This window comes from Oncorhynchus gorbuscha, linkage group LG14 (genome assembly GCF_021184085.1).
Source record: "Oncorhynchus gorbuscha isolate QuinsamMale2020 ecotype Even-year linkage group LG14, OgorEven_v1.0, whole genome shotgun sequence".
In the NCBI taxonomy this organism is placed as follows: Eukaryota; Metazoa; Chordata; class Actinopteri; order Salmoniformes; family Salmonidae; genus Oncorhynchus; species Oncorhynchus gorbuscha.
Window position 1 is genome coordinate 49,285,208 of NC_060186.1, and position 72,089 is coordinate 49,357,296.

Below are 72,089 nucleotides of genomic sequence, written 5' to 3' on the forward strand. Positions count from 1 at the left end.
TTCGGATGGAATTACACTGCAAAGGCAGCCATACTGCACAATCTCTCTTGCTTTTGGGCAGGACCAGGACAAATTACATCCCACCTGAACAGCCTGAAATTCCAGGTGTTTTTTTTAACAGCTCATACACAAAAAGTGCATTGTCATCATTTTCACAATTCCAGAGAGTTATTTCAACCTCATAGTGTAGGAAAATACTTTTTTTCAGAACTATTTGAGAACATTACCAATGTCAAAACAGTTGGAGAATGTTCCTAGAACATACAGTACCAGTCAAAAGTATGGACACACCTACTCATTAAAGAGTTTTTCTGTATTTGTACTATTTTCTACATTGTAGAATAATAGTGAAGACATCAAAACTATGAAATAACACATATGGAATCAAAGTGTTAAACAAATCAAAATATATTGTAGATTCTTCAAAGTAGCCACCCTTTGCTCTGATGACAGCTTTGCACACTCTTGGCATTCTCACAACCAGCTTCATGAGGAATGCTTTTCCAACACTCTTGAAGAAGTTCCCACATATGCTGAGCACTTGTTGGCTGCTTTTCCTTTACTCTGCGGTCCAACTCATCCCTAACCATCTCAATTGGGTTGAGGTTGGGTGATTGTGGAAGCCAGGTCATCTGATGCAGCACTCCATTACTCTCCTTCTTGGACAAATAGCCCTTACACAGCTTGGTGAAGTGTTGGGTCATTGTCCTGTTGAGAAACAAATAAAAGTCCCACTAAGCGCAAACCAGATGGGATGGCGTATTGCTGCAGAATGCTGTGGTAGCCATGCTGGTTAAGTGTGCCTTGAATTCTAGATAAATCACAGATGGTGTCACCAGCAAAGCAGCCCCATACCATCACACCTCCTCCTCCATGCTTCACAGTTTCAACCACACATGTGGAGTTCATCTACTCTGCGTCTCACAAAGAAATGGCGGTTGTAACCGAAAATCTCCAATTTGGACTCATCAGACTAAAGGATAGATTTCCACCGGTCTAATGTCCATTGCTTGTGTTTCTTGGCCCAAGCAAGTCTCTTCTTATTATTGGTGTCCTTTAGTAGTGGTTTCTTTGCAGGCCTGATCCTCATGAGAGCCAGTTTTATCATAGTGCTTGATGGCTTTTTTGACTGAACTTGAAGAAACTTTCAAAGTTCTTCAACTTTCCGTATTGACTGACCTTCAAGTCAAAGTAATGATTGATTGTTGTTTCTCTTTGCTTATTTGAGTTGGTCTTGCCATAATATGGGCTTGGTCTCTTACCAAACAGGGCTATCTTTTGTATACAATCCATACCTTGTCACAACACAACTGATTGGCTCAAATGCATTAAGAAGGAAAGAAATTCCACAAATAAACTTTTAACAAGGCACACCTGTTAATTGAAATGCATTCCATGTGACTATCTAACGAAGATGGTTGAGAGAATGCCAAGAGTGTGCAAAGCTGTCATCAAGGAAAAGGGTGGCTTTTAGAAGAATCTCAAATATAAAATACATTTGGATTTGTCTAACACTTTTTTGGTTACTACATGATATTCCATAGTTTTGATGTCTTCACAATTATACAATGTAGAAAATAGTAAAAATGAAGAAAAACCCTTGAATGAGTAGGTGTGTTCAAACTTTGTACTGGTACTGTACAGTATATATATATATATATATATATTGAACTTTTAGGAAACGTTCTATGAAAGTAATGAAATACCAAGAAAGTAACTTGATCCTTAAATATGCTGAGAATGTTCCAAAGCCAAGCACCTATTCTGCACCCTTCCCAAAACGTTGTGGGGAAGGTTGTATGCAAAATAACCACAACCACACTCTCACCAAGCTCTAGGAAACTTGTGTTTCTCAGAACATTATGTGCTAGTTGGGATATGCCTGCTTTCTAATAGCACTATTAAGAATGTACTAGAATGTACTTTTGTTTTCTCGAAATGGGTTGCATTTCCAAAAATGACAACTTGACGGTAAACGTATGAAACGGATAGTTTTCAGGAGGTTGTGTATGATAAGTTATGCACAGAGCAATAGAGCAAGGTTATGTTGATTAGACTAACGATTCCCTAGTGAGGGAACACAATAATGACCTCTGACCTTTATTGCATTAAGAATACAATTCATTATGCCTCAGTCTTGATGTTCAAAGCAGATGGCAGGTTAACCATTATAATTGAAATATGTAGGTCATAGAAATGGGAAAGGGGGATACCTAGTCAGTTGTACAACTGAATGCCTTCAGCTGAAATGTGTCTTCTGCATTTATCCCAACCCCTCTGAATCAGAGATGTGGCTCAGTCTTACTCAATATGCGAGGTGATTCAGTGGTCAGCATAATGTACAGCCCCTTCTGATATTGCACACTCTAATAATGCTAATCTCCCTGGCATCTGTTGCATTAGAGATTAACTTAATCAACAGAAGTAAACTCCAAGGGTTGCTGTTGCAGGTTGTTTCACAGTTAGCTACTGTACATCATAATCAATACAGTACACTCTCAGAAGAAAAGGTGCTATCTAGAACCTAAAAGGGTTCTTTGGCTGTCCCCATAGGGAAACCCTTTGAATAACTATTTTTGGTTCCAGGTAGAACCTTTTGGTTCCAGGTAGAACCCTTTCGGTTTCCATGTAGGACCCTTTCCATAGATGGTTCTATATGGAACCCAAAAGGGTTCTACGAGACGCAGAAAAGGGTTCTCCTATGTGGACAGCCCGAAGGACCCTTTTCAAACCCTTTTTTTCTAAAAGTGTATGTACAACTTGTGTATGAGGCTCATAGTACAAATTCAAATAACAATGTCCAGTTTTCGGGCCCAACCACCTTTCTACATCCTGATTGTGGTGAACAGCGTGTCCTTGGCAGAGAGGAACACCACTGACTGTACACCCACACCCTGTGTATTTGGGTTTCCCTGCTTTACGGGGATGTCTTTCTGTCTGCTCTGCTCACGGCCCCAGCCCTCCATCATTTTGGGTTAGTCTGTGTGTGGCATGATGACGCAAAAAGGAGACTTGTGCTCCAAACGGCCTGCTACCGTTGGGAGACAAGTGTTTCTGAAAGAGTGAGTGTGTTTGTGTGTGCGCGTGTGCACGTGTTTCCTGAGTGAGTGTCTGTGTGTGGCTGCGAGGGCGTGTGAATGTGGGGCTGCGGGGTTATGTATGTGTGTATGTGTGTGCATGTGGGTTTTGACGTAGGCCCCTGTGGTCTGCGGATATGAGGCTGCAAGGACCATCCAGGAGATGTGCTTATAAATGAAGACCGTACCAGATAAAAATAGCGAGAGAAAAACAAAGAGAAGGGGCTGTTACATCAATAAGGAACATAAATCCATTTGACATCATCCTCTCCAAATGTATTATTCATTCCCGGGGGGCCTGCTCTATGTTATTCTATTATGGACTACGTTCTATAGCAGCCTATGAGCACCAAGCAACAGGTACTGTAAACAAAGCACGGAGGTCTCAAAGCATGGAGGTAGTAGTGACTCGCCTTCCCATGCCAGCCGCGATCCTCAATAGAAACAGCAGTCATGATGAGCACCCTTGCATGGAGCTATCCTGCAGACCTCACTGAAGAGTGTCATGGATACCAAACAAGCCTGGCTAGTTATAAATATAGTTCAGAGCTGTACGGACCTTTTGTAAGACCAGCTCTCTGGAGCAGCTGTGGCCAGAATAATGGTAGCCTTCCATCTATATTGGACAGTATCAGAGGTTCAAACGGTGCCCTTGGGGTCACATTCTGTAGATTACGACGCTTCTTTAAGCGCCTGTGATGTCATGGAGTGTGTAACTGTTTTCTAGGTGTGGTGAAGGAGAGTCGGACCAAACTGCAGCGTGTAGATTGCGATCCATGTTTAATAAAAACAAAGTAAACACGAATCAATACCAAAAAAACAATAAACGTAATGAAAGCCTAAACTGGTGCAAACTAACACTAGACAGTTACAAGGACACTCAAAGAATATGGCTGCCTAAATATGGTTCCCAATCAGAGACAACGATAAACACCTGCCTCTGATTGAGAACCACTCCAGACAGCCATAGACTTTGATAGATCACCCTACTAGCTACAATCCCAATATATACACACCAAAACCCCAAGACAAAACACACCACAATACAAAAACCCCATGCCACACCCTGGCCTCACCCAATACATAAAGATAAACACAAAATACTTCGACCAGGGCGTGACAGAGTGGGTATTCTGATGAGGTCATTTGGGTCAGACGGAAGTGACCGTGCATATGTTGCATTCTATAGTTGTGATTTATGTGGTGTGTCATACACTAAAATGAATGACAAGACAGAAAGACTCAGTTGTAACAGCCCCCCCCCCACACCCCTGTAACCCATGTACAGGTTGCTGTGTGGGTTGATAATAAAGAATAAAATAATTTAACATACCGGTAAGCACTTTTATAATGGAGTTTATAATGGGCTCACAGCCACACGAACGTAAAGCTGGCAGTGCACAGGAAATATAACATGACCCGTGAATCATGACCGTCTCTTTCCCCTTTCTGCCATATTGCAATACTTCTGAAACCACACACTTACAAAGAACCATTTCACAGGAAAGTGAATCTCCTCTGATTTGACCCTGACTGACAGTGGTCAGCTGGTCAAGTGTGGGAACCAGTAACTGCATTTCTGTCAGGTATTTTCTGACCATGATAATATTATCCTCTCTTTAGAGTTGACTCATGAGCCGTGTGCTGACCCAGATGGGCCTGATAGCTTGGCCCAGTTCAGACTCCATCTGACCTGGGTGGGAAGGGCCCTAATCAGGCCTAAATCTGCTAACACGTTAATTTCTGCTTGTGTTGGGCCTAACAGGGAAGCGCGTTCCGGGAATACTCCACCCAGACCAGTTGTCGGCTCCAGGTAGTGGGTTTGGTTGAGACGAGGCATCTTAAGGTTATTTCCAAGTCTTGTGTTGCTCGCTCCGACTGGTCGTCGGATTGGGGATGGAATCTGGAGGACAGGCTGGCCGATGACCCAATAAGGATGCAGAATGCCTTCCAGAACAGAGACGAGAACTGAGGACCCTGGTCGGAGACAATGTCCACTGGGAGTCTGTGGATCCTGAAGACATGCTGCACCATGAGCTGGGCCATCTCTTTGGTAGAGGGTAGTTTGAGGAAAATGGAATGGGCAGCTTTAGAATACCGATCCACTACCGTCAGAATGATGGTGTTGCCATCAGACGGATGGAGCCCAGTGACAAAGTACAGGGAGATATGGGACAATGAGGGACAGGTAGTGGCTGAAGGAGGCCGGAAGAGGCTTGCCATGGAGTCTTATTCTGAGCACCAAAGGTGCATGCGGTGATGAAGGCAGAGGCATCAGGAACCATTGTGGGCCACCAGAAACATTGTCGGAGGAAGGTCAGGGTTCGACGGGAACCCAGATGACAGGTAAGCCTGGAAGAATGAGCCCATTCCAGGACCTGGGACCGGACTGAATTAGGGACGATGTTGTGCCTTGCGAACCAGGATTTCAATACCCCAGCCCACAGAAGCCGCAAGGCATGAGGTAGGGAGGATGTTCTCGGAGTCAGAGGATGTGGCAGTGGGACTGTACAGGCGAGAGAGGGCGTCAGGTTTAACATTCTTGGACCCTGGGTGATAAGAAATGGTGAAGTTAAATCTGATGAATAACAGACCCACCCGGCCTGCCTGGGGTTAAGGAGCTTGGCTGTGCTGAGATATTGCAAATTCTTGTGGTCAGTCCAAACCAAAAACGGATGTTCTGCTCCCTCCAGCCAATGTCTCCACTCCTCCAGTGCCATCTTGACCACCAGGAGTTCTAGGTTACCCACATCGTAGTTTCTTTCTGCAGAGTTGCGACAATGGGGCATGAAGGCACAGGGATGGAGCTTTTGGTCCTGGGCGGATTGGTGGGACAGGATAGCCCCCACTCCAACGTCAGAAGCATCGACCTCAACCACAAACTGACTGGACGGGTCAGGATGGACGAGGATGGGGGCTGTTGTGAACTGATGCTTCAGGTCCCCAAAGGCTCTGTCAAACACTGGGGACCATGTTCTATGTCCAATGTGGTAGCGAGGAGCTGGAGACCGGCGGCAGTCCGCTTGTCGACAATACCTAAAGTTGGTCTTGAAAAGCGCCTTGAATGGTACCTTGGGAGAGGTGAGTGCAGAGAGGGGGGCCGCCAGGGTGCTGTAGCCTCGAATGAAACGCCGGTAGAAAACCCCCCCCCAAAAAACTAAAAATGTTGTAGCTGCAACCTGGACGTAGATTGGGGCCAATCCACTACTGCTTTCACCTTTTCCAGGTCAATCTGGACATTTCCTTCAACGATGACATATCCCAGAAAGCAGAGGCTAGAATGGTGGAACTCGCATTTCTCCACTTTCACAAATAACTGGTTCTCCAGGAGGCGCTGAAGGACTTGTCGAACATGGAGGGTGTGCTCTTGGGCAGAACGGTAAAAAAAACAGGATGTCGTCAAGGTAGACGAACACGAAATGATTTAACATGTCCCTGAGCACATCGTTTACCAGGGCCTGGAAGACAGCAGGGGCATTGGTGAGTCCAAACGGCATGACCAGGTACTCATAATGTCCACTGCAAGGCAGTCTTCCACTCATCCCCTTTGCGTTTTCGAACCAGTTGGTAGGCATTTCGAAGGTCCAGCTTGGAGAAGATGGTAGCCTCCGGACAGGTTCGAAAGCCGAGTAGAGGTAGTGGGTAATGATTCTTGATCATTATGTCTTTAAGGCTCCGGTAGTCAATGCACATATGCAGGGTCTTGTCCTTCTTTTCCACAAAGAGAAACCCTACGCCTCCAGGGGATGCAGAAGGACAGATGCCTCCCGCAGCCAGAGAGTACTCAATATACTCCTCCATGGCCTTGGGCTCCGGGCCGGATAGGGAATATAGCCGACCACGAGGCAGCATGGTGCCTGGGAGAAGGTCAATGGCGCAATCATAGGGATGATGCGGGGGAAGAGAAGTACCCCGTGCCTTGCTGAAGACCTCCAAGAGGTACTCTGCGGAGACGGCAGAGAAATCCGAGACTTGATTTAAGCCCTGAGGAGGACGTCTCAGGGAATGCTGCGCTGCTTTGAGGCAATGGGAATGGCAGACTCCAACCCAGGTTTGAACTTGTGGTCCAGTCAATAATGGGGTTATGTTTTTGGATCCAAAAAAATCCCAAAACAACAGGAACATGGGGGGACTCAATGAGGAGAAGCTGTATAACCTCACTGTGATTTCCTGAAACCCGCAGATTAACAGGAACAGTGCTTTGGGTAAGTCTTCCAATGGAGCGGCTGTTCAGTGATCTAGTGTCCATAGGAACAGAGAGGAATTGAGTGGGAATACCTAAATAAGAAACTAGGGTAGCGACCATAAAACTCTCATCTGCCCAGAGTCAATGAGCACCCGTAGAGACTTAGACTGGTCTCCCCACAGCAGTATCACAAAAAAGGGAGTGCAGGTGATGGGAATTAGAGGATTCCCAGTCTGGCTCACCTGAGTACTTGTACCTACAAAATAAATAGGTCTCTCAACTGGGCAGGTGGCTATATAATGTCCCGCAGCCTCACAGTACAGACAACAGCTCAGCCTATGGGAACGGTCCCAAGGAGATAGTCCAGCTCTGCCCAGTTGCATAGGCTCAGGAGTAACCGACTCACTCGTCGCTGATAGTCCTAGAGGGAAATCGAGTGGCTTCGGTACTTCTCGGAAGTGCACACTTCGGGGACTTCCGGATTCCTTCAGAGGTGAGCAAACAGTCTCCCAGTCCCTGCCGCTGAAAAGCATCCCATAGGATGATGCTGCCACCACCATTATTCAAGGTAGGGATGGTGTCAGGTGGGTGATGAGCTATGCCTGGTTTTATCCAGACATAGCACTTTGTATTCAAAGTGACATTTTTGTCTCATCAGACCAGACAATATTTTGCTTTAGACTCTTTCACATGCCTTTTTGCAAACTCCAGGCGTGCTGTCATGTGCCTTTTTCTCAGGCATGGCTTCTGTCTGGCCACTCTCCCATACAGCCCAGATTGGTGAAGTGCTGTAGAAACTGTTGTCCTTCTGATAGGTTCTCCCATCTCAGTCAAGGAACTCTGTAGTTCTGTCAGGGTGGTCATTCGGTTCCTGGTCACCTCGCTGACCAAGGTCTTTCTAAATCATGTCCAAAAAATTGAATTGGCCACAAGTGAACTCCAATGAAGTCGTAGTGACGTCTCAAGGATGATCAAAGGAAATTGGATACACCTGAGCTCAATTTGGAGTATCATAGAAAAGGGTGCGAAAAAGGATGTACATGAGATATTTCTGTATTACATTTTCAATAAATGTGCAAACATTTCTAAAAACGTGTTCTCACTTTGTCATTATCTATACTATGTGTATATTTAATATGAATCAATTATAATTCAGGCTATAACACAACAAAATGTGGAATAAGTCAAGGGGAACATATACTTGTCATGTTTTGTCTTATATCATCTTGTCATTTTGCTTTTCCCTCTTCGTTTTCCCCCTGCTGGTCTTTTTAGGTTCGTTCTCCTCTTTTTCTCTCTCCCTTCCTCTCTCTCTTCTCTCTATCGTTCCGTTCCTGCTCCCAGCTGTTCCTATTCCCCTAATCAATCATTTAGTCTTCCCACACCTGTTCCTTATCTTTTCCCCTGATTAGAGTCCCTATTTCTTCCCTTGTTTTCCGTTCCTGTCCTGTCGGATCCTTGTCTATTGTTCACCGTGCTGTGTTTGTGTATCGCCCTGTCGTGTCGTGTTTCCCTCAGATGCTGCGTGGTGAGCAGGTGTCTGAGTCTGCTAAGTTCAAGTGCCTTCCCGAGGCAACCTGCAGTTCAAGATCAAGTCTCCAGTCGGTTCTCGTCATTACGAGTGGTAATTGTTTTATTTGATTGTATTTTTACTTTACTGGATTAAAGACTCTGTTTTCGCCAAGTCGCTTTTGGGTCCTCATTCACCTGCATAACAGAAGGATCCGACCAAGAATGGACCCAGCGACTATGGATTCTCTCTACTCTACTCTCGAGTTCCAGGGAGCGATGCTCGGCAGACACGAGCAGGAATTGTCTGCTGCTCGACATGCCGTTGAGACCTTGGCCGCTCAGGTCTCCGACCTCTCAGGACAGTATCAGAGTCTTCGTCTCGTGCCACCAGCTACTTCCGGGTCTTCCGAGCCTCCGGAACCTAGGGTTAATAACCCACCATGTTATTCTGGGCAGCCCACTGAGTGCCGCTCCTTTCTCACCCAGTGTGATATAGTTTTCTCTCTCCAACCCAACACATACTCAAGAGAGAGAGCTCGGATTGCCTACGTCATATCACTCCTTACTGGTCGGGCTCGGCAGTGGGGCACAGCTATCTGGGAGGCAAGCGCTGAGTGTACTAACAATTATCTGAACTTTAAAGAGGAGATGATAAGAGTTTTTGATCGTTCAGTTTTTGGGAAAGAAGCTTCCTGGTCCCTGTCTTCCCTATGTCAAGGTAATCGATCCATAACGGATTACTCTATAGAGTTTCGCACTCTTGCTGCCTCCAGTAACTGGAACGAGCAGGCGTTGCTCGCTCGTTTTCTGGAGGGACTCCACGCTAAGGTTAAGGATGAGATTCTCTCTCGGGAGGTTCCATCCAGCGTGGATTCTTTGATTGAACTCGCTATTCGCATTGAACGACGGGTAGATCTTCGTCACCGAGCTCATAGAAGAGAGCTCGCGTTAACTGTGTCTCCCCTCTCTCCGACACTACCATCTTTCCCCACTGACTCTGGGGTTGAGCCCATGCAGCTGGGGGGTATTCGCATTTCGACTAAGGAGAGGGAACGGAGAATCACCAACCGCCTCTGTCTCTATTGCGGTTCCGCTGGTCATTTTGTCATTTCATGTCCAGTTAAAGGCCAGAGCTCATCAGTAAGCGGAGGGCGACTGATAAGCGCTACTAGACGGTCCTCTCCGTCAAGTACATGTACTACTTTACCGGTCCATCTACGCTGGACCGGATCGGCAGCTTCCTGCAGTGCATTAATAGACTCTGGGGCAGAGGGCTGTTTTATGGACGAAGCCTGGGCGCGGGAACATGACATTCCTCTCAGACAGTTAGGGAGCCCACGGTCATGTTTGCCTTGGATGGTAGTCCTCTCCCCAGTATATTATGTGAAACACTACCTTTAACCCTCACTGTATCTGGTAACCATAGTGAGACCATTTCTTTTTTGATTTTTTGTTCACCTTTTACACCTGTTGTTTTGGGTCATCCCTGGCTAGTGTGTCATAATCCTTCTTTTGATTGGTCTAGTAATTCTATCCTTTCCTGGAACGTTTCTTGTCATGTGAAGTGTTTAATGTCTGCTATTTCTCCTGTTTGTTCTGTCCCCTCTTCTCAGGAGGAACCTGGTGATTTGACAGGAGTACCGGAGGAGTATCATGGTCTGCGCACGGTCTTCAGTCGGTCCAGAACCAACTCCCTTCCTCCTCACCGGTCGTATGATTGTTGTCCTGTTCTCTTCAAGAAGCGTTTTGCATCCGCTCCTATCCTTGTTGCACCTGACGTCACTAAACCGTTTATTGTTGAGGTTGACGCGTCGGGGTGGGCGTGGGAGCCATTCTGTCCCAGCGCTCCGATACTGACGATGGGGTCCACCCTTGTGCGTATTTTTCTCATCGCCTGTCACCGTCGGAACGTAACTATGATGTGGCTAACCGCGAACTGCTCGCCATCCGTTTAGCCCTAGGCAAATGGCGACAGTGGTTGGAGGGGCGACCGTTCCTTTTGTCGTTTGGACTGACCAAGAGAACCTTGAGTACATCCGTTATGCCAAACGACTGAATGCGCGTCATGCTCGTTGGGCGTTGTTTTTCGCTCGTTTCGAGTTCGTTATTTCTTATTGCCCGGGTACTAAGAACACCAAGCCTCATGCTTTATCCCGTCTCTTTAGTTCTTCTGTGGCTTCTACCGATCCCGAGGGGATCCTTCCTGTTGGGCGTGTTGTCGGGTTGACTGTCTGGGGAATTGAGAGACAGGTTAAGCAAGCACTCACGCACACTGCGTCGCCGCGCGCTTGTCCTAGTAACCTTCTTTTCGTTCCTGTTTCTACTCGTCTGGCTGTTCTTCAGTGGGCTCACTCTGCCAAGTTAGCTGGCCATCCCGGCGTTCGGGGTACGCTTGCTTCTATTCGCCAGCGGTTTTGGTGGCCTACTCAGGAGCGTGACACGCGCCGTTTCGTGGCTGCGTGTTCGGACTGCGCGCAGAAGAAGTCTGGTAATTTTTTTTTCTGCTTCTGCTCCTGGTCTTGCTGGGTCTCAGTCTGTTCCCTGCCATCGCATCTCTCCTGTTCTTGTTCCTGCCCTTGCTGTGTCTCAGTCTGTCCCTAGTTGTTACTCTCCTGGCCTGTTTGGTCCTGTTTGCTCTAAAGTTTTCAGTTCTCTACCCGTGTCTCATTTTTTTTTTTTAGAGTAGTACCCTAGTTTCCCTTTTTATCGTTTTTCGTTACGGTCCTGAGGAGAGGAGTTGGGTTCTTTCTCGGGACGTGCTGGACCGTTTGATCTATGATTTCCTCCGTTGCCGCCAGTGTTCCTCCTCGAGAGCGCCAGGAGGCGCTCGGTGAGTGGGGGGGTACTGTCATGTTTTGTCTTATATCATCTTGTCATTTTGCTTTTCCCTCTTCGTTTTCCCCCTGCTGGTCTTTTTAGGTTCGTTCTCCTCTTTTTCTCTCTCCCTTCCTCTCTCTCTTCTCTCTATCGTTCCGTTCCTGCTCCCAGCTGTTCCTATTCCCCTAATCAATCATTTAGTCTTCCCACACCTGTTCCTTATCTTTTCCCCTGATTAGAGTCCCTATTTCTTCCCTTGTTTTCCGTTCCTGTCCTGTCGGATCCTTGTCTATTGTTCACCGTGCTGTGTTTGTGTATCGCCCTGTCGTGTCGTGTTTCCCTCAGATGCTGCGTGGTGAGCAGGTGTCTGAGTCTGCTAAGTTCAAGTGCCTTCCCGAGGCAACCTGCAGTTCAAGATCAAGTCTCCAGTCGGTTCTCGTCATTACGAGTGGTAATTGTTTTATTTGATTGTATTTTTACTTTACTGGATTAAAGACTCTGTTTTCGCCAAGTCGCTTTTGGGTCCTCATTCACCTGCATAACAATACTTTCTGAGGGCACTGTACACATTGAGAGGACATATGCATTTGCCTATTGTTTTCTTGTGGGTTTTGTCTTACACGGTTTAGTGCATTTCAGAGTTGAAGAACACCAACTACAGATACATGTGCTTGTTTGAGCATCTCGAAGACGAAATTGAATGTAGAATCAGTTTAACGTAACAAAAAGGTAATTGTACTATTGTAACATGCAGTGGGGATAATTATATTGTCCCTCGTCTCTGGACCACACAAGCTGGAAATGGCAATTTGCTAAGACACTTGTCTCTTGTCTTCACCTACTCATTCAAGGGTTTTTCTTTATTTTGACTATTTTCGACATTGTAGAATAATATTGAATCAAATCAAATCCAATCAAATGTTATTAGTCACATGCGCCGAATACAACAGGTGTTACAGGGAAATGCTTACTGATGAGCCTCTAACCAACAATGCAATTTAAAAAAATGGATAACATTAAGAAATAAAAGTGACAAGTAATTAAAGAGCAGCAGTAAAATAACAATAGCAAGACTATATACAGGGGGGTACCTGTACAGAGTCAATGTGCGGGGGCACCGGTTAGTTGACGTAATATGTACATGTAGGTAGCGTTATTAAAATATTCAAGTGACCATGCATAGATGATAACAGAGAATAGCAGTGGTGTAAAAGGGGGTGGGTGGGGGGATATGGGGGCTGGTGTCATCGAGGCAAAGGGTGGCTACTTTTGCAAAGCTGTCATCAAGGCAAATGGTGGCTACTTGGAAGAATCTGAAATGTAAAATACATTTTGATTTGTTTATCATTTTTTGGTTCCTACATGATTCCATATCTGTTATTTCATAGTTCTGACGTCTTCACTATTATTCTACAGTGTAGAAAATAGTACAAATAAAGAAAAACCCTGGAATGAGTAGGTGTGTCCAAACTTTTGACTGGTACTGTACATTGGTGACCAGGGTGGGATCCGTTCCATAAGCCTATTGGTCCTAGGCATACAAATGGTTCTAGAGAGAAAGGGGAATGCTGAAGCATGCGTTGATGAAAAATCTACGGTCTCCACCAGAGGCCCAGGCTTTTGGCATAGATGGTCAATTTCTCTGTACTGCAACACTGTAAGATTGTGCCCTCCACGGCACTTTATAAACATGTATTTTTTAATAGAGTTTTTATTTAACCTTTATTTAACGAGGCAAGTCATTTAAGAACAAATTCTTATTTACAATGGCGGCCTACCCGTGCCAAGCCCTAACCAGGACGTTGCTGGTCCAATTGTGCGCCGGCCGATGGGACTCCCAGTCACGTACGGTTGTGATACAGCCTGGAATCAAACTGGGTCTGTAGTAACATTGTTTGGTACGTTACACTATATTTAGATACTTCAAATACAGCCTGAGACACCTTTGGTATTTCTCTCCATACAAAATAAATGGTGAAACACTATTTGTGATGGTGTTCTTCGAATGTATATGGAGGAAACGCACACCATGGAAAACATGTCTCACACTCATCATAGTTAGTAGAATAATGAATGGATTGGCAAGAATTCAGAACCGTCAACTTTTAGAAGTTTATTTCGGAAAGTTAATCCTTTAAACCATCTAAATATACTCATATTCACTGAACATTTAGTATTTGAAACTCAAACATTTATTTCCCAACTGTTTTTTTTCTATAATCCTACAGGTTCTTTATCATTCTCCATACCTTATAGTCCAATGACTCTGACATTATGCATGCCCACCATGGAATTCAGCAGCTGCTTTTTGAGAACTCATCTGGTTTAGAAATCAAACTCTGGTTAACATATTGCAGAGCATATTGTACAACTGTTTTGAGAGACAATTGTATCACACACACACACACACACACACACACACACACACACACACACACACACACACACACACACACACACACACACACACACACACACACACACACACACACACACACACACACACACACACACACACACACACACACACACACACACACACACACACACACACACACACACACACCTAAGTGTGGTGTGTCAGGTGTGACTGCAAATTGGATTAAATATTGCTCAACTACCTATGAATGCTGAGTGTGTGACCGGTGTGTGACCAGTAGCCTGCTTTAATAACAACAAGGTTGGATCATGCCTCTCTCCAGGATGGCATTCCCCATCCTATTCCCTGTCTACAGTGCATGCTTTGGATTTCTATGCAAAGCATATGATTGAATGTTTATTTAAGCCTCCAGCTAGTTACTTGAAATGAGACATATAATCATGCCAAAACATGATTCAAAAATGTAATTCACAGACAGAGAGATAGCTAATGAAACACAAATGAGCATTTACAGTAGCTGGCTAGGCTAGTCAAACTGTAACATTGGAGAGCTTACAATAAATTGTCTAAACTGTCAATGGAGTTCCCTCTTCATATGATAAAGACAATTCGTATTACATGCTGCATATTTCAAGTGCACTCGAAAACAAATGTCTCAGTCTTTGGGAGCTAGCTATACATGTTCTTCTTCATCAGACAGCAGCTCGCGTTTTCACAAGAGGCCGTATTTACATCGTATAGAGAAGCAATTGGCTGCCTTCATCAGGAGGGGTATGTTCGGATTGGTTCCGAGTTTAGAATTTGGTCAAATTTGCCTGAGCAGACAGAGTTGAAATATACATTTGAAAAGAAAATGTACAAGAATTGAAGGTATCACATTTTTTAAAAATCGTCATAAGAATGTTTTACTGTCATATACAAAAAAATCTGCTCCTCCCTCGACAGGGATCGATCAACTTCACCTTCGGCTTCGGCCCACGACCTATATGTCAACATATCAGCCTGACAAAATATCTTCAGCCTCTCTGTGGCTCGCAACGAGACATTTATATCCCCCAAACGTTGAGTAGCAAGATAAATGTCTGCGCTGCTGATCCAGATACTCTGCTGTTGCCAGTGACCCCAGTCTTGAGTGACTCCTGACCCCTATGTGCAAACGGACCCTAGGCTGGAGGATATGTTTTCAGCATGATAAATTACTCCCCTTCGGAAAAAGAAACAGTAGACTGGGGAGAATTTGTTTTCCCTCTGTAAAAGTGTGAACTGTTTGTACAGAATGGGATATTTCAACATTGGGTCAGTCGCTGTGTTGCCCGCTGGTGTTTGCCTGGGGTCAACACTGTCTTTTCCTGCCCCCAGCTAGCTGGACATTCCCCACGTTGTTCACAGAATTGACTGCCCTGCCATTGGGCCAGTTTACCTCAGGTCACTCTCGATGGATTGAAAAGAGAAAAACAACCTCTAAAGAGGGCTTTATCCCATAAGTTTTTTTCTCTTCACACAAATGAGGGTCGAATGCAGCTCATGTGGTGGCCAGAGTCTCACATGTATTTCAGCGGTGAAGTCCAGTCTAACTTGGGCCTTGTTTATGACTATGACTGGTATTTCAGGTGATACAGAGTATCACAAGCGCAACACAGCTACACGACCGGGGCCCGGGGATAAGATCAAGAGGAAACGTACAGCCAGCCAGTCTCTAATAGCATCAAAAGCTCACCAAGACATTGCCTCACCACAGAAGAGGACAAGGTTTAAATTCCTCTGGATGCATTATGGTTTATCTGAGCCAAGTATTGCTAGACCCCTAGTAATCATCTCGGTGCAGTACTGTAAACAGAGCCGTCTCACAGCGCCCTAGGGACAGCTTGTTTACCTCATCTAATTTCTCTACTTTTCCCTCATCATGAACACAAAGATAATGGCAGTGATGTCATTGTTAGTTTCTATGGAACTGCCTGCTGTGGAGGAGGAAAATACATGGATAATTTACTGGTACATTATTGCACAAGCCAAACAAATGTGAGGAGGAAGCCTCTTATATAAACTCCTGGGATCTCTTCAATATATTAGCTCTGCTGAAAAGTGAAGAAGTTCACCTTGTTTACTTTTGAGTGCATGCATATTCCAGCTCCGATGGGCAGTTAATCATCAGACCAGTCTAGCTGGCTGATAATTCAAGAGTGATGTCATTTGATTTGCGATAGGTTCTGCTCAAGAAACTGGCAATTTGCGAACACTTGATAGGGAGCCAAGCCTCTTTCAGAATGACCAAGCGACCGTATGCACTAGCAGGCATTCAACTGCTTCCCAACAAAGCTGCTGCATTTAAGATATTTTCCCTGAAGTAAAAAAAATAATAAAAAAACTAAAAAGTATATGGGCTTTAAGCCAATGTATATATGACATTATTGTATATTCTGTACATGCTCAATCGAGCAGAGACGCTATTTCACCAATCTTTATGAGAGCACCATAAGTAGCTACCTCATGGTGCTCCTTCATTTGGGGTCACTGTTTGCTAATGGTGCTGCTAATGAGCGTCTACAGAGTATTGGGTTTGAAAGGGCCTCTATTGCCCAGGCCTGTAAACGTCCTGGTTGGCAGTGAGTGATCCGCATTAAGCCTGTCAGGCGCCGCTAATCATTTTCTCGTGTCCAAGATTTACAGGCTAGGCTGTGTCTCAAACGGCACACTATTCCCTATGTAGTGCACTACTCCCCCCCCCCGGGGGCCATTGGGCACTATAGGGAATAGGGTGCCATTTGGGACAGAAACACATTGTTCTGGTCCTGCAGTGTTAGATCAGGGAAACAGAGCATTAAAACCCCTAGCGGGGATAAGTCTGAATTACTCTTGTTAATCCTCTGTAAGTTAACGGGCATCATTGTTACTTTGGGGTAAAGCTGGAACATTCCATGTGTTATTCAGGCATTGTCTATATGATTGAAAGAAGGGCAGATTATGGTGGAACTTTAAGACGATTTAATAGAAATATAAAAAACAAGAGTCTGAGAAACCGGGCTTATATTCTGTTTTTCATTAGCAAATGAGTTGAATCTTACCTTCTGAACTTAAACCTGCAACCCAACACGCTGATGTGCCAACTCTCCAGTTTGAATTCAGCTACCACTGTATAATTGCATGGCAGGAGCACATCAACTATATAGGGGTACACATAAGTGCCTTACCGAACGTATGTCACACGACTGACGAGAAGTAAAATGTTCACTTACATCTTGAAAATAACCTGTGCTACTTTAAACTCAGTCATGACTTAAAATGTGATATAATTTACTCGCATTCTTGTGCCAGGCAGTTGGAGTAGCAAGTTCATTCGTTCCAATAGCTTCATTTGGAATCTTAAATAAAACCTAAACACCACTTACTGATAAAAAAGTATCTTGTTCCTATTTATATCTGATCCCAGATCAAACAGGTGAACTTGGTGTTTGCTTAAAATGTACACATGTACAAGGGAGCGTTACATAGTAGCTACACACTGACTATACCAAACATTAAGAACATCTTATAGAGCTGCCTTCAGAACAGACTCAATTTGTTCTGGGCATGGACTCTACAAGGTGTCCAAAGCATTCCACAGGGATGCTGGCCCATGTGGACTCCAATGCTTCCCACAGTTGTGTCAAGTTGGCTGGATGTCCTTTGGGTGGTGGGCCATTCTTGATACACACGGGAAACTGTTGAGCGTGAAAACTCCAGCAGCGTTGCAGTTCTTGACACAAACCAGTGTGCCTGGCACCTACTACCATACCCAGTTTAAAGGGACTTAAATATTTTGTAATACATATAATATTACAATATTTAGCAGATGTTTTTGTCCAAAGCGACTTACAGCCATGTTTGCGTACATTCTACATATGGGTGGCCCTGGGAAACAAACCCACAACCCTGGCAGTGCAAGCACCATGCTCTACCAACTGAGCCATTCACCCTCTGAATGGCCCTCATGCACAATCCATGTCTCAAGGCTTAAAAACCCTTCTTTAATTAACCGGTCTCCTCCCCTTCATCTACACGGATTGAAGTGGATTTAGCAAGTGGCATCAATAAGGGATCATAGCTTTCACCTGGATTCACCTGGTCAGTCTATGTCATGGAAAGCGCAGGCGTTCTTAATGTTTTGTATGGTCAATGTATAGTAATGCAAACATATATGCAATTTACACTTACAGTATATACCTAAAGTGAACTATATTGAGGAAAACAAACGACTTCTGCTTTCTTCAGGAAAAACAGGCCCAAATTCCTGTGAGTTCCACCATACCGCGTGGTTGCCGGGCGGGTCACAAAGAGATCCTGTGTTATGGCAAATGTGGAAAGAAGGCCTAGTATACATTCCAGCCGACAGAAGAAGGCCTCTCTCTTCCCTGGGTCTGGGAGGGTGTTTTCGTAAGCTACTTTAGAATGTTTGTGCAATTGCTTTTGACCACTTGATTCAAAATATATTTTGACGCTGTGGGGCTATGTCGTGTAGAGGGTCAGCTCAAACTGGTTTGAGAAGAGCAACAACCTATTGGGGAATAAACATACCCGTTTTGGGTCACAGTAGTGTCGGAGTCTGAAGTAGCTGACTTTTTTTTCTCCCTCCACAGCTAGGTTGTGAAATAACCCAATCCAGTGGGAATCTAACATCGATCACCTCTGCCACAATAGTACTACAGAATATCCCCTCAAACCACACAGGTGGAAAAACTCAAGAGGGACAACAACAACAAAAACACGGAAGCGGAAACGAGAATGTCTGCGCATCTCAGTGAGTGTGACGTGGCGAAAGTAACGGTGGCCTGTTGAACAAACAGAGGGCACACAACCAGGGGGGGATGTTTTGTGTGTCTCATTTTGACACCTGCACCCGTGGTGTTTGCAGTCAACTAGGTGCTACGGGATGTGCACTAGATGGGAGAGCCCACTGGAACCCTTTTTACTTCCTCATCCGCCCAGACCAGACATCCTCACCTGACCCATGGCCTCTCACTCATCCAGCATACCCACCCCTGATAGAAATACATACATCAACTCTCTCCGGAAGTCCTCTTCCACCGTTTGATGATTCTGAGAAAACTAGTAGGCTTGCATTCATGGTGCAGTCAGGAATGCTCTCGAATGGTCTCGAATCTGCTTAATGTACGAGCAATGGACCCACAGTCCTGTGGGTTGCAAGCTTCATAAAGGGGCCCAACGTAATCTTAAATCTTATTGTCACAATAAAATGTTTTATCACTCCTGTATTTCAGGGTCACTCTCTCTGGTTGCAGTGGAAATGATTTGTGAGACCACCCTTGTGTGGTTGCTCAATAGTGGTTCCTGTACAACCGCGGTACAGGGTCAAGGGTTTCAACCATACAACGATCAATGTTTTCCCTTCCTTAGTGTACTGTGTAATTACAAAAGCAAACACAGTCTGTCGTCATGGTAACGGACTCAGGCCATGTAGATAACTCGTAATAGTCTACTTCATTTTCTTTGGCAACGTTAGCGGAGAACGCACTGGGGAGGAGTGCTGAACTACAGCCGTCTGTTTATGAGACCTTCGCCTCACCGTGTTTTCACCATCCTGTGTACCACTGGCATCCTGTGGCATTTGTGTGGTCTCAGCCACATCGTAACCACATCCAACCTTTATAGGAGGAAGTAGGAACACGGGACTCTACTCAAGAGTGCACCTTGTCCGGCAAATATGAATTTCAAATACACATCTAACCCTAACTCAACTAAAGCAGTTCACTTCCAATGTCGCTAATGGAAGGGGGAAAACACAGCTGTCAGCCATGTACATAGCTCTCACACAGGCTTGTCCTGGGAATTGGGTAGAGATGAAAGGTCAACGGAAGGGCTGTTGTTGCAGATCGTGACAGGACACAATGTAGGCATGCTGTGCGCCACTGACATTGGCGGATCAAATGTTTCTGATTTTTCACAGACTACAGTGGAATGCGGTCGACCTTGCTGTGCACTTTTGATCATGGTGGATACGGAAAGTGCTCTGGACAGTGAGTGGCTGGCTGCCTGGCTGTTGTTTGTGTCCTGTGATGACAGGAGGCCCAGATAGTACTCACTGAGTACTTAACTCTTGCCTCTCTGCTGTTAACGTGTCTCAAAATACCCCTGGTCCCTGTGCAAACATTTGTCTGTGTATTTTAGACAAAAATAAATAAATAAATGCATCCCTGTCACGCATTAGAAGGCAATATGGGGTATGTTGTTTTCTGTCCTAATGCTCTCCAGTGTTTCATTACCGCCAATTGCACCATGATGGCTGTCAGGCCAGGCGTGCTATTGACGTGAAACAAATATATTAGCCCGAAACCGCACCCGCCAAATGAAATATTCTGTCCAATTTTGAGAGCAGACCAACAACTTCAAAGACTGCCTGGGAGAGTAACTTCAGTTGAAAAACACCAGGGGCATATTTAACTCTTGGCCGACAGCCACAAATTGCTGGAAGTCCTTGCAAAACATCAATATTTACCGGTATACTGAAGCCTTCCTATAAAAGTGGTTTTATGTTAAAACGTGCCAGTTGCACAGAGAGATGGGGAGAGGGATCTCATCTTTATTTATTACGTTTTTTTCAAATATGCCTTCTCAGAGCAGCCACCGCAGTGCACACTTTCATAGCAAATACAAAATTCCTTGGTACCATAGATCTAGTACAGAATGAACAACAGACCAGCTCCAAAGTAAAGTTTACATTCCTTCGGGGGTTCGATGAATCTGCTGGAATGTGTTCTTGAGAGGCTCTATTTTCATGGGGCCACTGGTATTACCAGTGGGGGCCACTTTATTGGGCAGAGCAGGAATGTACGATGCCAACACAGTTGTAGCTGCTGGTCTGCAGCTATTTCCTCCCGCCCGCGAAAAGGTAAATAAAGAGATATATTTCCCGTGGGCTTAAGCAAGGCCTAAAAATACTGTCAGCACAGCATCAGGACATCTGGCTTATTGGAATATACGACAAATCACCTGGTTATTTCCCTATGCTCATCAACTGAAAGTGAGATATATGATTGAAGTGAATATAACTCAGTTTAGTCATGGAGTATTTTTGTTACCCACGTGTGGTACTCACCCATAACCCTCTATTTACAAGAGGATAATCTCAATTGAATCCTCCTTGCGTCCTCTCTTTTGCCTCCTTCTCAAAACCCGTTGGAGGAGAAGGTTAGAGGAGGGGCCACTGGCTTTCTCATCGAATGGGTTTTGTGAAGGAGAAAGGAGAGGACACGAAGGAATATGCCATTGAGATACTCCCAAGGATACCCTTCTCCAGGCCCTGGGCCGGGATCCTTAGCTCTGTCCAGCTAAGAGACTGGTGGTTGGTTAAACCAGATCCCTCTTTCTTCCCATTGGCCAGTTCTTTGTGTGGCTTGTATCTGATCAACTAACCCAACTATAAAACCCTCTGGCTATAGGAAAGACCATGCCCATTGTGTGTTACTTCTGGTAACATCTCTTGTCTTTGAGTTAAGGGCAGCTGTGTATCAAAAATAGGTTAGCTAAGTTGACTTTATAGAGAAGTGAGTGGAAAAGCTGAGTCTCAGCCTGTGTGCTTGTTTCATGATATACCACCTGCATAAACATACATGTATGGGGATCTCCTTTGGGGAAATCTTGTTAAAATAGTCCTATCAAGTAAAATCTAAATCAACATTTATGATTTTTCTACACAGCTTTGTAGTCAGAGTTTTATTTGGAGCTTATTTGTTGCAGATGTGGAGTGTGGCTCTGAAAGCTATTAGCTAGTGGCTGAGAGTACGCACTCTTACAGGGCCAGTATCAGCTGATGGTGTCTGATGTTGGAACTTGGAACCAGCCAACTGAAGCCGGTTTGGGTTCTGTTTTTTGTTTCTCTCTATAAAATGTAGGTCAATGCGTTCTCAGAACCTCCTATCCAATTTATATAGCAGGGTGGCATGCTTCCAGTAATGAGGAAACCATGGTTCCCAGACTACACTCTAGTCTCTGGACAAAAACCATAGCAATGTACAGAGACAACAAAGACCATGGGGCGGAGGACTCAGATCGGATTTTTACAAACCCCACTTCAAGGGCTTCAATGTTAACTGCAGTATAAATACATCAAACACGGTCTTGGGAGTCGACTTTGGTCAGAAGTGAAATATTATTATGTGCAATTATGACCGTTTTAGTTACTGTTCATTTGAATGAGATAAACAACGCCAAAAGCCTAATGTGGTATGTGTTGTCAGATGGACATCCAAACAAACGATAGATACGCTTCAGTATAGCCTACACGGTGTGCTTTTGATGAAGTCTGTAGTAAATATCTATATTGCGTTGCCATTCTCCTGGCCTCATACCGCATGAGTGAGGAATGAGTTTTCTGTTCTTTTCAATTCCCCTGCTGCCTCTGCCTCAATCCTGTGCTGAGCAGCATCAAAGCAGGACTTTACATAATAGGCCTCAAGAAAGGCATCGACATTAGTTTCCATCCATATCCTCCAGCCAGGAGAAAACGGCACCTTCTGCAGTAGGAGACCTGTGCAGTCTTCTTGTCTTATAAAAGCAGGTCTCTGCCGCTTGAGGGCCAGCGAATGCCGTTCGCGGGGATCGCCAGTTGTTGACCGTGAGTCTGCTGCTGTTAAAGGTCCAAGGACAGGAGAAGAGAGGAGGAGAAAGGATAGAGGTAGGATGGGAAAAGGTCCTTCCCCATTGGTTTGGCCAGATGGGTGTGTTTACACACTAACCACAGCAGTCTGTGAGGCCTTGGGAAATGACAGTGGTCTGAGTCTCTCTCACTACCTTCCTCTGGGCTCAATAATCATCTCTCTGTTACAGGAAGAGGAACCAACAGTCTCCCAAACATGAGTGACGACCTCGCAGGTTCAGATGACTCAGCGGAGGGTTCCTGCCCCTCCAGACTGACCACGAATTTGAAACAAATGTTTCCATGCAGCTCCCAGACAGAGGGATTGTGTCTGTCTGTGTCTGAGACCGGGCTGAGACATACTATACAAGATTGATATGTTATGAGGGATCAGTGTGTTCATATCCAAAGGTTAGTCAGCAAGTCAAACCCAGTGCAGGATAGAGCTCCTAATAAATAAATAAAAATTGGCAGGCATCCTGGCCCAAGACCTTGTATTACACCGTCTTACTTAAAGGAATGTCATACTTTTGATATTGGATTTAAATGATGCATACATTACAAGGCTTACTATGGAAAGTCAGTGCCTGCAATATCACACTGAGATACTTGTCATAGGGATGTCCTCATGCGCTTACACTATTTCTGTGTTGGTTTGAGAACGAGATGCAGCAATTTGCTAGTGAATACTGACCTCTGCTGGATGCGTTTGGAATTGATATCATTTTGGAAAATATGGACCCCAAAAAACATGTCGCCACCCAGAAAGGACTAGCCTTGATGTCAAATGAATGAAAATAATCTGCTATGGGTAATTATATCTGTGTAACATTGGCATAGGGACAGTCAGTTTAGTAGTAGTAGTAGCAGTGGTAGTAGTAACAGTAGTAGTCGTAGTAGTAGCAGTGGTAGTAGTAGTAGTAACAGTAGTAGTCGTAGTAGTAGTAGTAGCAGTGATAGTAGAAGTAGTAGTAGTCGTAATAGTAGCAACAGAGGAAGTGGCCTAAGGAGTAAATTCTATTTGATCCAACAACATCATTGGACGGATTACACCAATTTACTCTGATGCACCACAGCCACATACTTTATTCTGAACATGCCCATCTTTAGAGAGCCTCTTTCATGTCTGATGGCATTTGACAAGGGCACTTACGGCCAGGAAAACCAAATAACCATGCAAAACTCTTACATGACTTCTCACTTTGCAACAGGATGCTGCTGAAAAGGCTCCTCAAACTGTTATTTGTTTGAAAATTTCTGCAATATTCTCAATTGTGGATATACCATTGTTAAACATGCCAATGATTGCTTAAACATACAGATTTTGATGAAGATTTTTTATTATACTAATTGGATTTACACAGGGTGAAAAAAGATATATTTTTAAAGGTCACCTCAGTGCATACAGACCAATATGACTATCAGGGAATCCTCAATTAACTTGGATTTCTGGTTTTGGCATAAATAAATAAAATCCCTTTTTAAATTTGGGTGGTCTTGGTTTGCCAGTTTTGAGAGAGAGTGGATGGATACTATCTCATACTTCCAGTATTCTATGGTATCACCTCTATGTCATGCACCACAGAAACAGAGAGGAAAGTCGGCACAGACTCATAGAACAACATAGACAGAAGAACTGTCAGACAGAGAGGTAGCCGAAAGGAGGGAAAAAAGGTCATGTTTTCACCCATGACTCTCTCAAACAATTCATATCAATCCCACACTAATTGGTGGCAAATTCGTCTCCCCATTCGGAAAACCTCCTTTTCATAGCTATCCACGTCTAACTAGAGGCACAAAGAGAAACGAAACAATCAATAACTTAGTAAAAGATAATGATGGTAATACCTTTTCATAAATGGCCCATGTAATCTAATAATTCACATACCTTCTTCACCGTCCCTATCCCATTGATGTATCTTGCTGTATCCATTAGATGAACAAAATCCATCCACTCATCCATTCAATCAACCATTCATCCAATGTCATCCACATGGTCTGGAAATAACACAGTATTCCATATTCCATGACTCTTCTCTCCAACTACTCCTAACAGAAAAGCAAGAATGAGACCTTCCTTTTTGCCCTGGTTGCGACTGTATGGGACATTGGCACATTGGAGTTACTCAGCCAGAGTAATCGCTGTAAGTCGGACTAGTGGTGCTGGCAGCACTGCGGCCTTAGGGAGAGATGTTCCTAGCGGTACCAGGGTGACCAAGGCTGTAACAGTGGCCTTACAGTACTGAAACTACCCTGAGCCAACTATATGTTTCTATGTAGCCTTGTCAATTATTTGAATCAGGTCTGGAGAAATTCACTGGTATTTGGGACTATATTGCAGGCCTAAATTCTGGGCAATTTATCCATAAATCATAGAAGAATATGAAGAATGTGTCATGGGCAATACTAGCAAAAAGGGTTTTACACTCAACGTAAATAACTACCTACCTAAACTTAACCTTCTTGGCCATAGGTAATACTACTACTTCCAAAACACAACTCTAAATAAACATTTATTAACTCTTGGACATAAAACATTTTAAAAGTATGTTTTATATATATTTAGACAATAACCCCCCCCCCCAAAAAAAAAAAAATCCACCATGTCAACATCAGCACCTCTGATGGAAGAGTCCTTCTAATACACAGGGAGTGGTGTGATTCACACAGTTGCATGGCTATAGGCTACAGGCTAAAGGCTTAAACAGGCCTGGACTACGGAGTATGTGAGGCACAATGTAAAGAGGAGAACCACTCCGCTGTGTGGCTCTGAGGCAGAACGACACACCACGGAGGGAGGCTTGACTTCAGACTTCACCTCTGGTGGTGACACTAACGTCCCTTGAATCTGGAGGGGAAAAGAACGAGAGGGAAACGGGAATAACTATGAAATATAGGGAGGAAGATGACTCACCAAAGCACATTCAAGCATATATTATACAGTCAAATTAAACAAACAACTTTCAACAAAATGAATATAAATCAACATCCCGGAAGAGTGAAAGGGCACAGTTTCATTGGTGGATGACATATATGTATTTCCATCAGAGACTAATTGATAGCACCAGATTAGCCCCAGCCCCAGCTGCCTGATCCTGACGGAACACTCACCGACCACTCGTCCTGCCCCCACTTGGAGCAGCGCACGTTAATGGGCAGCTGTAGAACCATCTCGTTGAAGGACTTCCCCCTTTTCTTGGACCACCTGTACTTGTCCATGGCCTCTGTGAAGGATAGGTTGCTATACTTCTTTGGGCTCTTGATCATGAAAGGCCAGGTCCTTTGACAGAAGAGGAATGTACATTAAGTGACAGTAGGTAGAATGTTTCCCCATACGTCTGCAGATGCGCAATATATCGGTCGCTGCATATGTGTACATGTACACTATTCAACATTTTGACAACTTATGGTCAGAAGGGAAAAAGGGCAGAGCTGCTAAACCAGATCATTCCCAAAGCATTTCCATGAGGTAGACGTTAGGGGGAAGTGGGACATTTAGTAGTTTCCTGCTAAGGCCTGTTTGTGTTTACAGAAGGTTAGTGTTCGTCTTTACGACAAGTTTGCTTGGGAGAGCACATAGCCTTTCTCGGATGGAAGAAAGAGCTGTGTAACTTCATCTTTTTTTTTAGAGCAGCCGATCTATTCGTAACCTCCTCGTTCTTGTGAATGAGAACAGAAGGAGTTGCGTCCCTCTGTAAATGCACTCCAGCAGCTCGACCCATGAAATAGGCTCTCATTTCCAGGCCTCTCATTATTCTCAGGGCCAAGGTGTTACCTTACGCAACCTACTAAACAGGAGCATATGAACAGTAGAGACCATGGACACATTACAATACGTAGCATCGGATTAAGGAACACGTTGAACTGTGTTTACTGTACGGACATACAATGAACTGACTTCTATGTGACGTAATCATTATATGAAGTAAAATGACGTTATATTTTAGGATTTCCTTTCATGCGCTTACAGCAAACAAATTGAAACGTTACGGCAAAATGATTGTTTTCACAGCAACTATTGTGTATCGTTTCATTTCATTTGATGAAAAACATGTTATTTTGAACAAAATGAATGGAATTCAAGAGCAAAAACATAGTGAGGAAAACAATAAACTATTGCTTTGTATATCTCGCCGTCAAATTCCAGCATGCTAACTAGTAAAACATAACAGAACCTGCTAAAACAGGACAATGTGTATCACTGTTCTCAGCTGCAGCTCAGCTCCACATGTTGACCCCACTGGGCTAGTGTGAGTCCATATTCCTCTGTCCTTCCTTCTTTCCTTCTAATGGCCTGCAATCTCCTTGTCCCATTAATCTTTTCCAGTCCTTCCACTATTTTCTCTCTCAGGCCTGAGAGAACATACAGTGGGGCAAAAAAGTATTTAGTCAGCCACAAATTGTGCAAGTTCTCCCACTTAAAAAGATGAGAGAGGCCTGTAATTTTCATCATAGGTACACTTCAACTATGACAGACAAAATGAGGGAAAAAAATCCAGAAAATCACATTGTAGGATTTTTTATGAAATTATTTGCAAATTATGGTGGAAAATAAGTATTTGGTCACCTACAAACAAGCAAGATTTCTGGTTCTCACAGACCTGTAACATCTTCTTTATGAGGCTCATCTGTCCTCCACTCGTTACCTGTATTAATGGCACCTGTTTGAACTTGTTATCAGTATAAAAGACACCTGTCCACAACCGCAAACAGTCACACTCCAAACTCCACTATGGCCAAGACCAAAGAGCTGTCAAAGGACACCAGAAACAAAATTGTAGACCTGCACCAGGCTGGGAAGACTGAATATGCAATAGGTAAGCAGCTTGGTTTGAAGAAATCAACTGTGGGAGCAATTATTAAGAATTGGAAGACATACAAGACCACTGATAATCTAACTCGATCTGGGGCTCCATGCAAGATCTCACTCCGTGGGGTCAAAATGATCACAAGAACGGTGAGCAAAAATCCCAGAACCTAGTGAATGACCTGCAGAGAGCTGGTACCAAAGTAACAAAGCCTACCATCAGTAACACACTACGCCGCCAGGGACTCAAATCCTGCAGTGCCAGACGTGTCTACCTGCTTAAGCCAGTACATGTCCAGGCCCGTCTGAAGTTTGCTAGAGAGCATTTGGATGATCCAGAAGAAGATTGGGAGAATGTCATATGTTCAGATGAAACCAAAATATAACTTTTTGGTAAAAACTCAACTCGTCGTGTTTGGAGGACAAAGAATGCTGAGTTGCATCCAAATAACACCATAACTAATGTGAAGCATGGGGGTGGAAACATCATGCTTTGGGGCTGTTTTTCTGCAAAGGGACCAGGACGACTGATCCGTGTAAAGGAAAGAATGAATGGGGCCATGTATCGTGAGATTTTGAGTGAAAACCTCCTTCCATCAGCAAGGACATTGAAGATGAAACGTGGCTGGGTCTTTCAGCATGACAATGATCCCAAACACACTGCCCGGGCAACGAAGGAGTGGCTTCGTAAGAAGCATTTCAAGGTCCTGGAGTGGCCTAGCCAGTCTCCAGATCTCAACCCCATAGAAAATCTTTGGAGGGAGTTGAAAGTCCGTGTTGCCCAGCAACAGCCCCAAAACATCACTGCCCTAGAGGAGATCTGCATGGAGGAATGGGCCAAAATACCAGCAACAGTGTGTGAAAACCTTGTGAAGACTTACAGAAAACGTTTGACCTCTGTCATTGCCAACAAAGGGTATAAAACAAAGTATTGAGATAAACTTTTGTTATTGACCAAATACTTATTTTCCACCATAATTTGCAAATAAAATCATAAAAAAACCTACAATGTGATTTTCTGGATTTTTTTTTCTCATTTCATCTGTCATAGATGAAGTGTACCTATGATGAAAATTACAGGCCTCTCTCATATTTTTAAGTGGGAGAACTTGCACAATTGGTGGCTGACTAAATACTTTTTTGCCCCACTGTATTTACAGTGCATTCGGAGAGTATTAACACCCCTTTTTCCACATTCTGTTACGTTACAGCCTTATTATAATATGGGTAATACAAGTGTTCTGCTCATCAATCTACACACAATACCCCCATAATGACAAAACAAAAACAGATTTTTTTTGTATTATGTATTATTATAAAAAATAAAAAGATATTTACATAAGTATTCATACCCTTCACTCAGTACTTTGTTGAAGCACCTTTGGCAGTGATTACAGCCTCGAGTCTTCTTGGGTATGACGCTACAAGCTTGGCACACCTGTATTTGGGGAGTTTTTCCCATTCTTCTCTGCAGATCTCTCAAGCACTGCCAGGTTGGATGGGGACCGTTGCTGCACAGCTATTTTCAGGTCTCTCCAAAGATGTTAGATCGGGTTCAAGTTCGGGCTCTGGCTGGGTCACTCAAGCACACTCAGATTCTTGTACCAAAGCCTCTCTTGCGTTGTCTTGGCTGTGTGCCTAGGGCTGTTGTCCTTTTGGAAGGTGAACCTTCGCCCCAATCTGAGGTCCAGAGTGCTCAGGAGCAGGTTTTCATCAAAGATCTCTCTGTACTTTTCTCTGTTCATCTTTCCCTCAATCCTGACTCATCTCCCAGTAACTGCACCTGAAAAAAATTCCCACAGCATGATGCTGGCACCACCATGCTTCACCGTAGTGAGGGTGCCAGGTTTCCTCCAGGAGTGACGCTTGGCATTCAGGCCAAAGAGTTTGATGTTGGTTTAATCAGACCATTGTTTCTCATTGTCTGAGAGTCTTTAGGTGTCTTTAGGCAAACTCCAAACAGGCTGTCATGTGCCTTTTACTGAGGAGTGACTTCCGTCTGGCCACTCTACCATAAAGGCCTGATTGGTGGAGTGCTGCAGAAAAGGTTGTCCTTTTGGAAGGTTCTCCCATCTCCACAGAGGAACTCTGGAGCTCTTTCAGAGTGACCATCGGGTTCTTGGTCACCTTCCTGATCAAGGCCAATCCCCCCTGATTGCTCAGTTTGGCCGGGCAGCCAGATCTACAGTAGGAAGAGTCTTGGTGTTTCGAAAATTCTTCCATTTAAGAATGATGGAGGTCACTGGGCTCTTGGGGACCTTCAATGCTGCAGACATTTTTTGGTACCCTTCCCCAGCTATGTGCCTCAACACAATCCTGTCTCGGAGCTCTACGGACAATTAATTTGACCGCATGGCTTGGTTTTTGCTCTGACATGCACTGTCAACTGTGGGACCTTATATAGACAGGTGTGTGCCTTTCCAAATCCTGCCCAATCAATTGAATTTACCACAGGTGGACTCCAATCAAGTTGTAGATACATCTCAAGGATGATCAATGGAAACCGGATGCACCTGAGCTGTATTTCGAGTCATAGCAAATGTCATTGCAAATTTGCAAACATTTCTAAAAAAACATTTTCACTTTGCCATTATGGGGTATTTTGTGTAGATTTTAGAATAAGGCTTTAACGTAACAACATTTGGAAAAAATCAAGGGGTCTGAATACTTTCCGAATGCACTGTATGTACTCGCTGTATAACATGCAGTAACTAATTCGAAACATAACTTCTCCCTGAGAACACATGCTGTGTGACCTTTGAAAGGTGCTCCAGGAAGAGAAACTCTTCACCTCATAAGTATCTTCCCCAATTGTTGTTGCAGGTTCCAACTTGAACTGCTGCATTGGTATTGCAGTTACAGTATACAGCTGCATACTTACGTGACAGGGGCCTGGATCTCTTTGACTCCAATGAACTTGAGCTGCCCGGTGATCTCAGGGAGGCTCTCACACCTGGCCAGGTTCACTCTGGGATAGTAGAGTAGGTACGACAGACACATCTCATCCCTGGTGGTCAAACCACCCTGAAGGAACAACCAGAGGAAAATAATCAAGAAATCAAGCCTGGGAGACAATCAGTATGCTCAATATTAAACGCCAATACCACAGCTAAATTAAGGTTACCACTTACCATGTTTTACAACTATCACATTACACTTTTATTTCATTCTATTTAGCTCCACAGAAACATTTGTCAACAAATACACCGATATCTGCGTAACAATCATCAACTCTAACAGCCACTAAGAAATCACGAAAATCGGTTTCGGAACAAATTTGAATGTGAGTGATAAAATGTTAGCATATTGGAAACAGTGCCAGGGAAACTAAACCAAATCATGGATTAGTGTCATACCAGGTACACAGACTGCTTACAGGGTAAGGAAACCAATGTAACATTTTGTAACTTGGGTGAATGATCCCATTAAGGACTACTTCAGGGTGTATGATTTCTGACAAGGAGCAGACACAAAATCACTGCTTTGTGGCGCCGTGCGCTGGACAAAGTTGCAATGGCAAGCAATGTGTTTTTTCGGGGAAAATAATTGGCATGAATTCACAAAACCATAACAATGGATTCAAATTCAGTCTCATGTCGTTCCAGAATAACAATGAGTTATCATGTTTCCTCCTGAACAGTAGAGAGTAACGTCAGAAGAAAACTGCCCTGGTTTTACGACTAGTCATCAGAAATGTGTTAGTTTGATGTCTCTGTAAGAAACAGTGCCAGTAGCTGCAAACGGCGATATAACCAAGATTCGTCTGTGGTCCCGGGGCTGTATTTGCAGACAGCTTGTTCAGCCAAGAACAGACAGTCTTTAACACATACATCTGAAAGTATCAACCAAGAGGTTCATGCAGGGGAAACACAACTCATTCCTATAACAATATTCCCTTCCATTGCATTCAAGTAGCCTTCACCTCTTTCCACTGATATATTATCCTTCTTCATTTTGAGAAATAGGAACGATAGTGGTCTTCAATGTAATTATTCTTCACGATAAGAATGTTTCAAAACAATGTGCTTCGTGTCTGTCTCATGGCGACGCTGAAGTCAAAGGAATAATCCCATAGCTCTATCCTAAAGGGTTCTGTAATAAAATTGGCGTGAACACGATCACTATTGTACCATCCGGCAACCAACCAAATCATCAAATCCTGGAAAGACAGACAGATGAGAAACACAAGCTCAAATAGAGTCAAATAGGCTCAGCCGGAGGACCAATAGGACACACTGAAAAATGTTGTGATCTCTGTAAACTCAGAAGAACAGATAATTAAAGGAGAAAAAAAAGTGTGTTTTCATTTATCCATGTGGATTGTGAGTACGACATTCTTACCCAGGTCATGTTTTGTCTGCCTTTCGTGGTGTACTTGCATTCTGTGATCAAATGGTCACCCTGAAAAGAAAACATATTGAAATCAAGGCTCTTCTCTGGTTGTGAATTTAGAACCCCACATCAAACAGAATGGCGCTGTCATAAAGTACAACATCAATACAACACTAAAGCAACAGTGCATAAGGTGTGACTCACTGTGGTTTTAGCACGGCTGTACTGCGGTCAAAGGCAACAGCCGTTTGTATGAAATCATTTTCACATAAGTGAGCAAAACCCCCCAAAATGAACCACTTCTGTCCTGTATCTACAGTATGTCGGTGGATCAAAGTAATGCAATCATCAATCTTTACTGTTCATCAAAGGGTGAGGTAAACCTGCTTAGACCTGCATGGGAAGCTCAAGCAGTAGATTTATATTCTCATGTTTCCTTCACTACTTAACATGTCAGGTTAACAGTATAGCAGTGTACCAACAGGTAGCAGCAGCCTCTCTTCCTTCAGCAGCTGGAACTCCTGGAAGTTGAAGTCAAACTCCTCGTCATGTGACAGGGGCTGCAGCTCCTCCTGCTCCCGGAGGTGTCTGGTTCTGATGGCGCGGCCAGCTAGGTGGGCATGCATCAGAACAGCAAACACCCTCACTCCATTGGGCATCTCCTGGCCTAGGGACTGATGGAGGAGCAAAGAGATTCTCTCATAGATGCAGAAAGTGTTTTTTTTTAGTTTAATTGCACTTTTGGATGATCACTGTTTTGGGAACGTAGCAAGAATAAAACAGAGGCTTGCCACTGTAGGTGATGTAGCATAACAGTAATTTAACAGTGGATGTTGGATGCCTGTTGTTCCCTAGTGAAATGGGACTTTTGGCATCGCACCAGATTGAAAAACAACGCCAGAGCTGGCTGTCTTACCTCCTGCAGACACTCGCGGGTACAGTGTCCTTCGGAGACGTACTCCTGCATGCCTGGAGGCAGCATGTGGTACAGACTGACCCACACACCTGTCTCTATCACACCTGCATCATACTGGCGCAGCTCTGGGGTGTAGAAGAGACGCAGGCCAGAGCTGTCCACCACTCCTGAGAAGGAAACAGTAACATTACCGCTCACAGGGTAACTGACCGTTGTGCTGTAGATGTCACTTTGGCGCACACAAATGTGTATGCTGTGAACGGGTGAAAAGGAAGAACACAATGGCCATGGCAAATGAGCCACGTTCGCTGTAACATGACGCGTCTTTGTGGGTGTACTGTACCTTGTTGAAGGGCTGGGTTGTCGTAGTGGACCTCCATCAGGACATAGACAGGGTCTATTGCTGTGCCAATGGACAGACCAACGTGGGGCGGATAGGTGAACCCCTGTGAGGGTAGATTGAGAGGCACACTGAACATGTCGATAAGGATGCTTACGCGGCCACTCCGATACACGCACACACATGTAGCTAATGAAATGTATTACGACACTGAATCGAAAACCACCACAAGTAGAAAACAATTGCCCACCTCACCACCGATGGCCCAGGCGAAGACTATCGTCTCACAGGTGAGAAATGAGTCAGGCATATTTGGATGGTAACATTCATGGCTGGCACCGAGCTCACTCTCATTCAAGTTGCTATTACATTGATACAACAAAATGTGATGAACCAAGTTTTCGTGGCCCCTTTGAATCAAAGGCTCAATCTGTAAACAAAAGAGGGGAAGTTGTACATTTGAATGCATTCTAAACCACAGTTGGCTTCTTTTGAATTGCCTACACTTGCCTTAAAAGACCTCAACTCTATTGCTCTTAACCGTAGGATACACATGAGATGGGATAAACAGGATTCGGTTGGCCCTGCTCACCATAGGATGGAAGTAGTGAAAAATATTATTTTTTCCTCGATAGGGGCCTCTAGTTTGGCCTGCGATTCTGAGCAAAGCAGCTTGCTGCCTGCTGGGCAAACTGTGACATCATACTGTGAGGCCTCCTTTCAAATCAGCACGACATAAGACCAAAGCTTGGCCTATGACCACCATATAAATATTTAGACATTCTTTCGTTTACTTTTTCTCAATTGTTATTATTTAGGGTGGAAGCAGCTGTCGTAGTCGAAGTTAGAGGTTGAGATTGTGACATGAGAGGGGGGGGGGAGTATCCCTTGTTAGACGATTTGAGACACTTTATAGGCTGCTGTCTCTGAATAGAGGACTTTGTTGAACAGAATACGTCTGTCAAACTCAAATACGCATGTCATGTAGACACAGTTTTCAGGAAGTCTTGAAAGTCAGAGTCAGCTAAACAGGAAGTGAGGTTGCGGTGCCCAGGATAATAGCGGGTGGGGTGAGGTGGTGAAAGGCCAAATAAATCCCCCAGAGGGATGAAACAGGTGGAGCAGAGGGTAGAGAGAGAAACCACGACTGAGAAAATACCATGGGAATGTTTAAAAAAATGTTTTTATGTCAGGATAGGCGTGCACAGGGAAAATGAGACTGGCTCTTTTAAACTTCTGTATAAATGCTTTAAAACGCAAAAAAAGAACAACAGTAATGTTTCTTTATGGACCACAGATGAATTGGATGAGACAGTCCTATTCAGATCACGCATAAAAACAGATGTCTTACATACGGCCTCTCGCTCGCTGACTCACACATCATGCACACGCACACGAAAACATCTGGGATGGAAAAATATGTTTAATGACAACAGCCTGACTCCCATTTGGATAACCAAATGATTTCCGTTTCACTCTAATTGTGTGCTAGCAACTCTTTTAGTACCTTACATCATTCCGTTATGCAAAAGATCCCTCTAAAATAAGAGTTCACAACAATATACGGGCTATCTTTAAACAACAGCGCGTGTGTTGTGCATAGTGGAATCAGACACCCCCAGCTGTTAATAAGGCTAGGATTTTCCACATCTTTTTTGTTCTCCAATGGAGCATATTTTTAGTCTAGAATGGTGCTGGTGTTTCTCAGTCTATGCTCTAATTGTTATCATCCGAGTGGCAGAGTGGAGAACAGACGAGAAGAACCAGCTCCATGGGGCAGTACAGTAAGCTATGTGCTGGAGGGGAAGTAAGAGAAGAGGGAGCGAGCCATATTTATCTCTTTCTGGCTCTGGTTCACTTAATGACTGAAGACTCTTTGTTTTTGCGTAACATTGTTTGACTTGACAGAATAGTCCTTCCGTAAGTGGTACGACAAATGACAACACGGCACAGTACCACTATTCCACATGACATGATATAGCTAAGGCAGTGTAGATAAACATACAAGCAGATTTGGGATTTAGATTTAAGAGCACGTTTGGTATTTATGACAAATCAATGTACCGTCATACCATACCTTTGATTCTAAATTGTACGTGCTACCTCCTTTAATCAAGTGTGTTTGGAAGGCTTTTGGTTTCATACTTGTTCAATTATGTTTGGGGTATATAATTAAAACAATGGCTCTTCTAATACACAGTAGCAATTTGAAGCTGCAAACAAGCTGCAGGTGTGGCTCTGAAGTGAGAGAGAGCTCCCCCCAAGGGGGTGAACATACTTCAGACGACAGCAATGAAAGAGGGACACAGACAGACCAAATAAGAACTCAAATGATCCAGGTGAGATGCCTTTAGAGAAGGGCAAACAAACTGACTTGCGCCATGACTGAACTATAGGCTAGTCCTTCCTCAAGAGAAAGCCTGTCGTCGATTTGCTATTGTTTTTCTGCTGTGCTGTTAATATAGCTCAATGATTTCCAAGCGTGTACTTACTCTAATTATGTGATGCTTCTGCTGTACCTCCTGGATCTGAAATATCTGACACCAGTAGGTAGTGTCCTTGTATGGCACTGGCACCTATCTTGAGAGAAACAACAAGACAGCAAGACTGATGTTTACCCTTAATAAAATGTGACTAGATCTCACACAGTGCAAATACGGTATCACGAGTTGTAAAGGTCTCTCAGAAGTAACAAAAGCCAGAAGTGGTATCAGGTTTGTTTAAGAGACGGGTGGATACTGGGCAGCGTTTGTCTTCTCCAGCTGTCACACTTACGTTTATGTTTTGCAAGTTGAAAAAGTCGGTCCCAGAGGTAATATTAACTTTACTTCCTGGGTCGAGTAGCCGCATACTCTTCCTCCCCCTGTTCACTCCATGGTACATCGGTCCTGACGGTCCCACATCGTCACTGTGGTAGGCCCATATCACCCTCACTGTGCTTTCCTGGGCAGCACATATTACACATATATTATCTATCAATTCATTTAAATTTTAAAAATTCTGTAAGAAGTACTATGAAAACCCCGGGCACGAACTGACACTCTAACTAAAACGCCCACCCACCTTACCCCATACACAAGCGCACATTTAAACATCCAAACAACCCACTCATTTCCCAGAAGATAAAACACTTCCACCGCCCACGTACCGTGATGTCCTTGTCATTTGTGTCACAGGTCAGGAGATCCCTGCTGAAAGCCAGGACAGTGTGTGTATTGTTCTCCCTGCCATACTCCAGCCTGTAGTTCTGCTGAACATCTCTATGCACTTTTCTCTTGGCGTCTGCAAAGTAATCCTGTAGAAAGCATGCCGGATAAAACACAACTATTCTGGCTGCAATAATACTGTAATTAACCAAAAATGAAGGAGGGGATAAGAGAGCTCTTCAATGTAATTATAGATACATAGATGTAATTCACTAAACTTGGGTAAAACCAGTGTTCTTATGACACAATTGAAAGAGCACTCTAGCAGGGTAGCCTAGTGGTTAGAGCATTGGACTAGTAACCGAAAGGTTGCAAGTTCAAATCCCCGTGCTGACAATATACAAAATCTGTCGTTCTGCCCCTGAACAGGCAGTTAACCCACTAGGCCGTCATTGAAAATAAGAATTTGTTCTTAACTGACTTGCCTAGTAAAATAAAGGTAAAATTAAATAAACTGTATGATTACTATAGCTAGGATGACTACAGTTACTATACCTAATTTGTCTTGAGCCCTGTTTATACCTGCCACTAACATCTTGGCACTAGCGTATTTTGTCCTGATCTTGTCGACATTCTGATTGTCCCCACATTTTTAGACAGGTGTAGTCGATTAAAAGGCGCATTGTGATCGGATTGTGATCAGATCTACCTGGCATGCATTCGTCAGGCATTGAACACCTCCGGAGGTAGTCAGACATTGAACACCTCCGGAGGTAGTCAGGCATTGAACACCTCCGGAGGTAGTCAGGCATTGAACACCTCCGGAGGTAGTCAGACATTGAACACCTCCGGAGGTAGTCAGGCATTGAACACCTCCGGAGGTAGTCAGACATTGAACACCTCCGGAGGTAGTCAGGCATTGAACACCTCCGGAGGTAGTCAGGCATTGAACACCTCCGGAGGTAGTCAGGCATTGAACACCTCCGGAGGTAGTCAGGCATTGAACACCTCCGGAGGTAGTCAGGCATTGAACACCTCCGGAGGTAGTCAGGCATTGTGTCTGGATATCTTACAAGTGTAGACGGATCTGCACAGTTACAACTCTAAAATCATAGACAGGTGGCACCATTGACTATGTGTCTTAAAATAAATCAATCAATATTATTTTGAAAGAATGGCTTTGTAATAATTAGCATGCAGGGAGGAACCAGGAAATCTGGTCACAGTGGGGACACCATGAACAAATCGGAGACACATTGTAATACCATGTGTAGACAGATTTCTGAAAATGTGGGTACAATCAGAATCTAGACAAGATCTCAGGACAGAGGACCCATGTTTGCACCAGGTATAAAATGGGGCTGTTGTTGGCAAGTGTCTGGCTGTCACTGCCAAGCCTAGCTTGCAAATACGTATGACAATTTTCCACCAAGGCGGGCAAACGACAACAACATTGGCACAAAACTACAGCTACCGTCTCCTTCTGGTAACACAATGAGAGAGGTTATTTTGGATTGTGTGGCATCGTTGCCAGAAATGTTATCCTTGATCCCTGATCCCTGAGGCAGAGCGAGATTCCTGTGATGTGTAGCAATATCAAGACCCCTTACACTGTTGGAGTTAAGCCATGAGTGTCTGGCTGTGCATCACAACAGTTTACCATACCTAGTTACACCTAACCAATAACAGATGTCACTATTGGTTCAATTTGGAGATCCTCAATGACTATGTTCTAGCTATTTTAATCGGGATTTAGATAGGACTATTTCAACATCCACAGTATAACCCAAATAGCCTTGGGAAAAGAGTTAAACATAAATGTAATATAAATCATTATTTTCCATACAACTGAAGTATGTATGTCATGTAAACAAAAATGCAATTGAAAGTAGCCCGCCTCGTGATAAAAAGCAAGGCATAGGCCTAGATGCGCCACTTTCATTCTGTAAAACCAAAGGTGCATACCTGTAGATAGGGTCTTCCATCTGTGACTCCACCAATGACAATATCCGACAACGCCATTGCACCGTTGGGAGATAGACCAAATCCTACATATCCTGTCGTTTCCACTTCTATTTCGAAAGTAATTGTTCCCCGGTCAAACCTCCACTTTAGATGGTATTTCCCATGAGGGTCCAAGATGGTTGAATGTCTAAATCCGCTGCCGTGGGAAAAAGATGCGTAAAACCAAAAAGCTGTGAAGAGAACTAGGACACTACGATATTTCGCGGGTAACATTGTGAACGTTGACGTAAAAAAAAGAAACAACCACAAACAAACTGAAATGTCTCATTGAATGTCGTTGTTGAGATAAATTGACGTTTCTGTAGAGGTTTGCCAGTGGTGCGCGGCGACCTAAAGACGCTTAATCTGCGAGGAAGCAGCGCTTCTCTCATTCTCTCACTACAACTGTCGAAATGTGTGCTGGCCCCTCTGATCTTTAGAGACACGTCCCACACGGCTACTTCTGTGGTCAGGCCTTACCTGAGTGGTTCGTTGTACACACAGGTGGCTGCGGTTTTCGGCAGTACAGCATAGGACCGTGATAGAGGCTACACATACTTTTAACGGCCTGTATCGACGGGACAGAACGTGAAGAATGGGTGCGTTACAAGCACATACATTCTGAAGTGCACAACAGGGTGCATGGTCAGAATGTATAGTTAGACACTGGATGGATCATCTCTGAACGTGTAAGGGCATAATAGACTATTAGCCTAAATACCAACCTGAGTTAAAAATAAAACTCAAAGCAAAAACACAAGCTAAATTAGAATAAGTCTATAGAGGAAGAAAAACAAGAGTATTACATAAATACGAAATAATAAAAGATACAGAAGGCCTGTGTTTCTCATATCTCACCATGTCATATATTTTGTGGTAAAAAAAAGAAAAAGTATTTTCCTTGTCCCTTAATTTGAACTTCTCCTAAATGTATCAGTGCCATTATGCCCTTACACGTTCACAACTGTAGGCCTGGATGTATGGTGAACTACAGTAGGAAAGTAGCCATCAGTCAACAGGCTGACCGCAGTGAGACAAGCTGAAGCTGCCAAAACTTCCAGGAACTGTCCCTCCTTCAGAAACACACCTACATGCAAGATGAGGAGAGGGAATGAAATCAACTACCAATCAACCACTGCATAAAATGGAAAATCTGTTGGAATTCCTATATGCAGATTTAAAAAAATAAGTAGCCAAGTAAAAATTGTTCAACAAGAATAATGCAATTAAGCAAATGAGATTGAGTACACAAATCAGTTTTTTATTCTCATTTATATAGCCCATTAATCAGGTTTAATGAGTATATTGTACAGTAAAAGCTTCCTCATTCAGAAATAAATATTCAAATATACAACAACTGAACATAGCCAAGAATCAAGAAGTCCAAAAACATAATTTCAACTTTTGATTGTTACCATTACCATTAAAAGCATAAGGCAGATAGAAAGTTGTGTAGCCTAAAGGGTGACCAAAACACACTGAATTAATATTGTATGCGAAGGTCAGAAGGGGGAAAGGGAAGCCAGGAATTATTTATTTTATTTATTTAACCTTTATTTAGCTAGGCAAGTCAGTTAAGAACAAATTATTATTTACAATGACTGCCTACCCAAAGGCAAAAGGCCTCCTGTGGGGACGGGGGCTGGGATTAAAAATAAAAATAGATAAAAAATAGATAAATATAGGACAAAACACACATCACGACAACAATACATAAAGAGAGACCTAAGACAACAACATAGAAAGGCAGCAACACATGACATCACAGCATGGTAGCAACATAACATGACAACAACATAGTAGCAACACAACATGGTAGCAGCACAAAACATGGTACAAAACATTGGGCACAGACAACAGCACAAAGGGCAAGAAGGTTGAGACAACAATACATCACACAAAGTACCCACAACTGTCAGTAAGTGTCCATGATTGAGTCTTTGAATGAAGAGATTTAGATAAAACTGTCCAGTTTGAGTGTTTGTTGCAGCTCGTTCCAATCGCTAGCTGCAGCGAACTGAAAAGACGAGCGACCCAGGGATGTGTGTGCTTTGGGGACCTTTAACAGAATGTGACTGGCAGAACGGGTGTTGTATGGTGAGGATGAGGGCTGCAGTAGATATCTTAGATAGGGGGAGGGAGGCCTAAGAGGGTTTTAGAAATAAGCATTAACCAGTGGGTCTTGCGACGGGTAAACAGAGATGATCAGTTTACCCGTCGCAAGACCCACTGGTTGATGCTTATTTCTAAAACCCTCTTAGGCCTCCCTCCCCCTATCTAAGATATCTACTGCAGCCCTCATCCTCACCATACAACACCTGTTCTGCCAGTCACATTCTAAACAGAGATGATCAGTTTACAGAGGAGATAGAGTGCAGTGATGTGTCTTATAATGAGCATTGGTGGCAAATCTGATGCCCGAATGGTAAAGAACATCTAGCCGCTCGAGAGCACCCTTACCTGCAGATCTATAAATAATGTCTCCGTAATCTTGCATGGATAGGATGGTATTCTGAATCAGGGTTAGTTTGGCAGCTGGGGTGAAAGAGGAGCGATTACGATAGAGGAAACCAAGTCTAGATTTAACTTTAGCCTGCAGCTTTGATACATGCTGAGAGAAGAACAGTGTACCGTCTAGCCATACTCCCAAGTACTTGTATGAGGTGACTACCTCAAGCTCTAAACCCTCACATGTAGTAATCACACCTGTGGGGAGAGGGGCATTTTTCTTACCAAACCACATGACTTTTGTTTTGGAGGTGTTCAGAACAAGGTTAAATGTAGAGAAAGCTTGTTGGACACCAAGAAAGCTTTGTTGTAGAGCATTTAATACAAAATCTGGGGAGGGACCATCTGAGTATAAAACTATCATCTGCATATAAATGGATGAGAGAGATTCCTACTGTGTGAGCTATGTTGTTGATGTAAATTGAGAAGAGCGTGGGGCCTAGGATTGAGCCTTGGGGTATTCATTCCCTTGGTGACAGGCAGTGGCTGAGACAGCAGATTTTCTGACTTTATACACTGCACTCTTTGAGAGAGGCAGTTAGCAAACCAGGCCAAAGATCCCTCAGAGACACCAATACTCCTTAGCCGGCCCACAAGAATGGAATGGTCTACCGTGTCAAAAGCTTTGGCCAAGTCAATAAAAATAGCAGCGCAATATTGCTTAGAATCAAGGCCAATGGTGACATCATTGAGGACCTGTAAGATGGCAATGGCACATCCATAACCTGAGCGGAAACCAGATTGCATACCAGAGAGAATACTATAGACATCAAGAAAGCCAGTCAGTTGATTATTGACAAGTTTTTCCAACACTTTCGATAAACAGGGAAAAATAGAAATAGGCCTATAACAGTTAGGATTAGCTTGATATCCCCCTTTAAATAAAGGATGAACCGTGGCTGCCTTCCAAGCAATGGGAACCTCCCCAGAAAGGCGAGACAGGTTAAAAAGATCAGCGATAGTCTTAGCGATGATAGAGGCAGCAACCTTAAAGAAGAAAGGGTCTAAACCATCTGACCCAGAAGTTTTTTTGGGGTCAAGTTTCAGGAGCTCCTTTAGCACCTAGAACCCAGTGACTACCTGCAGGGAGAAACTTTGTAGGAGTGAATGGGTAAAAAAGGGAGAAGCATTGGGGATAGTCACATTAGAAGGGGTGGGAGACGAGGAAATGTTGGAGGGGCAAGGAGACATGGCTGAGTCAAATAGGAATTCTGACTTAATGAAGTGGTGATTAAAGAGCTCAGCCATGTGCTTCTTGTCAGTAACAACCACATCATCAACATTAAGGGACATGGGCAGCTGTGAGAAGGAGGGTTTATTCTCCAGGTCTTTAACCATTTTACAGAACTTCTTGCTGTTAGACCCACAGAGTGAGAACTGCTCCTTAAAGTAATTAACTTTGGCCTTCCGGATAGCCTGAGTGAACTTATTTCTTATTTGCCTGAATGAGAGACAGTCAGCCTGAGTGTGCCAAGCCTTTTGTGCTGAGGTTTTTGCAAAATGCAATTCTTGAGGTGGAGTAAATCTGCAAGATCATGGTCGAACCAGGGGCCAAATCTGTTTTTAATGATCATTTTCTTTATGGAGGCGTGTTTGTTAACAATAACACTGAAAATATCCTAAAAGAAGGTTCAAGCTTCTTCAACAGAGGGGATCAAGCTGATTCTATACCATTTTACAGAGGCCAGTTCATGAAGGAAGGCTTGCTCATTAAAGTTTTTTAGCAAGCGTCTATGACAAATCAGGGCAGGTAATTTCACTGAGCAGCCATTACGAACACAGGCTGTAAAACTGTGATCACTAAGGTCATTGCAGGTAGTTTAAGCATGTCCCAGTTTAGGTCACCTAGCAAGACAAATTCAGGCTTAGTGTAAGGGGCCAGGAGAGAGCTTAGGGCAGGTATAATCCTTAATTGAAACAATAACAAAGTGGACACCCTGCCTCAGCTTTGGTAAAAAGTTGGGGGCTGGGCCAGGAGAAATGTACCCAGTCTCAAATTAATAGACAGAGGTATGGATGCAAGGACTGACCATTCATGAAATAGTTTTAACCATGTCTACATTTACATTATTTTGGATTTTTTTTTAAAATAAGCATATATTTTGGGTTCTGATAAAGTATGACTGGGGCTGTTGTGGCGACCGTATTATCGCCACACCGGCAGTCACGAGTCATGAAGGCAGTCAAATTCCACATAACCGTTCGGTCATGGTAATTAGGTTTCTTCCAAGCTCTGATGCTGCTGCTGTTCATTAGTAGCCTACCAAACATGCTAATTGCCTGGTACTCAGCACTCTATTGTCCCTATAATCACTCTGACATCAATGCAAATGTGTTCGAAAATCTAATCAAACACTTCTCGAGAGCCCATGAGCTCATGTTGCGCAACATTTCTAAAGGCTATGCAATTGTGGGAAAAAACAAGAGTGATAGCCGCAAATAAAGAGCATGCTATTATTTTCTTCTGAAAGCGACTACATTTTCTTCATATCATGCTCCTTTAGACCAGTCTAAAATAAATAATGGATTCATTGTGAAGGTGTAGGCTATATTACCTGGATTTATTAGACTTTTTAAAATGGCTTGTAGGCTATGTGTGGAAGCCAGGAGATGCTAAAATTGTTTATGTTAATTAATGGTAAATTACCGTGAGACAGACAGCTATTTGCTTGACAATCACCGGCTGACAAAACTTCATGACCGCCACAGCCCTAGGTGTGGCAGTTGACCTTAGCTCATTAGGCGTTTCTAAGTTATATTCTTCAAGAACTAATGGGTACGTGTCATCATTTTGTAAGTCCAAAAATGGATATAGCAACTACCTATTCTAGCTTTAAGAGTTCATTGCATCTAGTGTTGCACTGCTTTTTATTGAAGAAAATGAAAACAGAAAGAGCTGTATAAAAAAATATAAAAAAATTGTGAGGCAGCAAAAACATTCACTGGTCCAAAATCGTGTACAATCCATACATATTTAATCATACAGTGAGAGTAGTTATGAGATTAAATACAAATTCATAAAGTGAAGAATGAGGCACCTTACAGCAAAAGTGATGCAAGATCTTGTTTAGTATTGCACAATCCTTGACCTCTAGTGCATAGACAAGGCTACGGTCCATTATAATCAGCAGGTCTTAAACAAGCCTATTCCAGGCATATTCTGTGTATTCTTCTTACTATAATATTAATTAACAATCAACAAAAATATGATTTCAATATCTCAGGATTAAAACGGCAAAAGCCTGGACACAAAAGCATTGGTCCATAGAACAAGAGACTACTATATACACTGAGCATACAGTACCAACCATTAGGAACACCTTCCTAATATTGAGTTGCACCCCCTCCTCCCTTTTGCACTCGGAACAGCCTCAATTCGTTGTGGCATGGACTCTACAAGCTGTCAAAAGCGTTCCACAGGGATGCTGGCCCATGTTGACGTCAATGCTTCCCACAGTTGTGTCAAGTTGGCTGGATGTCCTTTGGGTGGTGGGCCATTCTTCAAACACACGGGAAACTGTTGAGCGTGAAAAACCCAGCAGCGTTGCAGTTCTTGACAAAAACCAGTGTGCCTGGCACCTACTACCATAACCCATTCAATGTAGCGGAGGCTGCTCAGGGGAGAATGGCTGGGACGGTGTTAATGGAATGGCATCCAACACATGGAGACCATGTGTTTAATGTATTTGATACCATTCCACTAATTCCCTTCCAGCGACTACCACAAGCACGTCCTCCCCAAATTAAGGTGCCGCCTGTTGTTTAAAGAGCACCTAAATCTTTTGTCTTGCCTATTCACCCTCTGAATGGCACACAATCCATGTCTCAATCGTCTCAAGGTTTAAAAATCCTTCTTTAACCGTTCCCCTCCCCCTTCATCTACACTGATTGAAGTGGAATTAACAACTGACATCAATAAGGGATCACAGCTTTCACCTGGTGAAACCTGGTTTTTAATGTTTTGTATACTCACTGTATGTGCCTGCAGATAGCATACAGTATGTAGACACCGAAAGGACATACTCTTTAGATCATATAGAATTTAAGGAGTTTATACATTATTAATTCATTACTGATGGATTATTTTGACAAATAGAAGCCAACAATGGCACACTGACAAAGTTCCCTTGAAAAGTGATCTATTTAAATTTCAATATAATACACTGAACAAAAATATAAACGCAAAATGCAACAATTTCATCAATTTTACTGAGTTACAATTCATATAAGGAAATCAGTCATCTGAAATAAATTCATTTGGCCCTAATCTACAGATTTCACATGGCTGGGTAGGAGTGCAGCCATGGGTGGGCATAGACCAACCCAGTTGGGAGTCAGGCCCAGCCAATCAAAAATAGTTTCCTCACAAAAGGGCTTTATTACAGACATAAATACTCCTCAGTTTCATCACCAGTCCAGTCCAGGTGGCTGGCCTCAGACAATCCCGCAGGTGAAGAAACTGGATGTGGAGGTCCTGGGCTGGTGTGGTTACACATGGTCTGCGGTTGTGAGGCCCGGTTGAATGTACTGCCAAATTCTCTAAAACAATTTAGAGGCAGCTTATAGTAGAACTGGACATGACATTTTCTGGTGGACATTCCTGCAGTCAACGTGCCAATTGCACGCTCCCTCAAAACTTGGGACATCTGTGGCATTGTGCCACTGTGTAATGATCACACTGTTTAATCAGCTTCTTGATATACCACACCTGTCAGGCGATGGATTATCTTGGCAAAGGAGAAATGTTCACGAACAGGGATGTAAACAAATTTGTGCACAGAGAGAAATAAGCTTTTTGTGCATGTGGGAAAAAAAATTCTGCGATCTTTTATTTCAGCTCATGGAACATTGGATCAAAACTTTACATGTTGCGTTTATATTTTTGTTCAGTATAGTAAAGTGACAGTACAAAACAGCTGTCACATTAGTCTTCATTTTTACAAGCAATGGGCCTTGAAACTCAAACTTAGTCCTAAAGAATCATGAAACTGCCAGGACCAAAGTGTGTGTGAAAAGCACCATCATCCTTTAACTGAGGCCCAGATGATTAAACCAACGACAACAGCAAGTACGACCAGAACGACAATGAGAATGCAGATCTTCTTTCTAGATTTGCGCTGAAAGGGTCAGAAGAAACACTTAATGTGATATGCAAGTTAATTCGATGCAATGTTGTCACAATTTATTTACTAATTTAATTGAATATGTATTGTATTTATTTCAGAATAATTTCCATGTTTACCTACCTGATAGTCTGCAGCCTGTGCTAACTGCTGGGTGGCATTCTGAACATGAAGGTCGGCAGTTTCTACATGAGCCTCTATACTGTCTAGGGGTATAAGAAAATACAGTGAAAGGGTCATTCTCTCACAGGAGTTCACCGTTTAGGTTTAATATTTTGCAGAAAAGTTTGATGTTTACTTCAGAACACTGTTACTTTTGACTTGTACACGATGACGATGATTCAACTCTCAGAGGATGTCAGTTTTAACACCTTGAATTGATCCTCTGAGTGTTGTGTGACATATTTCAGTGCGTGTGTGTGTGTGTGGCATAGATGATTGTCATCCTCTGTTCCCAGAACACTCGTTAGACTCTTCTCCATAAAGGCTCCTAAACATGCAGTATGTTGTCAATGTTTTGAAATTGGAAGAGTTTCTGATGTATTCAGAAGTCGAGGTGTAAATGACTACATGGATGCTTACCGATCATATCACCCTGCTCATGGACCATCATTCCCAAGTCCTTAAATATTTCATTTATATCTGTAATATCAGACTGAAAAAAAGTAAAACCATGCATTGAATACACAGACAACATAACAGATTAAATAAACTGGATAGAAATCCATTACGTAAGTGTGATTTGCAGGATAGCATAAGGTGTGCTTACTGTATACATTTATTGAAAGGCAACCAATGTCATTTGGAGGAACAATAGACCTCATACAAAATCTTTAATTCAACCCCGATTCTTGCACATAATCGAGTTCGATGACCGCTCACATGGTTCGGGTTTATGAGTAACAATATGAGAGTGCTGTCACCTCTAGCTGTCTGATGGAAGTCTCTCTCTCCTGGATGAGCTGCAGGTCTTCCTCAGTGATGGCCACCTCCTGGGACTGAGACTGGACCTGGGCCTGCCCCCCACTGCAAAGTCAGACATGGGAAACACAGTCAACCACCCCAAAGCAAACACTCACCTTCCACTCTGTCAGGCTGGGCCAGAGAGATGGGCCTGAAAAGACTGACATGATAACACTAAAGTAGATTGTTCGATAAACAAGCAGACCAGTAGCAGTCAGATAATAGTAAACTGTGGGATTTGTATGTGAACATTCATTTGATGGTTAAAACCCCTGTAGGTCTAAGCCCTTACATCACAATATCTACTAAGCTAACATATGGAATTGTTTTAAGATGGTCATAAAAAGTCAAATTTAACCATTTGATTTGGAATTTCAAGACCCCTGTAAGTATAAAAAATAAATATATATATACAAATATTTGATGAAACATTGAATTTGGCCTCAACGCATTGAATAACACATTCAGAAATGGAAAAACAGAGATACAAAATAAACCATAAAGGAACAAGGTTTTGAAGTGTCTGTCCTATATCTGAGAGAGAGATAAAATGTATTCTACCCCCTATTCACTTTTTGCAATTTGTACAGCCACCTTCAGACGACTCCCGTAGACCAGATGAACAGAACCTTTGTGTTCGTCTCCCCTTTCGTTTATTGGTGACATATTAGTTTATATCCAACGGTTCAGTCTGGATGGTCAGTTGTGGGAAGACCTCTTCGAATTCAGGATGTCCGCGACAGAAAATTCAGACAACTCCCGTAAAACATATAGGATGTCGTAGAGCAAAACAACCAGCGCTGCCGTGATCGTGAGAGTCTACCTTTGCGATAGTGGTGACATTGCAGGGTGTTCGAGAGAACTGGAATTCCAGGTTCGATGACCGTTACAAAAGATTATTCCCAGTCAGACCTAGGTTTTCCAGAGTTCCCAGTTGTCGTGAACGCACTGAAGTCAGTTTTTTGAGTTACCGGTTGTTTTGAAAGCGGCATTAGTTTGTAGCTCACATAGTTCGGGTTTTACAGCCAATTTCATGACGATTTTCTTGTACGGATCCTCTCATGTGTAGAAAAAGGCAGATTTCACAAGCCCCATGGTATAGGTGCAAACGTCAATGGCAGACGGAGGGGATTGAGCTGCAGGCTCTACAAGAAATGGTAAGTCTCTAGCATAGCGGAGCTTCAAATCGACTTTAGGGGGTACAGAGGAGAAATTCATAGTAGAACAAAAGGTTGACCCTATATATAGTCACAAAACAGGACATTAAAAATAGAGCTAAATCCTAATAGACCAAATAAATATTATCTCCACTGTTGTGGTGTTGAGAAAAGAAGATGTTTACATCCTTCACAACTGTAGGCAAAAATAATTGAATCAGGATTACAAACTCTGGGTAAATCCACAAAATAGTGTCTACAGCGATTTCTTCCTCTGTAGTCAGGATGCAGTTTTATGTGGGGACAAACATTGGGTTGTATATTTAGACAGCTTGCACAGTATGTTTAGTGCAGCATGTCTGTGCACTATTGCACTCAAAAGAACTAGACCACTGAAATGTTGAACTCTGACCTTTCAAAGGGGTTTCCATTTCCTCCAAAGCTGTCGTCAGGAAAACCACCCTGAGGGGGGACAGAACAGTGAGCCTGATGCACTCACATTGCAGGTGCGATTTGATTTGTTTGTGTAAAGCATTGACTACTAACCGACACTCTGGACTCGGCACGGACTCTGGCAACAAACTCCTTCTCTTTCTGAGCAGCCTGCCTCTGTGCCTTTTGGAAATTGGCCAGTGCATTGGAGAAGTCGTTGATAAGGCGATCTTTCTGGATCTTTCTCTGGCGCTAGAAGAGGTAAACAAATGAGCAAACATCACATACTGTACATGATACTGTGTCATAGCACTCTTCAATTTCAACTGATAGACAACTATTCTTAGGATTTCTGTCTCAGGCCACCACACCCTACTTTACATAAGATGCTAGTATTTCACTTCTTATTAAAACATTTATATTAATTTTGTTAGCAAGAAATACAACTAGAATGCATTTGCAATTAAACCAATAATTTTCTTTCCATTGTCTAAATTTGGGCTCCCGAGTGGCTCAGCGGTCTAAGGCACTGCAACTCAGTGCTAGAGGCACTGAGCTGTGTTTTATGTTTTAATAAGCAGAAGTGAAATACTAACATCTTATGTAAAGTACGGTGTGGTGGCCTGAGACGGAAGTCCTAACAATAGTTGTCAATCGGTTGAAATTGAAGAGTGCTATGACACAGTATCATGTACACTGCACAGTATTTGATGTTTGCTCTGTATCACAACCGGGAGTCCCATAGGGCGGCGCACAATTGGCCCAGTGTCGTCCGGGTTTGGCCGGCGTAGGCTGTCATTGTAAATAAGAATGTGTTCTTAACGGACTTGCCTAGTTAAATAAAGATTAAATAAAAAACCATCTAAGACTGTATTGAAAAACAGAAATTGTGGATGTTTGTAAGAATTTAATTATTCCTGCCTGTGCATGCGTTCCAGCCATTCCTTATGAACTTCACAAGAAGGCACTCATTTCTTTCTTTACCACACACAAGCACACATTTCTTCAACATTGTGGGATATCTGCTGTCAGGAAAAATGTTCATGCTGTGTGCCGTGGGCCTTCCTTGAACAAGAACCCCCACAACTACAAAAACAGGAAATAAAGGCCCAATTTGCTTAAGAATAGCGCACCAGCTGAATTTATAAATAAAAAGGGGTACCTTACAATTAGTTTCCTATTATAGTTCATTACACAATATAATGAAAAAAAGTTCATTATTTAAATAATTGCATTTTGAGAAGAAATTCTTATCTAATGTATTATCTCCAATGTGTCATATATAAGTAAAACTTTAAGTATGCAGGGTTAATTGAATGGACAGGTGGCTAAAATAAAAGATTAAATAACAGCATGTACATTTATTTTATATTGCAGGGTTTACATGCTTGCCTGTAGATGGCGACATGTGCTGTTTAATGACATGCATTCTTAAAAAGGTGAACAGAGGACACTATAGCAATTTTTTTGTGTTAAGAGACTCAAGGAAAACGTAATCCAGGGACCAGCTTGGACAGCACAGGCCCGCCCACCTAACATGTGACCAATGAGCACTGAGGTGCTGTTCACATATTAATGTATGAGTAACATTCTGTCTGCTATTGGGCATTACACTACACGTTCCATGCAGTGCACACAATTCCTATACATTTTGTTGCTTGTTGTAAATTAAGTTGAAGCTACCGTACAAAAAAAGTTGATTACCTGTTCAGTTGTGACAGGCAAAGAGCCAAATTCCTTCACACATCGGTCTGTCTCTTTGGCAAGGTGGTTGACATTTTGCTGTTTCTGCTGGCTACATTTGAAAAGTCAAAAGCGTCATTTAGATAACATTCCACAGAAATACACATAGCAGCATGTAGCACTTTAAAAGCTACACACTGCAAGAGCCCTCTTCTGATTAGAACAGAACTCACAGCTGCTGTCTGAGCTCAGTTGTGTCTTGTGGGGTTCCCAACTGATTCACAATTCTCTGAATTTCAGATGCTGGTAGAAACAGGGCACAAATATTGTGTCAAAACAATAACAGTACGCATGTTCATTCAATAGGTAAAGTATTCAATTTGAAAGTTAATTCAAAATGAAAAAAATGATGTAAAAGGTATATTAACACTTCTGAGTCAATCCCCAGGCCTCATATGAGAAGTATAGTAGCCTACAGGCCTACTAAATTCAGAGGATATGACAAAACTTGTGTACTGATTTACATGTGTGCACAGCTTGTCCATGTCTCACTTACTTTGCTGTGTTATCTTCTGGATGTTGGAGATTATCGTCTGAGTAAGCACATTTGGGTCCTGCACTTTTCCGTACTGGTAGGCCATGGTTGACGCATTGGGAGTCTCCCGAAGACCTTGAAATATAAAATGTTACAAGTATTGTTGTAGGTCAGTCACTCACACAGCTTCAGTTCATTCCACCTGCTTTAGGCATTGTGTACACTCATTCCCCTAGACATACTGTAGCGCGTCACCAAAGTGGTAAAAATCCCATTTGCTTGTATAAAATGGTTTTAAAATGAATAAACCTACATGTTGTTTTCATGAATATTGAACATACTAATAATAGGCTGTCGGTAAGAGTAAGAAATGAATGTACACAGGGTACATTCTGCATGAATCAGCCTTCCACTCAGATTAGATAGGCCTTCAAAGAGGCTAGGCATAGATGTCAGCTCAAAGTCAAATTTGGATTTAGCCTACATTTGGTTGAGTTGGCAACTAACATGAATTCAAAGTGAACGCAACAAAAAAATGTCACCATGTCAGTGGATTTAGATTAAAAGTTTGGGTGAAAAGACAAAATGACCTTACGTTGAGGACTTCCCCGTTGATTCAACATCACACAGATGTTTGGGTATAAATGATGTGGAAACAATGATTCAACACTTTTTTGCCCAGTGGGAGGCCACCTACAGGACAAGCTAATATGCTGACCACACTGCCTGCATTGCGTTGAAAAATAAATGTACACATACATCTTAATCAATCATTTCATCCAAACTGCTCACGTCAACGAGCATCTGCATAGCCAGGCGCTAAAATTGAACTTGCTTCTATGTTTAACTCCTGATATGCTGCAAGTCCGGCCTCTCCCATCTCCCCATTGATTTTTTAGGAACATAACCACATGGGTGATTGAAAGATGAACTGAGGTCTACACTCCCCAGCTAGTACACTGTATCTGGGCCGATTCCGGCTGAGAGTAGGGGCACTCGGCTGAGAGTCAGACTCGGTCGACATCATGTGGCCCGAGTCTGGGCCGCCTTCGGCAGAATTACTTATGGCTAGGATGCAGGGATTGAGGTCGGGCCGATTCCGTTGTGAGTTATCTGGCCCAAATGTATTACTTGGGGCTAAGGCCAATTGAGGCTACTCTGGCAGATGATTACACAGGCTGCTTTATATAATTAACATTTCATGATGAATTTTTCCATATTTTCTCAATGTTTCTGTGATAAAAAAATACAATGAACATTTAAGAGTCCTGTGTAGTATTTTGATACTTTATGCAAGGCAATTGATAAGCATGAAAAACTTTGGATGGAGCCTCCCGAGTGGAGCAGCAGTCTACGACACTGCATCGCAGTGCAAACTGCATTGCTACAGATGCTGGTTCGAGACCCGTGCTGGCCGCAACCCGGGAGGCGATGCACAATTGGCCCAGCGTCGTTCGAGTTATGGGAGGGTTTGGCCGGTCGGAGTGTCCTTGTCCTATCGTGCTATAGCGACTCCTGTTGGTGGGCCAGGCGCACGCACGCTGATACAGTCACCAGGTAGGTGTATGGTGTTTCTTTGACACAAAATGTTTTTTTTTGTGTGGATGGGTATAATTTGCATTTATAAAATGTATAATAGTAATATTTAAAATGGCTAAAATTGGGTAATTTTGTATGCATTTATTTAAATTTGCATCAGGCCGCTTCTGGGGGGGATTCTGGTAAGATGCAGGCAAAGTCGGCTGAATTCGGGTAGACGAGTCCGACACCAGGCCGATCAGTTCCGGCACCCCGGAAGAGGGCCGCTTCTGTGCCGATTACGCATTGCTAGCTGGGTCCAGTCCAGTTCGTGGTGGTAATGCACCTTAAAGTTGGTTGCCAACCGTCATATAAAGTCCACAGAAAAAGAAGAAATTACTAGAAACTAACTAGGCTATGCTTTTTATCTGTGGATTCATTGTTGGAGTAGAGAGCACACGATTTTGGGCTGACTCAAAATGGGTCAAAGATCCAGGGGAAAAAAAGGAGCTTGTGCATTTCAGGAAAAATAACAACCCATTGTTTATATCACAGGACAAATTAGCTAGCAACAGAAAGCTAGCTAGGTAAATGACCATGAAGGTTTCATGTGTTTCGAGTGTCTGCAAATTAATATAGCTTCTTTTGATATGTCAACCTGCGTGTCTTGATCGCGTCTGGTGTGGATGGACAAAATCAACATGCGTGCGATTGCGCGTGCGTGCACGGTCTCGTCGGCATGTAACGCTCTCAACCTGAAGAAGGAGGCCAGAAAGATGCGGAAATACAGACGCCTGAATAACCTGTAATAACCGGTCTCTATTTGCGACTTATGTCATCATATATACATTTCATCAAACGCAATAGACGTGAATTGTAAAGTACCATGTGAATTTATATCAGGAAATACTGCAGTGTAACGTTAAGAGGTAACGTTAAAGATACATTGTTTCTTCAGTTGCACAAATGCTGGCAACTGTTTGTGAAAACAGACTATAAACATTAGCATTCCTTTCAGGTCGCATGAGTTTTAGCTTAATTGTCGCTTGTCGACATTTCCAAATTATTGCATGCCCAAACATTGCTTTTGTCAAATTTCTGCCAACACTAAATACTTGTTTTCCATGTTTCGTTTACCTTAGTTCTGTCTTGACAGTCTGTCCCGTTTGCACTCTGCTTCCTTATCTATGTGTCATGCTTTTCAGTCACATGATCTGCTCTGCTTTACAGGGTACCGGCAACGTTTGGGTTCAACGTCAACTATTAAACCAAAGAAGATTATTCTACGGTACATAAAAATTACAATAAAAGAGTTAAACGATTTATAAGTCAAACACTATTAGACAGAAAAGGCCAGGCAAATGTTGACAGCAGTAGAATGAATGTGTGCAGAAGAGGTTTCTCAAATGCTTGAACACATTATTCAAAGTAGACAATGTCATTGCTTAGATACAAAAAATAATAATACCAATGAACCACACACAGTACATTTATTGACATGAATCCAATACAAGCAATTTTCTGGGAAGTAAATTCCCTGTGCCAGCCATCTGCCCCCCCCCCCTCCTTAAAAAAAGGGCCATCATGAAACATTGTAAAATTGTTTGCAATAAATTAGGTACATACTGTTCACACATAGTTTTAAATAATAGTGATGTAGCTTTACAATGCCCTATCATGTAGTAGTAAATATATTTATATAGGATGAATTTTAATAAAATATTTTCAATGTGACAATGAGATGAAGACCTTTCTGGAACCAATGATAAAACAGCAGGGGCACAACTTTCACTGGAGTCATGTCCCTCAATGTGATACAAAAAGTGGCAACGGTGTGCTTTAGGGATCTGCTGGATTTAGGACCATGTGAACACCACAGAGTGGGCTGGAGGCCAAATATAAGATCAGAGCTATTTTGATAGATGTGTGGCAGAAGAGATGGGACTCTGAGCCCAAGGTCCAGCATTTATATGGCCTTCAAAGAAAGGACAGTGGACCAAGATTCAAAGGTCTTGGTTCAAAGGTCTCGAAGCAAGAGTTGGTATTTGGTAGTTGGTATTTGCTCGTTGGTATTTGCTCGATTTGCTCTTGGGACATTGTACATTGAACTCGTCATTACATCTGGTTGGCGAGCATGTTAATGGTTTGTGTCTGGAGTGTATGGTCGATGAAACGGTGGAGCATGTGTTGTTATATTGTTGTACGTATGTTGAAGAGAGGGAAAGCTTGAAGTGTAGGGTCATTGAGGTTGGATGAAGTTAGCAGGGCTCTTTTGTATTTTCTCAGAAGTACTGAGTCAGGTAGGAGAATTTAGAAATGTTGTAAACTGTGATTGATTCTGATGTTTGTTCAGAGTTTTTATTAGTCAGTATTGCATGTAATGTTATTGATTTGTCTGTTTTCCCCGAGCTAATTCCCTACTTTTCACACTGACACAGTAATAAACAGCTCTGACGTTACAGGCTTGAGTGGGACCAATTTCTTCATACTGCTCCCACCTGCACCTGCAGCTTTTCATACCGCACCCTGCCAGTGGCAAGAACTGATCCCAAACCCAACTGCAGTCCTGCAATTTTATTTTAGGTGTATGAGACTCTCCTCACTTGCCATCCATTATCACAGCAATTTTGCTCCCTGTAGGCAATATCAAATGTGCAAAAAAACAAACAGTTAAATTACCAGAGATTCTCATATGGCCCTTACAGTATATTAGGCTATCTGTATTACTTGGCTATATCAGCCAATATGATAGAAGTAGTTTGAAGAGGGCAGAGTTGGAGAGACTTGCACTTTCTCTTGAGCTATTTTTACAGCCTACCTTTTAGAGCTGGGAAGATTTTCAGATGGGGAAATATATCAATATTTATTTATAGGCAATGTAGTAAACTATAGCCTAATCATAGGCCTATTTAGGCAGTACATTTCCTTGGAAAGATAACTGCCCCATGCTTCTCCGCCCATTCATAGGCAATAGCCTACTCTATTTAATTGAGAGCACAAGCACACCTGATCTTGCAGGTATGAGATGAAATGAGAACTTGTTCTCAACTGGCCGACCTGGTTAATTAATAAATAAATAAAAAACAGGCCAGAATGCTTCAGGAAACAGTGTCTCGACAGTGGAAAAGTAAGTCAGCTAGCAATGAATTGTTGTCATTTTACAGCAGGTGATGATAAGCAGAAATAAGGGAGTACTAACTAACTCTCATAGTAGTAGATGTGAGTTTCTCTTTCAAACAATCCCCTGGCCTTGTACAAAGCTAATAGCTAACATTCGCCAAAGCAAGCTGTACAGATGAAGATGAAAAATGATCAGGCCTAGTTGTCACGTTCTGACCTTAGTTCTGTTGTTATGTCTTTGTTTTAGTATGGTCAGGGCGTGAGTTGGGTGGGTGGTCTATGTTCCGTTTTCTATGTTGTGTTTGCGTTTGGCCTGGTATGGTTCTCAATAAGTGTCGTTAGTTGGTTCTGATTGAGAATCATACTTAGGTAGCCTTTTACCACTTGTGTTTCGTGGGTGTTTATTTTCTGTTCTGTGTTTGTATTTCACCGTTCAGGACTGTTTTCATTTCGTTCTCATGTTTTGTTGTTTTTGGTCGAGTATTAATTTTCATTAAAAGAGAATATGAATACTTACCACGCTGCACCTCGGTCCTCCTCTCTATCTCCCAACGACGAGCGTTACACTAGTGTACATCTTACTGTAGAAATTATTGTTGAAAATTAGTCTAGGTTGGAATTGTTGCTGTTAAAATACAATAATAATTGTCATTCTTAACTGGAATAAACTGATTGAAGCAAGGTGCTTTTTGAGGCAAACACACTCGCACAGTTCTGAGTTGCTCATCTACAACAGGAAGCGGTCTCCTGCCAGAAAGAGAAAGCAGTAGATGTTCTGGTCCAGTTTGGCACCACATACCTTTGCGAGTCAGGGTTCTCAACTCTGACATACTTAAAAAGCAAATAAAGAAACAGTTTCAAGGCTGAGCATGATCTCAGTGTTACACTGTCAAAAACAGAGCCCAGAATAGATATGTTGCTGTTAAAATACAATACATATTTTATATTCTGAACTGGAATAAACTGATTGGTCACATCACACAGATATAGACCAGAAAAGGACTGTGTATGTGTTTTCTGGTATGTATCTGTGTGATGTGATGAATCAGTTTATTCCAATTCAGAATAAAAAAACATGTGTTACATTTTAACAGCAACAGTTCCAATCTAGACTTTCAACAATCATTTCTACAGTAAGATGTACAGTAGGCCTGATCATTTTTCATCTGTACTGTTACTTAGGGTTGCACTATCAAAAAGCCTGTGTGTGTTCTGTTATTCATCTGTGTGATGTGATCAATACGCTTATTCCAGTTCAGAATGAAAATTATTTATTATATTTTTAACAGCAACAGTTCCAGCCTAGACAGATATGTAAGTGTTTAATGGGGGAAAATAAACATGAATGTATATTTATATGGATATTTAATTTCATTGTTATTTGTTTTGGTCTATATTGCATTTGTTTTAGGCATAAGGGCAATGAAATATACCAATATTTATATATAGTTGCATATTTTCCTAAGCTTGGGCCCCAGGAAAACACAGAATTTCTCATTTGGGTCACAGGCTGAAAACGTATAAGAACCCCTGCTCAAGGCGGATCCCTCCTGATGACCTGGATGGAATTGACCCTTCGCTAAGCCCTGCCCCCCTTGGTTACTATTGAAACCTCAGACAACATTTTCCCAGGAAGTTGAATTCCCCCTCTAACCACTGGTGAAATCCCCTCACAATGATCTCAAACTGTGTTTTTAATGAAAACCTTCTTGGTTTCCACTAATGCAATTCTGCCGTTACAATACCCTATGACATTCCTGCCTACTTCCTGGTGCATGTCCCATACTGTTTGTGATTGTGCGTAAAGCTTATATCAGTTTATAAATTCATGAAAATGGGACTTCATGGGGTATTGCTTCATGGGAATCTGGTACAATTATGTCTGAATTCACTGTCAGCATACAGTCAAAGCTACTAGCCATTTTTGGAGTTGTGCCCTCAAATCATCAGATGGGAGTTGTATTAATATCAGGGCTGTCCACGACAACTAAAAAATATTAGGCAACCAAAAGTCGTCTGTTCTTTCGACCAATCGATAGGTGGATTTTTAAAAATGTAGTTGTTGTACTTTGTACCCCCATTTATTCTCCCCAATTGGTAGTTACAGTCTTGTCCCATCTCTGCAACGCCCCAATGGACTCGGGAGAGGCGAATCCCTAGAGTGTCCAAAGCTGTCATCAAGGCAAAAGGTGGCTACTTTGGTTACACTTTTTTGGTTAATACTTGATTCCATGTGTTATTTCATAGTTTTGATGTCTTCACTATTATTCTACAATGTAGAAAATAGTAAAAATAAAGAATAACCCTTGCATGTGTGTTCAAACCTTTGACTGATACTGTATATATATTTATTTGTTACTGCTTGATTGTTTTAATCTCGGTCGACCAACAGCCTAACGACCAAACAATTGACCAGTTGACTAATTGGAGTCAACCCTATGTCACGCCCTGACCTTAGTATTCTTTGTTTTCTTTATTGTTTTGGTTAGGTCAGGGTGTGACATGGGTGATGTATGTGATTTTGTACTGTCTAGGGGGTTTGTAGGTTTTTGGGGGTGTTTACTATCTAGGCGTTTATGTAAGTCTATGGTTGCCTAGACTGGTTCTCAATTAGAGGCAGCTGTTTATCGTTGTCTCTGATTGGGAACCATATTTAGGCGGCCATCTTCTTTGGGTATTTCGTGGGTTATTGTCTATGTCAAGTTGCCTGTGTTTGCACTTTTGTATCATAGCGTCATGGTTATTTTGATTAGTTTGGCTCGTGGGAAATGTCAAAGCTCTTATAGGACCAGGGCACAAATAATAATATAATAATCAATATTTTTGCTCTTTTTTTTAGCCATCTTACATATAAAACCTTATTTGTTCATCAGAAATGGTGAATAACTCACCACAGGTTAATGAGAAGGGTGTGCTTGAAAGGATGCACATAACTATGCAATGTTGGGTTGTATTAGAGACAGTCTCAGTCTTAAATCCTTTTCCACACACAGTCTGTGCCTGTATTTAGTTTTCATGCTAGTGAGGGCCGAGAATCCACTCTCACATACAGTTGAAGTTGGAAGTTTACATACACCTTAGCCAAACATTTAAACTCAGTTTTTCACAATTCCTGACATTTAATCCTAGTAAAAAGTCCCTGTTACAGGTCAGTTAGGATCACCACTTTATTTTAAGAAAATGAAATGTCAAAATAATAGAAGAGATAATGATTTATTTGAGCTTTTATTTATTTCATCACATTCCCAGTGGGTTTACATACACTAAATTAGTATTCATTAGCATTGCCTTTAAATTGTTTAACTTCCCACAATAAGCTGGGTGAATTTTTTTGTGTTTTTTTGTTGTTGAATTTTCCCTCTTTTCTCCCCAATTTCGTGGTATCCAATTGTTAGTAATGTCATGACTGTACTAATCAGGTCAGGTTACAGGAGACCACAACCCTACAGATAGCTACATCTATGGGCTTTTATGTTTTGCTGTTGTGCTTAATTTGCGGTAGCCTATATTAGATAATGACACACTCATTTGCGTTTTTTTTGGGCTGGGGCTCATAAAACATCTTTTAATGTAGGGATTATAAAATTGATTTAATATATGGCTCATCAGAATCAGGTAGTGTCAGGCTTGGATTTTCATGGCGATCAACGCACTAATCAAATCCTATACGTGCTTTAAGTGCTTTAAAATGACACTTCCGGTTTGGGTGGGAAATACCTGGTTACCAGGGAGAAAAGTGATTATTTTCAGCATGGAACATTTGTAAATTACAGGGAAAATATTCAAGCCTGGTCTGTAGCTTATTCTTTATATGTTTGGGGCTGCTGGTGAACCATGATGTGCAGGTATAATCAAAGTGAGGGTGTCTATAGCTAGGTCCCCATCCAATTGGTGACAGATTTTCATGCAAATTTTCAAAAATCTGAATATACTGTAAACAATGAGCATTTTAGGGTTTCCTTTAGGAAAATGTGATGCCTGACCACGTGACCAGGAAGATTTTAATTTACTGGACATTTGATACATTTACCAGACATCCATATGCATTCAGATCAATAAACAAGGGATATTGGCCAAATGAGCCACATTTTACACATCCTTAACAGCATAGAACAAGTTACAAAAACACTATTGTGTTTGGATGTGTAGCATATGCAACACTTTATAGACATTTTTTTGTTTTTTTGGGTGGCTGCTTTCCTAAAACAATTGTTCAGATCATAATGATGTACCCTGAGAGTCAGGAAGCAAGTTCAGGGAGTGAGTGTTTTAATAAATTAACAGAACATAATACAAAATAAGGACCACGAACAACGCACAGATATAACACAGAAACAGAAACAATAACGCCTGGGGAAGGAACCAAAGGGAGTGACATATATAGGGAAGGTAATCAGGGAAGTGATGGAGTCCAGGTGAATCTGATGACGTGCAGGTGCGCGTAACGATGGTGACAGGTGTGTGCCATAATGAGCAAGCTGGTGACCTAGAGGCCGGAGAGGGAGCACACATGACAGCTTAAATTGTCCCTTTCCTAAATTAGCCATGGATGGAGATAGGGACTTGGACTTGTAGTTTTACTTAATTCTCCGTACTGGCCAATGTTTATAACAGCGATTCTGAACCAACCATTAATTCATGGATTTTTGTACCCCTGACCTGGGAGGATGGAAGTTCAATGTATGTAGCCAGATGTAGAATGTTTACTAGCTAAAGTTGCCCATGAATGGAAGTTAGGTTAGGGAGCAAGCATTTTAGTCTGTTAGCTTATGATGATTGGAATTGATTGTTTTTGGTATCTTTTAGTTGTCACTGTATTAGACTAAGCAGAGGTAATTGATGTTGAAATGCTCCTGTTTTCTTTGCGACTTGCGGTAACTCTCTGTGGTTATAAATCAATAGTTGTTTAGTTGTCCGAAAATGTTGGAAACATTAACTTGCTTGACCATGCTGTAGGTCATGTAACTCTGTTATTGTACAAGTAACGTTAATATGCTTTGTGGACTTCACTGGACAGAGGTTGCTCTCTGGTTTTGTGATAAATCAAAGGTCTGGTTAATGTGTTCTTACTGTCTCTCTTAAGCCACTTAAGCCATGATCACTGTCACAAATCATAAGAGGTTATTAAAGAAGAGATGGAGAGGGACAGAGACACTTAATTAACATTGCCACGTTCAGAAACTACTCTCACCTACAATAACCATATACTTTTCACACAAACCGCTACCCACTTTGAGCAAGAAATCGTTAATGTATTTGTGTGAAATGCCTGGGTTTGCCAGGGATCTCTCAGTGAAGAGGGCAGTCTTGAAAAAGAATTGGGCCTTTTTTGCTGCACACTTGTAAGGCTCAGATTGTCCAAAATGGTTCCAACAACTCTTCTACTGTTGTCCTTCTTCGTAGTTGTCCTGTATCCGGTGACTTGTGTAATCCTGAACACAACTACAGAGTTGATTTTCCTTCCATTCGCTCTTAAAGATGCTTCTTTGAAGACCGGCTAGCCAGCCGTATTGATGGTGCTCCAGTGGGGTGATGAGAGTAGCGTAATATGATGGTTTGAGCAGAGCAACAGGATGGTCCTACTTAAATTCCCTTTCGAAGATACCTTACTTAGGACAGCTAATCAGCCGTACCAGTGATGGTCCGGGAGGTGATTTTTATTGCTTCCACCTTGTGTTGAGATTCAAAGTTCAAACCATTTTAAACGTGTAGCTGCCGCTTCACGCTTTTTCTGGTTCGTTTTCTTTTTTTTCTTAACCCATCATTTATACCTTTTGCTTGAAGGGGGCGGTTCCAGAAGGCTGGCACGGTCCCTGACCTCACTCCGGGGCGGTAATTACTCACTGTGCAAAGTTATGGAATATACAATGATCTCTTATAACTTCTCAAATCGCATCCCTCTCTTCACAAAAACACTTGGATAATTTTCCATATTACATGCACAACCCATAGTATGCACACTTCATCCATGTAGTGGGTATACTTACAGTATTTCCTTTATAATTTTTTTTCATGACATCACAAAATGACATTAGTGTTCTATCGATCGCCTCTGACCATTCCCCACGTTCTACAATATAAATATTGTTAAAGCATTCGCTTTTGAACGTGTTAGAGTTTCAGCGGGAAAAGGTCTGTTGAGACCAAGCACATTCCTTTGGTGAATTTCGAGAGCACAGGCCTGGATCTTCTCCCTCGATTTACAACAGGACATGAGTTGTTAATACCTACATGTACTTCTCCCTCAACCAGGACAGAGAAACCAGACACATGCTCATTTCTCACAAGACAATGAAAAAATGTACACAACTGGTTATGAAAATAAACCAAAACTTGTTTCTCACTAGTGTAGCTGGTTGTGAACTCTTCAAATAACGTTTGCACTGCGAGAATGAGAATGGTAAATGACTGTAATTAACACATGCATTAACAGAAATGTATGTACCCAAATGAGGGGGATTGGTGGTACATTTACTAGGCCTACTGGTGACATACAGTACCAGTCAAAGGTTTGGACACACCTACTCATTCAAGGGTTTTCTTTATTTTTACTATTTTCTACATTGTAGAATAATAGTGAAGACATCAGCACTATGAAATGGCACATATGGAATCATGTAGTAACCAAAAAAGTGTTAAACAAATCAAAATATTTTTGAGATTCTTCAAAGTAGCCTCCTTTTGTCTTGATAACAGCTTTGCACACTCTTGGCATTCTCTCATTTATAAAAAATAAACATTCAAAGGGCAAAACATCAATTTACTTTAAGGGAAGCCAGCATCTGTACTGTACACTGAGCACCCGCCAACTTTCCTTTCCAATCCGCAAGAGGCTGAAACCAACGATCTGTACAATGGGAGTCATTGTCCCAAATGCGGGATGGCACGCGACAAGCTTAGGTCTGCATATTATGCCCATAGAAACGCATTGGGCTAATTCTGGACAGTTTTTTTTGCGAGACCTAGCCCTTTTTGCTTCCAGTAGAGGTGCTTGGGTAAGGTCACTAAGGAAGCCAAGCCAATCCATTAGTTCATACTCCACGTGGTATACAATAAGGCCGTGACAAAAAAAGACAACTCTCACACAATGGCAGAATAAATTCCACTGCACATTCGTCACCAAACCGGAAAGCAACATATGTCCAGTGAAGTCCACAAAACATGTATTGCAAACAAACACCTGCAGCATGGTCAAGCAAGTTAAAGTTTTTGACAGTTTACTAAACAACTACTGATTTAGAACCATCAGAGTTACCATCAGCACAAAGAAAACAGGAGCACTGTCTCTGCTATTCCAGCACCATTTTAAATTTAAACATCAAATCAACAAGGCTATATATGCTTAGTTTAATACTATGAAAATAAACTTAAAGATACCAAAACAATTTAGTCCAATGAATGTTGCTAAATTTCATGTTGGCTGTCCATGGTACTGATTTGTGTGTGTGTGTGTGTGTGTGTTGTGTGTGTGTGTGTGTGTGTGTGTGTGTGTGTGTGTGTGTGTGTGTGTGTGTGTGTGTGTGTGTGTGTGTGTGTGTGTGTGTGTGTGTGTGTGTGTGTGTGCGCACATAAGAAAAACCAATAATATTGACTCACCCTACTTGTAGACACCGTCTTTCATGTTGCCAGAACAGTTTATGGTTCTGTCATACAGTACACTTTTAGTTTTTGTTGTCATAGGCTACCTAGCCAAAATGATTGGCTAATTCTTTTATATATTGTTTTATCAAGGGAGACCAAATGCTTGCTGGTATCAATCAATATCGCAGCAACATGTTATACTATTTTGGTCCAGACAGCATTAGCTACATGGGCTACACATACTGAGGGGTGCTGTTTCCCTCGCTGGGATGATTTCTCCATGCTAATTGATTACGAAAACACAGAGAAACAAAAAACAAATGATTTTATAATAATGTGCTTGTAATCATTAAGGACTGGGGAGTCAAACTCTAAATAATGCTAATATAACCATTCTCCTATTTGCTTAAAATGCAGTGGTAAATATGTTTTACAGTGGTAAATATTCAAATAAAAACATCCAAATGAAACAAACACCCCCACCTCTCTGTCATGGTTTAAACCACTTATTCTACGTGGCTACACAAACAGTCTCCCTGTCTATGGAGATGTCCACTCAGTAGTGCTGGATTTCGGCCTCAGTTGCGCTCCTTCAAAATGCATAGATTTTTCTTTGTACTTGCTCATGTTCACCATTTATTTGTCATGCGCCCTTCAATAAAAATAGCCTTAATTCCAATGCATTTGATTTATCATTGTTTGCCTTTGGCAGTCAGCTGTTTAGATGTCTCATTGCTTTTTTTTTTTTTTTAGGTGGGAACAGGTATTGGTGTTCTCTGTCCTGTCAGTGGCCAGAACAAGTAGACCATTTTATTTAGCTTTATTATTTTCTCTCAATATTTGTTTTCTTTCCTGGATCAGCTGGTGATGGTCGCCAATATCACTAGATAACTAGCCTACAGCCAGACACCAATGTGCATCCAAACCATCCAACATTAATGACAGTAGGCCTCTAGTTGACTCTTTCGGTTAGAAGCATTTGATTTTGCAATGGCGTAGGCCTACATTATTTCCGAATCGTGTGGCCATTTTCACGGCGAAAAATAATCAAATGTTACGTAGATCCAAGATCCAGGAATCGTACAGGGTTTAAGTTCAATGTTCTAATTCAATTGTTAAATACTTAATAATTACAAATAACACTGTCATTAATGTAAGGAAAGAAAGGTCCTTTTTTATGTCACGTGATCTGTGAAGACTCCAATCATTCAACTCAGGAATTATGGACAACTCATGAACTAGGGTGTAAACATGTTTTGATTCAACTCATGTATTATATTGAATCTAAGCTACCTGTTCTGCATGTGTTCATGTGTGTAAAATTGCCTTGGCTGAGAGGGTCGGTTACCGCCAGTGACCTTTGAAAATATATAGTTATATGCATTGAAAGTATAGGGAGCGTTACTACTTTCACCACGATCGGCAGTCAGTTTACCCACCAATTTCTTTACCACTACATCACTGGCTACCGGTAAGCCTATTTGAACTTCATGGTAATAGGTATACACATTGTAGCCTAGTCTAGTAAATTGACCATGTGTGTTAGGATGACCATCCCATTTTTCATTTAATGTGTCCCAACTAGAGGTCGACCGATTAAATGGAATGGCCGATTAATTAGGGACAATTTAAAGTTTTCATAACAATCGGAAATCGGTATTTACAACTTTATTTAACGGGGCAAGTCAGTTAAGAACACATTCTTATTGTCAATGACGGTTTAGGAACGGTGGGTTAACTGCCTTGTTCAGGGGCAGATTTTTACCTTGTCAGCTGGGGATTCAATCTTGCAACCTTACGGTTAACTGGTCCAACGCTCTAACCACCTGCCTCACGAGGAGCCTGCCTGTTATGCGAATGCAGTAAGAAGTCAAGGTAAGTTGCTAGCTAGCATGAAACTTATCTTATAACAAAAACAATCAATCAATCATAATCACTAGTTATAACTACACATGGTTGATGATATTACTAGCTTATCTAGCGTGTCCTGCATATAATCGAAGTGGTGCGCATTTGCAAAAAAGGACTGTCGTTGCTCCAACGTGTACCTAACCATAAACATCAATGCCTTTCTTAAAATCAATACACAGAAGTATATATTTTTAAACCTGCATATTTAGCTAAAAGAAAGGTTAGCAGGTAATATTAACCAGGTGAAATTGTGTCACTTCTCTTGCGTTCATTGCATGCAGAGTCAGGGTAATGCAACAGTTTGGGCCGCCTGGCTCATTGCAAACTAATTTGCCAGAATTTTACGTAATTATGACATAACATTGAAGTTTGTGCAATGTAACAGGGATATTTAGACTTAGGGATGCCATCCATTAGATAAAATATGGAACAGTTCCTTATTTCACTGAAAGAATAAACATTTTGTTTTCGAAATGATAGTTTCCGGATTCGACCATATTAATGACCAAAGGCTCGTATTTCTGTGTGTTATTATGTTATAATTAAGTCTATGATTTGATAGAGCAGTCTGACTGAGCGCTCGTAAGCATTCATTCAAACAGCACTTTCGTGCATTTTGCCAGCAGTTCTTCGCAATGCTTTAAGCATTGCGCTGTTCATGACTTCAAGCCTATCAACTCCCGAGATTAGTCTGGTGTAACCGATGTGAAATGGCTGACCTCGGTTGACCTCTAGACCCAACTCAACTTTTCAGCAAGACTCATCAGTTAATGTAGGCCTAATCAATGGAAATTGCAGAATGTCATCCGGCACAGTTTTTGGTGTTTTGTAACAGATGTCTATTTCCATTCAAGTGTACATGCATTGCACTGTTTGGATTATTTTTCAGTGGACGAACATGCACAGGTAGCCTACTTTTTGAACTGATTTTTTGACAATCTGATGTCAGCATCATGACTGGTTGTGTTCATGCCACATTAAAAGGTAATTCACCATTGAGTTATGTTTTTACTATTAGGCCCACAAAATATTTGTAATTCGCACTCTGGCTACAAGGCCCTTCCCCACCTTCCCTTTGGCAAATCAGAACACACCTCCATCTTGCCCCTCCCCTGCTATGGGACCCCTGGTAAGGACTGTTTAATGTGGGTCTGAACAACCGGCATCTATGCTTCAAGATTGTTTTGATGACGCGGACTGGGAATTGTTCTGGGCTGCCTCTGAGAATGGTATTGACGTATACACTGACTCGGTGACTGAGTTCATGTGGATAGATGTGGATAGAGGATGTTGTTCCCACTGTGATGATTAGAAGTTATCCAAACCAAAAAACATGGATAAATGGCAGTATTCGTGCAAAACTGAAAGCGCATACCATCGCATTTAACCACGGCAAGGCAACTGGGTACATGGGTGAATACAAACAGACCAGTAATGCCCTCCGTAAGGCAATCAGAAGTAAAACGACAGTACAGGGACAAAGTGGAGTCACAATTCATGTGCCAGGGACTCCAGATAATCAACGATTTATTAAGGGAAAGCCAGCCACATTGCGGACCCCGACGCCTCACTCCTGGACAAGGTAAGCACCTTCATTTTCATATCTGAAAGATCTAACAATCCCAAATGTAAATTTGTTTTTTTTTTAAATTATTTTTTAATTGGATATGGCAGTCAATTTCAAAACATTCTAACAGTATTCTCAACTCACCTTCGTATACTTTTAATGTGGGGATATGACAGTAAATTGCAAATGAGTCTGACATCATTTTCTTATCTCATCACCACTAATGAGATGGGTGTGCTTGATGCATGTCGCATCAGAGCTTCTCAAAATCAGGGGGCGTGGTCGACAGTGCACACCTTATCTCTCTTATCACATCCAACCTGAGTGACCGAAGCAGCTCTTCGATTTCACTTACCAGCATGTAATCTGAGCCAGGATCACAGTCAAAAAGATTTTGCTGATTCGGTCACTCATTTGTATACATTTTTTTGGTATTTCCCCTGTATGCTTACGTTAAGTTTCCCAAATATGTCCGTTACATAGGCAAGGAGATACATTTTCTTTTCCTTGCACAAAGTCAAGTCTGTTTTTAATTTGACATCCATGGCGAATGACAAGAGTTCTTCTCTCAATTCGATTTTTTTCTCCCAAAACTCCACCTGGATAACCCCCCAAAATTGGTGTGAAAAAGAACATTGTCATGCTCTGATCCCATATCTCCACATAGTTTAGCGAACAGGCATGAGCGATGTAGTTTACAATCGAAGTCACCGGCTGCATATCTCACTGCTCTCAGCTCTTTTGCTCCAGTTGCTCTCGGTGTATCCATTATCGCTCAGTGGGAGTATCATACAATGGCAGAGGGAGACACATTCATAACTAGAGTGCAGTGGCCTGTCCGCCGTCCAGTGAGATAGATGGAGCCCCATCTGTGCAAAAGCCAGCCATTCAATCCCATGGTATCTGTTTTTCGTCAAAATAGCCACACAGCACACTGAACATCCCCTGTGCTGTTTCATGATCAGGAATCGTGAGACAGAACAATATGTCCTCGTGAATAGCATCCCCCAACATTTGGTGAACAAAAGTCAGTTTCCTCTTGATTGCAACACTACAGTACATTTGGAAATGTTACGGATACAGTTATCCTGTGTGTGTGTGTATCCTGTGTGTGTGTTTCTTTTCTCTCCTTCTCCCCTCACAGGTGAAAATCATCACTCCCCAATCAGTCAACAATCAATCATCAATCAGAAGACACACCTCCTCCTATTTCCTAACCTATCACAGTTCCTTCCCCATGGTTTAAAAACCCCATCATTTGTTTGTTCTAGAGCTCAATCTCTCTGTAAATGCCATGTCTGTAGGTCTCTGTGTTTCACTCTCGCTTTGTGTCTTAACCTCTCTTTTGTTTAAGCACCTCATAGCACTTTGTCATCACTTGTGAGTATTGTTTTTGGTTATGGTGTTTGTTTGTTGCTGGTGGGAAAAGGGGGAAACCAAGACAAATCGCCCATGGGCATACACTACCCGTAGGTGAACTTTGTTAAATACACTAGTTAGAACTGGGCGGACCACCCACTGTATTTTTGGTTAGTTAGTTAGCTGTTGTTAAAGTAGGCTAGTCTAGCTTAGGGGTGTTTTTGAATACTTATTGTTTCTTTCCTTGGGTCCAGCTCAGCCCCTTTTCCTGCTCCTCCCATTACCGTGTGTTTATAAATAAACCTGGAGTTTGACGGTAGTTATTTCGTTCACACTTTTACTTTGTCACAATAATAATTTGCATGAGTTATGTTACGGGTCTCATTACCATCCCCCCTAGACTGTCGGGCCAAAAGGGATTCGTAACAGGAAAGTATTCAGACCCTGTCACGCCTTGGTCTTAGTATTTTGTGTTTTCTTTATTTATTTGGTCAGGCCAGGGTGTGACATGGGTTATTGTGGTGTGTTTTTGTCTTGGGCTTTTGTGGGGTGTCTATGTAGTCTATGGCTGCCTGAGGCGGTTCTCAATCAGAGTCAGGTGATATCATTGTCTCTGATTGGGAGCCATATTTAGGTAGCCATATTCTGTGAGTGTTTCGTGGGTGATTGTTCCTGTCTTTGTGTTTGCACCAGATAGGGCTGTTTCGGTTTTCATTATTTCATTTTATTACTTTTGTAGTTTCTGTATGTATAGTTTTTAATTTATTAAAATATATCATGAATCATCATCACGCTGCATTTTGCATCCGATCCTTGTTCTACCTCTTCGTCAGAGGAGGAGATAGAAGAGAGCCGTTACAGACCCCTTGACTTTCTCCACATTTTATGTTACAGCCTTACTCTAAAATGTGTGATATTGTTTTTTCCCCTCATCAATCTACACACAATACCATATAATGACAAAGCTAAAACTGTTTTTAGACATTTTAGACATAATAAAACACTTAAAATAATTTTTATAAAGTATTCAGACCCTTCGGTACTTGTTGAAGCTCCTTTGGCAGCAATTACAGCCTCGAGGCTTCTTAGGTATGACGGTACAAGTTTGGCACACCTGTTTTTCACATTCTTCTCTGCAGATCCTCTCAAGCTCTGTCAGGTTGTATGGGGAGTGTCCCTGCACAGCTATTTTCACGTCTCCAGAGGTGTTAGATCGAGTTCAAGTCGGGGCTTTGGCTGGGCCACTCAAGGACATTCAGAGACTTCTCCCGAAGCCATTCTTGTGTTGTCCTATTGAAGGTTAACCTTCACCCCAGTCTGAGGTCCTGAGCGGTCTGCAGTAGGGTTTCATCAAGGGTCTTTCTGTACTTTGCTCCTTTCATCTTGACCTCAATCCTGACTAGTCTCCCAGTCCCTGCCGCTGAAAAACATCCCCACAGCATTATGCTGTCTACACCATGCTTCACCGTAGGCATGGTGCCAGATTTCCTTCAGATGTGACTCTTGGCATTCATGCCAAAGAGTTCAGTCTTGGTTTCATCAGACCATAGAATCTTGTTTCTCATGGTCTGAGAGTCCTTTAGGTGCCTTTTGGCAAACTCCAAGCGGAGGGACTCTGGAGCTCTGTCAAGAGTGACCATCGGGTACTTGGTCACCTCCCTGACCAAGGCCCACCTCCCCCTATTGCTCAGTTTGGCCAGGCGGACAGCTCTAGGAAGAGTCTCGGTGGTTCCAAACGTCTTCCATTTAAGCATGAGAGAGGCCACTGTTCTTGTGAACCTTCAAGGCTGCAGAAATAAAACATTTTGGTAACCTTCCCAGGTTCAATCCTGTCTTGGAGCTCTACAGACAATTCCTTCGACCTCATGGCTTGGTTTTTGATCTGACATGATCTATCAACTGTGGAACCTTATATAGACAGGTGTGTGCCTTTCCAAATCATGTCCAATCAATTTGATTTACCACTGGTGAACTCCAATCAAGTTGTAGAAACATCTAAAGGATGATCAATGGAAACAAGATGCACTTCAGCTCAATTTTGAGTCTCATAGCAAAGGGTCTGAATACTTATGTAAATATACTATGCCGTGGAAATTACAACTAGGGACACCTGAACTCAATCTTAAATGAATCATTCTTTATTATTAACAGCATGTCAGGCCTTGGTCATAGTATTTTGTGTTTTCCTTAATTATTTGTTCAGACCAGGGTGTGACATGGGTTTATTGTGTTGTCTTATTGGGTTTTTTGTAGGCATTGGGATTGGTGTTGATTAAGGGTGTGTCTAGTTTAGGCTTGGCTGCCTGAGGCGGTTCTCAATCAGAGTCAGGTGATTCTTGTTGTCTCTGATGGGGAACCGTATTTAGGTAGCCTGGGTTTCACTTTGTATTTCGTGGGTGATTGTTCCTGTCTCTGTGTAGTGTTCACCAGATAGGCTGTAATTAGGTTTCACGTTCCGTTTGTTTTGTATTTGTATAAGTTATGTTCATGTATCGCGATTCATTTATTAAAGACTTGAGTAACCACCACGCTGCATTTCGGTCCGACTCTTTCTACAAACGAAGAACGGCGTTACAGAATCACCCACCACACACGGACCGAGTGGCGTGGTAACAGGCAGCGACAGCTGGAGCAGCAAAAGGAGGATGAATTATTCGGAGAATGGACATGGGAAGACGTGTTGGATGGTAAAGGTTGTTACACTTGGGAGGAGATACTGGCCGGAAGAGATCGCCTCCCATGGGAACAGGTGGAGGCACTTAGGAGAGCAGAGGCAGCCGGAGATAGGAGCCGACGATACGAGGGAACACGGTTGGCAAGGGAGCCCGAAAAGCAGTCCCAAAATATTATTGGGGGGGGGGGGCTTACAGAGAGTATGGCTATGCCAGGTAGGAGACCTGCGCAAACTCCCTATGCTTACCGGTGGGCTAGAGAGACCGGGCAGACACCGTGTTATGCTATGGAGCGCACGGTGTTTCCAGTGCGGGTGCATAGCCCGGAGCGGTTCATACTAGCCCTTCGTATTGGCCGGGTTAGAGTGGGCATCGAGCCAGGTAAGGTTGGGCAGGCTCGGTGCTCAAGAAATCCAGTGCGCCTGCACGGTCCGGTCTATTCAGTACCACCTCCACACACCAGTCCTCCAGGAGCAGCTCCCCGCACCAGGCTTCCTGTGCGTGTCCTCGGCCCAGTACCACCAGTGCCAGCACTACACATCAGGCCTACAGTGCGCTTCGTCTCTCCTGCGCTGTCGGAGTCTCCCGCTTGTTCAGCGCTATCAGAGCCTTCCTCCTCTACAGCGCTGCAGGAGCCTCCTGTCTGCATGAAGCAGCCAGAGCTGTCAGTCTGCAAGGAGCTGTCAGTCTGCAAGGAGCTGCCAGTCTGCAGGGTGCTGTCAGCCTGCATGGAGCAGTCAGAGCTGTCAGCCTGCATGGAGCAGTCAGAGCTGTCAGTCTGTATGAAGCAGCCAGAGCTGTCAGTCTGCATGAAGCAGCCAGAGCTGTCAGTCTGCATGAAGCAGCCAGAACTGTCAGTCTGCATGAAGCAGCCAGAGCTGTCAGTCTGCAAGGAGCTGTCAGTCTGCAAGGAGCTGTCAGTCTGCAGGGAGCTGTCAGCCTGCATGGAACATCCAGAGCTGTCAGTCTGCAAGGAGCTGTCAGTCTGCATGGAACAGCCAGAGCTGTCAGTCTGCAAGGAGCTGTCAGTCTGCATGAAGCAGCCAGAGCTGTCAGCCTGCATGGAGCAGTCAGAGCTGTCAGTCTGTATGAAGCAGCCAGAGCTGTGAGTCTGCATGAAGCAGCCAGAGCTGTCAGTCTGCATGAAGCAGCCAGAGCTGTCAGTCTGCATGAAGCAGCCAGAGCTGTCAGTCTGCAAGGAGCTGCCAGTCTGCAAGGAGCTGTCAGTCTGCAAGGAGCTGTCAGTCTGCATGAAGCAGCCAGAGCTGTCAGTCTGCATAGAGCAGCTAGATCCGCCAGTCAGCCATGATCTTCTAGATCTGCCAGTCAACCAGATTCTTCCAGATCTGCCAGTCAACCAGTCTCTTCCAGATCTGCCAGTCAACCAGAATCTTCCAGATCTGCTAGTCAACCAGAATCTTCCAGATCTGCTAGTCAACCAGAATCTTCCAGATCCGCCAGCCAGCCAGGATCTACCGGAGCCTACTACCTGCCTGAGCTTCCTCTCAGTACTGGGCTTCCTCTCAGTACTGGGCTTCCTCTCAGTACTGGGCTTTCTCTCAGTACTGGGCTTCCCCTCAGTCCCGGGCTTCCCCTCAGTCCCGGGCTTCCCCTCAGTCCCGGGCTTCCCCTCTGTCCCGAGCTTCCCCTCTGTCCCGAGCTTCCCCTCAGTCCCGAGCTGCCTCAGTCCCGAGCTGCCCCTCAGTCCGAGCTGCCCCCACTCCCGAGCTGCCCCTCAGTCCCGAGCTGCCCCTCTGTTCAGTGGGGTTCTGGGTGAGGACTATAAGGCCATGGTCGGCGGCGAGGGTGGATTA

The 72,089-nt window shown here is 42.8% G+C and overlaps 2 protein-coding genes across 3 annotated transcripts; both read right to left on the minus strand.

Annotated features, from left to right (window-relative positions):
• Positions 1 to 23,677: 23,677 nt before the first annotated feature.
• On the minus strand, positions 23,678 to 38,759 carry LOC123995664 (DBH-like monooxygenase protein 1 homolog). Of its 2 annotated transcripts, XM_046299319.1 has the most exons (13): positions 38,627 to 38,759; positions 38,108 to 38,303; positions 36,145 to 36,291; positions 35,772 to 35,939; positions 35,489 to 35,572; positions 33,247 to 33,426; positions 33,000 to 33,102; positions 32,657 to 32,823; positions 32,223 to 32,414; positions 31,750 to 31,809; positions 30,290 to 30,432; positions 25,713 to 25,881; positions 23,678 to 25,449 (listed from the first exon to the last, which is right to left on the minus strand). In XM_046299319.1, exons 2-13 carry the CDS (start codon positions 38,162 to 38,164, stop codon positions 25,294 to 25,296), a joined length of 1,626 nt encoding a protein of 541 aa, XP_046155275.1. In that variant the 5' UTR covers positions 38,165 to 38,303; positions 38,627 to 38,759; the 3' UTR covers positions 23,678 to 25,293. The 2 variants fall into 2 exon arrangements, with proteins under 2 accessions (XP_046155275.1, XP_046155274.1); XM_046299318.1 differs by lacking the exon at positions 38,627 to 38,759 and having other exon boundaries at positions 38,108 to 38,619.
• Positions 38,760 to 45,458: 6,699 nt separating this feature from the next.
• On the minus strand, positions 45,459 to 53,342 carry LOC123995030 (syntaxin-7-like). Its single transcript, XM_046298257.1, has 10 exons — positions 53,203 to 53,342; positions 50,569 to 50,682; positions 50,246 to 50,315; positions 50,034 to 50,124; positions 48,444 to 48,581; positions 48,310 to 48,359; positions 46,701 to 46,803; positions 46,360 to 46,432; positions 45,901 to 45,983; positions 45,459 to 45,771 (listed from the first exon to the last, which is right to left on the minus strand). The coding sequence occupies exons 2-10, from the start codon at positions 50,651 to 50,653 to the stop codon at positions 45,676 to 45,678; spliced, it is 789 nt and encodes a 262-aa protein (XP_046154213.1). The 5' UTR covers positions 50,654 to 50,682; positions 53,203 to 53,342; the 3' UTR covers positions 45,459 to 45,675.
• Positions 53,343 to 72,089: the final 18,747 nt, after the last annotated feature.

Coding starts and splice junctions, on each gene's coding strand:
- LOC123995030 (XM_046298257.1), bottom strand. CDS start 50,653: ATGGCCTACCAGTACGGAAAAGTGCAGGACCCAAATGTGCTTACTCAG. Junction 50,316..50,568: donor CCAGAAGATAACACAGCAAA/GTAAGTGAGACA, acceptor TGTTTCTACCAG/CATCTGAAATTCAGAGAATT. Junction 45,772..45,900: donor CACAGGCTGCAGACTATCAG/GTAGGTAAACAT, acceptor TGACCCTTTCAG/CGCAAATCTAGAAAGAAGAT.
- LOC123995664 (XM_046299318.1), bottom strand. CDS start 38,380: ATGTTACCCGCGAAATATCGTAGTGTCCTAGTTCTCTTCACAGCTTTT. Junction 35,573..35,771: donor TCAACTTGCAAAACATAAAC/GTAAGTGTGACA, acceptor CTCTCAAGATAG/GTGCCAGTGCCATACAAGGA. Junction 25,882..30,289: donor GAGATCCAGGCCCCTGTCAC/GTAAGTATGCAG, acceptor CTTCTGTCAAAG/GACCTGGCCTTTCATGATCA.